Source organism: Mytilus edulis, chromosome 9 (genome assembly GCF_963676685.1).
Source record: "Mytilus edulis chromosome 9, xbMytEdul2.2, whole genome shotgun sequence".
Classification (NCBI taxonomy): Eukaryota; Metazoa; Mollusca; class Bivalvia; order Mytilida; family Mytilidae; genus Mytilus; species Mytilus edulis.
In genome coordinates, this window is record NC_092352.1 from 6,622,389 (window position 1) to 6,694,477 (window position 72,089).

General features: G+C 31.5%; 1 protein-coding gene across 1 annotated transcript; it reads left to right on the forward strand.

Annotated features, from left to right (window-relative positions):
- Positions 1–1,347: 1,347 nt before the first annotated feature.
- On the forward strand, positions 1,348–50,226 carry LOC139487550 (substance-P receptor-like). The gene is made up of 5 exons (XM_071272432.1): positions 1,348–1,875; positions 30,938–31,377; positions 47,696–47,797; positions 48,486–48,594; positions 49,766–50,226. The coding sequence occupies exons 1-5, from the start codon at positions 1,470–1,472 to the stop codon at positions 49,876–49,878; spliced, it is 1,170 nt and encodes a 389-aa protein (XP_071128533.1). The 5' UTR covers positions 1,348–1,469; the 3' UTR covers positions 49,879–50,226.
- Positions 50,227–72,089: the final 21,863 nt, after the last annotated feature.

Here is a 72,089-nt window from a genome sequence, read left to right on the forward strand (position 1 = left end):
AATGACATGTTTTTCGTGTGGTTTATTCCTAATATATTCGTGATACATATGCATGCATAATTCCAACAATTCTTAAGGAATAAAAATAAAACCCAATCAATAAACTCGTTTCATATGAGTTAAAAGCACAATATATGATTATAAATTAATGAATTAACGGTTTTCAAAGATGGACAAGAAACTTATAGAATGACCAGTAGGTAAATATATTAAAATATACAAATCGGTTTTATTGGAAGGAGACATCAAAAGAAAACAATTATCTGCCAAAGTGATATCATATAAATACGGAAGATTGACAGTTAACACATATATTATGATTGTTTTCTCTTCATGACTTCAAAGCCAAGATGTGTTATAAAGTCATAAATCACCCTTCACTTTACTGATTTATTATAAATTATAACCACATTTTCTAACGTATTTTTTATTTATGAATGTAACCGCTCTCGTATGTTTAAACTGGAAAAATGAACTCTTAGAATAGACGTTTTATTGCTACAATTCAAACAAGTCTATGTAATACCGTTCTGAGATTGAATTCATCGCAACTGTAATTTAATCAGAGTTTGCGTTTTAAGACCGTTAGAAACATAGACAAAACAAATAAAGTTAAATAAGATATCTATTTACCCAAAGCACGTTATTAAGGTTGCACTTATAGATTAAAATCGAATGCTTGTTTACAAATTGTAGGATAATTCAAAAATATTAAATTTTCAATATAGATTATATTCAAGACACTTATGAAAGCTGCAATGTTCATCCTACCGTGAGACATTACAGACATAGTAAATATCTTTTGGAATTATGCAGGTCTTAATTATTATTTGTTTATAAATTCTACAAATAAGTTTCAAACATAAAATAGCGGACAATCAAAATTAAAAGTAATTACTCAACAAAGACGATAACTGTTGTCGTACTTTCATTATGGTTTACATAAAATCATATCTATTATTCTATTATATCTTAACGGCATTTGTAGTTAGTTTTAAGTTCTGTTCTGTGGTTGAGTGGTTTAAAAGATATCAATCAAAGCAATAACTTTTAGAGTCAAAGTCAATGTATGATTTCACTAAGAAAACTAATGTACATTTGAAAATGATATCCGCTGAAAACAGCTTCACAAATTTGCCGTTATCTAAACACATATTAATTAAACACTGTTAAGAGATAAATAGAGAAGAAAATTAGCAGTATTTTATCTCCGTATGTTTTTTTGGTTTACTAATCATACATATTATTGATCAGATTGAAGTCTATTCACCGTGTCATCGTTTCACTAGGTATCTGCATGTCAAATGGTGTTAACTCTTGTTCATCTTCAGAAGTCAACAACATTTGACAGGAGAAAGTTGATATTGATTCAGCTGAACGTCGATAACTTCTATCCGAATGAGCAAAGCGAAAACAGCAATCGCAGCGAAATCCGATTTCAAGTAAAAATCTTAAAAGTAAAATAAAAAATGGATGATTACGGATATAACTTTATGAATGATACGAAATGTGGATATAATGACAGTCTAAATCAACTGTATGTACTGGAATGTAAACAATTTTTGTTGGACGAAATAGATTACAGTGACATGCCATATGTTGGAGAACTTAAAGTCGTTCCAACATGGGAAATTATAATTAAAATTATTTTGTTTATTGTGATAATTTTGTTCTCAGTTTTGGGCAATATTTTGATAATTATCGTAGTCATAAAGAACCATACTATGTGGACAACAACCAATTATTATCTTGTGAACCTGGCTGTAGCAGATTTAATGGTGACAATTTCTTGTACCTGGGTGACGCTTGTTGATGATGTGACGGAAGGATGGGTATTAGGAAAATTCTTCTGTAAAATAAACACCTTCACACAAAGTAAGTAACATTGCATTCCGCATTCAGCAATTCATTTGTGTTATAAACTCATACCCACAATTGTTGAATATGGTTCTTGTATCTTTTATGTTTTCGACGAGAACGTGATTGCTGCATGAATGTTTGATTATATACATACTTTCATGTTTGATTATATACATACTTTCATAATTGATTATATACATACTTTAATGAATGAAAATATTTGATGCAAAAGTCAAATGTATGTAATAAATTAAACCCTTTTTATATGATACATTGCTTATCAAATAAGTAATTTCAAACGCATCTTAATTCCAAGATTTTTCCGACTCATAAAAAAAGAATAAAAAAAAAAAAAAATAAGTAAACCTGCAAAACGAAAAAAGGACATTGTTCTAATGGTATGGTTAAATCCATTGAAATACAACGATCATTTTTTTTAAACAATGTTTCGTATTATTATTAATAACATTATTTTGTTTTTGATTTAGAACTATTTGATAAGTATATGTCAAGGCTGAAATAGGACGAAAGAAACATTTCTAACGCGCGGAACAATTAGCGTTTATTAAACCGCGCAGGCAGTCGTGTTAAAGTAGATCTATGTTATAAAATAACCAGAGTACTGTTTATTCTTGATGGATGAAAGCACATTTATCTTATATGCATACTATATATAATATCTAAGTAAATGTATTATTATGAGCTATATAGGTAATTGAATATTATTATAACTATTCATATATTGACCGATCTTATTTGAATGACATGAATGTATTGACATACATAAAAGTCAGATAAAATATACCATTTTTTGACAGGAATGAAAAAAAATATAATGCGTCAAGAATCTAATTAAAGTGAAATAAAAAGTATTAAAAAATCTTAATGGATACAAAGGAAAAACTGCCCAAGATAATGAAATCCGTGTTGAACATTGCAATATAAAGCCTACACAAACAATCAACAAGAGATAGTAATTCATATGAATATTTCAAACCAATTCTCACTAAGTGGTTCAAACATTTCAGTTTAAATATTAATACTGCGAACGATTGTGTATCGTTAAGGTAATTTAGTTGCCAATGTTTATTTAATACTAATTGTGTTGGAGGGTTCGCGATGTAATTGAAATTTAATGCGAATACTATTCAATTACATATTATCAGAATGATAATTGAACATTACTATATAGTGGCAACATGAGAGAAGATAGACCAAAGAGGAATTTGTATACAGGATGGTCATACTTTCATAGCATATATTATTTTACTATATTCAGCATTTAATTTATAGTAAGGTTTTTGATTAACAAGAATATGTATTTACCAAAATTTATCCCGTGTACGAACTTTAAGTTGGAAATATTACTAAGCGTTTACAATATATCTCATGACAATGCTTTCGAATAATTATCTTTGTAAATAATCTGTATGCCTTGGAAGATTATAAAAAAAAATTGGCTACTTTTTGACATTCTTTATTCGTTGGCAGACAATGGACGTACTACCCTCACCATACCCGACTACCTCGTAATGGAAATAAATCAGTTTGGCAAATAACCATCATTATAATTTCAATCAAGATTGATGTAACACATTAAATGAGTTTATCTTTTAACATGTGATGAATGGTGACGCATTGAACTATAGGAAAAAAAACAAACAAAACTTCAGATATATAAAGATAGATGTGGTATGATTGTTAATGGGACAACTCTCCACAAGAGACGAAATGACACATGAAATATAGGTCACAATACAGCCTTCAACAATGAGCAAAACCCAAGCCGCATAGTCAGCTATATAAGAATCGAGAAGATAGATCACGCACGAAAGAAAGCGGGTGCACATAGTCGTGCATAGACTAACAAAACAGACGTCAATTTAATTAGTTAATAAATATTTAAGTCATAACATAATACTTGTTGAGATGCCATGCACTACGACGGAAAATGAAATCAATTTTTCTGACAGGAAACCCGTTAAACAAACAAGCAATTGAGGCTGCTAAGAGGTTTAATTCCTTTATAGTCAAAATCGGATTAAAACGAGCAAAACATACTAATAGAAACATATCTGAATCTATTAAGACGAACTGATCAGGTAACAATCTATAGCGAAGGTAGAGCGTTTTTAGTGAGGATGGTAGTTACTTAGTGTAACAATTAGGCCGTTATCTTTCTCGTTTGAATTGTGTTACAGTTGTGATTTCGGGGCATATAGCTGACTATGCTGTATTGGCTTTGATCATTGTTGAAGGGCGTACGGTGACCTATAGCTGTTTATTACTATGTCATTCGGTTTCTTGTGGAGAGTTGTCTTATTAGTAATCCTACCACATTTACTTTTTTATATGATGAAGAAATTCAAAGTGCCTGTAATTGTTTTTCCAAAATAAGTTTTAACTTTGTTCTTCCGAAGAAGTTTAAGGAGTGTCATCTTGAGAATAAACCCAAAACACATTCCAGGATATATGTTTGAACCCTAATGCTTTTTTAATATATTTATATCATGTTCAATAAAATTAAGAATGGAAATGGGGAATATGCCAAAGAGACAACAACCCGACCATAGAAAAAAACCAAGTTATCATAGTAATATGACTTAAGAAAGTAACGTTCACTATTTAGCATGTACAATTATCAAGTCTACTTCTACGTTGATTTTTTTCAAACATCTGGTTTTTTTTTATATATACATTAATTTAATACGAATATCATGTTTACAGAAAGTAAAATCTCAAAAATATTGAACTCCGGGGAAAATTCAAAACGGAAAGTCGCTAATCAAATGGAAAAATCAAAAGCTTAAACACAACAAACGTATGGATAACAACGGTCATATTCCTGACTTGGTAAAGGCGTTAATTTCTTGCTCATTTATATCAATAAAGTTTAAAACTATTAATCGGTACACCATAAACGCGTTTCGTTGACATAAACCTCAGCAATGCCCCTTACATTTTGACAGTTTGAATGTCCTTCTGGTATCATTCGTCCTTCGTTTGTACGGACAAATAAAATATAAAGCTGAAGAGCATCTTAAATCGAAAATCCTCAAAAGTTGTGTCAAATTTGATTAAGTCAATATGATCCCGGTTTTTGTTTTTTTAAACTGGACAGAAACTAGCCTGATATTTGAATCTATGGTATATTAAAGTATCTCTTGTATGCGGATACAATCGTTGGCCTGAAACCGTTTGTGTTATTTGAATATTGGTATACTACAAGTAAATGATTTGGTCAAATGTATTCAAATATATTTCATTTATTTAAAAAAAAAAAATGATTTCTATAAAGATTGATGCTTTCAAGGAAGCATATACATCCGGAACGTTCTGCATATTACGTGATAACCCATAAATGTGTTACAAAAAGCACTCAGCTGGGGAATAATATAGACTGTTATATTAGGTCCAGGCTGTCAGTCATTATTGTTTGCAATTTATTTACTTGTGATATTCAAGGCTTGAATTTTTATCTTTTTATGTAACACCATATAATTAATCATCATTTCTTTATTCAATGGTCTAATTTAATTATTAAGATTTGAAAATGCCAAGCGGGCTATCAATGAAAGGCAAATAATGAATTTACAATAGATTTGTCACTAGGGAGACCTTAGTAGACAGACACTGAAAGTTCATCGGTATCATTTCTGTCTCCTGTAATGAAACACTTCGACTGTAAGTGTCTTGAGATTTAAAGAAAAATTAATCAAGATTTGCTTTGTCCCAGTGATGTCCACATATCATCATTTAAGATCAGAGATAGATATCAAGCAAATAAATAGATTTAATATAAATAATATATACTGTATTCGTTTTTAAGGGTGTACTTATGTGATCTGAGATGAAGTTAAATAAATCAAGAATTCAAAATTGATACTTTCAGATGGAAGAGTATTATAATCCTGGTATCTTTGATAACTATTAGTTAAGGATCAAAGTAAGCTAAAATTGAGAATGGAAATGGGGAATGTGTCAAAGAGTCAACAACCCTACCATAAAAAAAACCAACAGAAGGTCACCAACAGGTCTTCAATATAGCGAGAAATTCCCGCACCCGGAGGCGTCCTTCAGCTGGCCCCTAAACAAATATATACTAGTTCAGTGATAATGAACGCCATACTAATTTCCAAATTGTACACAAGAAACTAAAATTAAAATAATACAAGACTAACAAAGGCCAGAGGCTCCTGACTTGGTACAGGCGCAAAAATGCGGCGGGGTTAAACATGTTTGTGAGATCTCAACCCTCCCCCTATACCTCTAGCCAATGTAGAAAAGTAAACGCATAACAATACGCCCATTAAAATTCAGTCCAAGAGATGTCCGAGTCTGATGTCAGAAGATGTAACCAAAGAAAATAAACAAAATGACAATAATACAAAAATAACAACAGACTACTAGTAGTTAACTGACATGCCACATTGATAGGTCATGGAGCTCCTTTTCGAGATATTTGATGTATGAAATATAGCAGGGAAAGGCTGACTCGAACTTTTACCTTATATTTGCATTGGTATTATTTAGGTCTCAAATCGAAAGAAAGAAAATCAAGAACCTGCTTAAAATTTGTCAAATGACCTTTTATAAACTAGTTAGTCTTATGTTAAAAGATAAATAGGTGTTATGGGGCAAAAGAGTTTACCTTGTATCGTATGGAAAAACACCGAGGAGATTTGACACTTATTCCAAAACCTCATCTAAGTACATCCTCAAACATAAATGATAATTCTTTATATTATATTGTTTGTTTTTGTTTAGTTATCATTGGGTTTTATAAAAGACTTATTGCATAAATATTGTCACGAGTTGATCTATAGTTGGACGGAAAGTAAAGGATATTCTGAAATCTACTTAGACTTTATTAAACTACAAATAATTTGACATGAATGTGCGTGTCCATGAACAGACTATATGCTTATCTTATTTTATTGGACCTGATCAGCGAATGTTGTTACTACGATAGAAGTTTATATTTACTATGAAAATAAATAAAATCGACATGCTGAATAATTCATTAAACAAAAAACACGAGACAATTAAATAATGCCATGGAAATAAATTAAATAAATAATGAGGGTATTTGTTTTTTGGTGCTGTTGTTGTGGTAATGGTTACAAATTGAATAACATTAAATCTAAATTAACTCAATATTAATTTAGGTTGTTCTTCTCTTATATTTAATGCGTTTCCTTCAGTTTTAGTTTGTTACCCCGATTTTGTTTTTTGTCCATAGATTTACGAGTTTTGAACAGCGGTATACTACTGTTGCCTTTATTTACGTCTAACCTTATGCATACAATGATACAATAGTATCATAAAAACTGAAGGTTTTATACATTAACCTATATGTACAGCTCTATGAGGGACATAAAACAAACATTAAATTAAACCTATGAGATATGCAATTCATACCAGGTACAGGGGTCAGTTAAAGAAAAATAGAACGATGAATATTTCCCTTGTAAACATAATGCAGTGCATGCTAAAACATGGACATTGTAAAGATAATGTATACAAACGAATAAGCAAACTGGTTTTGCCAGTACATTTGATGACGATTTTGACAAGACTCACACAGTATGAAGTACATTTCCTTCAGGGTTGGCAAAAACCCGGGTTTTATGAGTATTGCCCAGCCCAGTGGGAAATACTGGGAAAACCCGGGTTTTACTGGGTTTTAATGGTTAATACTGGGTAATACTGGGTAATATGAAATACTGGCCTGAATTTTAAAGAGGATTCAGTGATCAAACTCAATTGCAATACATTTAATATATTTATAAACACATTTTGATTTATAAATTAGTTTACTTGTTCGAGAGTGATAATACAAGGTGTATAATACATTTGAAAAAGTACTATACTTGCAACTATGAGACAGGTAAACTAAGGCACACATTACACAAATATTAATGGAAAAGGCCTTTATCAATAATTCTCTTCTGAAAGTCTATTAAATCACCCTCTTGTCTAGATTGGCCAAACTGTTTACATAAATTCAAAGAATTAATTTTTCAAATGTATATATCTTACATTAAGAATTCACAAGAAAATGTAAGAAAAATTGCTTTTGCATAATTTATATGTACATCACTAATTAATAAGTAATTATTCAGATTAGGACAAAGATATGTTTATATAACAATATTCAGCCTTTTCATTTCTATAAGGGTTAATGACTTGACCCTGTAGGGTGTTTATTTAGCAATATGATTGCATAGACATTTACATTTATAATTCACATAAACACTGCTATAAAATGCATTTTTTTAAAGTTTGGATAGTTGAAACAATACATGGAAATTAACAAGGTATTAATAATCCTAAAATATTCAAATTTTGTATTCTGCCTACAAAGAAGTAGTGGAGAAAAGAATGAAATTGAATTTTCAATCTTCTAGAAACATGACTATCAATGGTTATCTGTATAAAATGTATATATTTAGCTATAATACTATGAAACTACAACAAGACTTTACTATTTTGTGTTAAAATAAGCTTAAAAAGTCTTATTGCCCAGTATTACCCAGTATTACCCATTTCCTAGAGTATTGCCCAGCCCGGGAAAACCCAGGAATTCCCGCCTGGGTTTTTCCGAGCGTATAATACTTTGCCAACCCTGATTTCCTTACTTCGTAGTACTTTGAGTGTCAGGAGGTTGATACCAGAGACATATGAAAGTTCTACAAGTGATGTGGTTTGCACGGCTGTAAGGCCTAGTTTGACACACAATTATCTACATAAGACAATGCTGTACTAAGTCAGGAGTATGAAAGTTGTTATCCATTCGTTTGATGCGGCTAAGTTTTTGATTAAGGACTTTCCGTTTAATGTTCCCTCGTAGTTCGGTATTTTTGTAATTTTTCTTTTGAATTCAATTCTTTGATGAAACAGTGTGCAAATTACGCACCTTCCAACTTTACCATACGAATGAATTAAGATATGGCGAGTGATGAACAAAAATCACTCGCCTAAGCTGATGTGATGAGTAATGTATTTAGGAGGAATATCTCGATCTGTTGAAGTCATATCGGTGCGTTTTTTTAAAAGAAAATTATAAGCTCACTGGTCTACGTCTTAGTGATAGCGCGTGTTTGCCCAATTCAAAAACAAAATTGGTCCACTGGGTTTAAGTGCACATTTTGACATGTCAATGCCTTTAAAATTTACTATAGCATGTTGTCTTTGAATGCAATGCGGTTGAATGCCAATAGACCAATTGAATGTAAAACGTGAACATAATTGATTGTTGCTTTATAAAAGTCCATTGCAAGTAATATGTCATACAAATAAACTCACCATAGACACCAGGATTGAAATTTAGTATTTGCGCCAGACGCGCGTTTCGTCTACAAAAGACTCATCATTGACGCTCGAACAAAAAAAGTTAAAAAGGCCAAACAATTGACAGTTATGCCCATACTTTCGTATTGATTAACTTTTTTAGTGAACAAATTTTACTACAAAAAAGCACCTTTTGGCCAAAACAATAAAAGACTAATTAAGATTGAATTTTATATTAATATTTAATAAATTGACCAATTGAAGTCCGAACATTTAAAATCCTGTATGATCAAATAGTATCTGATTACAAAACCCCAAGGTTTAATCGGGTACTTTTCAAAGCTTTCAGGCCTAGATATGAAGATCATATTTCATGCGAGAACAATTTGATCATGTGAGGTTTTTTTCTTCATTGTTGATACTTTAATTGTTACCTTGTTTGAATCATATCAAATGTTGCAGTTAAATGTTAATCGTTACTAACTAATGGACAAGAACGGAAATATTGCGTGAAACATAATCTCTTAATGCAATTATGATAAAGAAATTCAAAGAATAGGAACTGCGCTTCTACTGCTGCTATGCATATGCAATCATCATCACTCAGTTTACAGAGTATGCAGATTCCTTAACTTTTTTGACATGAGTTTGTTTATTCAAATTGAATTATTAAGTTTTGAAAATTGATAAACAAACATTTCCTCTGAATCATCTAAAAGTCACCATGAAACCTTCAACACAGAGAACGATTTAGCGACATTATTTGTTAAATGTCAATAGCACTACTTACAGTAACATATGTTAATTGAAGAATACAACTCCGGGGTTACATCAACAGTGTATGGTGGATTATAGGCAAAGAAATAAACAAACATTGTCATATTTTTACCCAATTAGCAATTGTTATTATACAATGACAATAAAACAAATTAGACAACCATGCATCATGTTATCTGTTAGATCACTTGGCATTATTTTACCTTTTCAAATCTTTACATTATGGAAAACAATGAGAAAACTGTCCAAAAGTATAAAGGACAAAGATGTACATTAAAAGAGTCACCGTAACTTCATAATAAGAAAATAATATCTGACTAGCTTTTTCTGCACAGTAATATTTGTCAATTCAATTTAACAACATTCAACGAAACCACTTTCCTAATTAGATAAAGAATTCATAACCTTCTACGATTCAAATATCCGCCTTTGAAAGAATAGTTGTACTGGTACACTTTATCAGACAAAAAGAAAAGCAGTTACAGTATAAAATAAAACAAAATGAAAAATGAGACGTATTCGGAAAACGCTAAAAAAAAAAACTAATCAACACGATCATATAAATAATGGAACATTATCAGAAGATATGATTGTAAATTCAAAGAGTTATCTTTCTTGATTCAAAAACATTCTTGGTGCACTTCTTGAAATGAAAATTCTTCATTCTGTCTCAAAACATTGGTTATAAAGAAGCGTATAAAACAAATGGTGACTAACTCTAATATAAAGTACCATGCTCAATCGTCTGTCTGATTCTTACACGGATAAGAATTTAACGATGAAACAAATACTTCGACCTCCGTTATTAAAAGAAGACTGTCCATTCTGCATTTAAATTGCTTTTTCGAAATGATTTTCATTAAGATTGCTTCGAGAATTTAATCAAAATAGGTAGGATTCATTGGAGATTTTTTCTACATCAAACACTTGACTGATGTCTATTTATTGACTAGCAGATACAGTGAATATTAAATACAAAACAACAATGGTTTCTGTATGAAAAGTAGTAAGATTCGTATAGTATTTCTTATTTTCAGTAGGAATCAGCACAAATGGAAGAAATTATGATCATTAACACGAGAAAAGCATTTTTTAAAATTTTTGTTTTATTTTATAAAAATACATTTTTTTAACGAATAAAATTATTACCATAAACATTATTTCCCCAACATCAAAATCAAAATTGAAAAAGTGAGATTTTTTTATATTATCTAGCTATAAAACCAGGTTTGATTTACAATTTTCCATAGCAGAATACGCTGCAGCAAGTCAGTAATATGACAGTTGTTATCCATTAGTTTAATGTGTTTGAGCTTTTGATATTGGCATTTGTTTAGAAAAATTCCGTCTGGAATTTTCCTTGGAGTTCAGTATTTAAAAAAAAAACTTTTTGTTAAATTCTGGCAAAAACAGAATACACATTGTGTGTTTAGACACTTTATTACCAATTTTATCATTTTGTAAAGGGAAACGGACTTATATAAGTTCTTCATGCTTCCGACTACCTGTATTTCTGTTGTATAATAAAAATTTTGCACTAAAGAAATATTGTTAAAACTTGAAGAATTTTATAATTATATGTACGTTATTGTGATTTTTCTTGTTGACTCGCTGTCTCGTTTGCGTTTAACCGAAACTCGTGTTTGCTTGCATAAACGTCTTTTTTGTTAATACCTCTACTAGTTTAATTCATTAACGTTATCTAAACGTTTTTATGTATAAAATAGTGAGTAAAATACGTAAGCTATCTAGATATCACAAATCTTCAATTTTGAATTAAATTTATCTTTGGAATATTCGAGTTCATAGAAAAAGGCGAAATCCTATATATGCACTAGACTTTTTTGTCAACAATATGGAGAAATTAGATTAAAATAAACCTATTTCTGTATTTCACAAAAGGAAATCTTGAATTTACCAGAAAGGCATGAGAAATGAGATATGCCATTGTCCATCACATATGTTGATCCCTGATTATCTGTACATAGTGTTTGTGACAGGCCGGAAATGTTGGAAGTAATTATGTTGTATATATGTAAATTTGCCTAACAGAAAGCCATGTGATATTCAATTAAGCTTTAAAACGAAAATTCTGATAAGCACAGCATATCAGCCTGTAGCATGTCAGTGTATAACATGTAACTCGTTTACAAAGCAGGTTTTGGTCGATAACGAATGGAAACTAAAACAAAATAAAGTTTTCTCAAGAGACGCTTTTTTTCAAATTTTCTGACAATCAACATGAAAAAAATCATTTAAATTGATCAACAAGTTATGTGACATTTTCACTTTTGGGCATTCTCAATAAGTAATATTTATTTTACAAATAATAAGTTTCAATCAGTAAGATGTTGTATGGTGCCTAATAAGACGGAAAGAAAATAATAACGTATAAATTTCATCACTCGTATTCTTTAACTTAAGCTTTTAAACTATTATGATATTCTAATTATTGGTTTCATACACTAAACCATTTTTCAATTAACAAAGGATAAAGATATTTGTGATATCGTGCCAGATACATTTAAAAAATAACAAATTTTAAACTTTATTTAAAAAAAAATATAAATTGATTCAATAACTATACATTATATGTGCTTTGGATTATATTAAGATGTAATCAGTTGTTACAGTGCTTCGGAACGACAATGATTTAAAACATACTTTCGAAATCAAGGTCTCCGTTGTCAATGTTAGAAATTAAAAAAAACCAAAGATTAAGGTGTTAAAGTAGTCTTACATTCTTGGCTTTCAAATGTATGGGATGAGATTTCCTGGTGAACGTAAATCAAGAAAAAAGATTAGGACGCATTATTTAATTGATGTACAGTTTAACTGTAAGTTGTGGTAAATTTTACGTTATTTTTATCATTGGTTTTAGAAACGACAGATTTTCGTACCTTCTAAAGCTTCAGACAGTTTGGGTAATTCAATAAGCTTTGTTTACCTTAGATAATTCATATTTAACATTACGCCGAGATATTGCAATGGTGGATTTTCGAGATCGTTTAAACGTGTTTGTTTACATAATAATATTGTAAACCAAAATTATAAACTATGCATATTAATATACGGTTTCTTATCACTTGATTTCAAACCCACATACTAATTTTCCAAGAAAAGAATACTATCACAATAGCAACATACCCACATACATATACACATCTAACTGTCGATTATATAGTAATGGTAATACTTGGTATTTAACCCATTTCTCTGACGTCAGTCTATTGTTCTAACAGTGGATTATTTTTCAAGAATCCATTGACCAACATGTTAACTTAAGATAACTTATATCATAACTTTAAACTTTTAGCTTACGATATGTTATCCTCTTAAAAACGAGTGACTATTGAAAGGTTCGAACTCGCGCGTATTTTCAACAGTAAAGTATGTAGTCTATGCATGATACCACTATACCACGAGTGCTGATATTAATTATTATTTAAATATCACTCTTATAGCGTATATCTGTCAATGTATGTCAATAAACTGTATTTCTGGCCTTTTGTTATTGAATAAAATACATAAACACCATAAAAGCAAGGAATTGTAAATATTACTTATTAGTACAATTCCTTGATAAAAATAAACATCCATGTACACATTACACTTATCACTTTTAACGTACAAGGCCTTTCCCCTTTCATCATAGCAATGCTTACTTTTGGTTTTCGGATTATAATGATATCATACTATGATGACTTATTTTTTTTTGTTTGATTATAAATGGTCCAAATATACATCAACATTTAACTGACTTTTATGTGAATAAAGTGTGATAAGCTACGACAGTAAAACTACTTTTTTGACGGTAAAACCAGAAATAAAATCGTCAACTTTATAGTAAAAATAAAATACAGACACCTCTAAGATTAAAAACAATATTTTGGTAGAGAAAAACATAATTAAAAAAAATCATTCCGAGTACTAGGCTTGAACTGCACTGTTATTACCACAGTTATTTATTTCGGTACCAACGACTAGACTATCACGGCTATGAACAGCTTACATTTTACATTGCAAAATTAGCAAAAGCAATTCTGCTTGGATTTCAAAATGCGTACCACAAATAGTACTATTTCATTAACTGATTGACGATGGATGCCAAATGTAATAACGTTAAATAATCAAAACGTAATAAAAGAGAACCAGTTTACACATACTTTATTTATATAATTTTTCAATTAAGACCAATCATTGTATCTATTTTATCGTCAACTGGTGTCTAATTGAAGTGGTATTATTATGAAATTGTCACTTCATTTAAAGGAAAAATGTTTATAGTCATTTTAATTGTGTGTAGTAAATTGACGACATTGACTTACTCTATAGGTTGCTAAATACTATTTATGTAGTATTAAAGGTTTATAAATGTTGGTAATTAATTTTTTTTAACTTTCCAAACAAGATTTAAAAAAATCCATATATCAATTGTATGTCTTTTTGAATGAATTATAAATACTAAAATCTAATCAATATTTATTATTTGTAATGATTAAACATTAAATGAAATAATTATTCACAAATATAGAATTCTGGTAATAAAAAGGGATGATAACAACACATTTAAGTTTAATTGAACTTATATTAAGTTACATATAAATGTGAACCGTGTGGATCTAATCATTTCCAGCTATTAGAGAAGAAAAAAGACAAAAAAAAATTATTTTCATGAAATTCCGTTGATTCATTGTCATATCATGAAACAGATAGTCGTTTTACTAAAAATGGGTTAAGCTAGAGAATTGACTAAAGTTGCTCGTTGATTATCGTTAACGAATCCACTACTTCTTATCAATTCTCTACTACATATATCATGTTTATGTGGTGTATTTGATGAGCTTTCCAACAGAAAAATCGTTCTTCAACTGTTTCGGTAGATCCAGAAAATGTCCTCGGACGTATGAAATTTATAAGGAAAATTTTAATGTTTTCTTTGATATGAGATGTACTATGAATAACATACGGATGGAAAAAGATTTCAAATATGTATTCAACAAGAGATTAAGAAATTTCTCTTTAAAAGATGCATCAATAAGCTTAAGATAAAAATAAAAGTTTGTAGCAACTTGATGATACTTCCTCAGTTATTTCTCTTACCTTACCAGCAATATACAAACTTCACCTGAATATGGAATATTCATGTCTAAACTCAATCGGTATTCAATAGCTTACAGCTGCTTTTCACACTTTATAAATAAAGACAACAGTAGTATACCGCTGTTCAAACTCATAAATCCATGGACAAAAAACAAAATCGGGGTAACAAACTTAAACTAAGGGAAACGCATTAAATATAAGAGAACAACGACACAACACTACAATGTAAAATTGAGAATGGAAATGGGGAATGTGCCAAAGAGACAACAACCCGACCATAGAAAAAACAACAACAGAAGGTCACCAACAGGTCTTCAATGTAGCGAGAAATTCCCGCACCCGGAGGCGTCCTTCAACTGGCCCCTAAACAAATATATACTAGTTCAGTGATAATGAACGCCATACTAATTTCCAAATTGTTCACAAGAAACTAAAATTCAAATAATACAAGACTAACAAAGGCCAGAGGCTCCTGACTTGGTACAGGCGCAAAAATGCGGCGGGGTTAAACATGTTTGTGAGATCTCAACCCTCCCCCTATACCTCTAGCCAATGTAGAAAAGTAAACGCATAAAATACGCACATTAAAATTTAGTTCAAGAGAAGTCCGAGTCTGATGTCAGAAGATGTAACCAAATAAAATAAACAAAATGACAATAATACATAAATAACAATGGAACACACACAGAAACGGACCAAGTATCAGACAAAATCCCACGAGAAAAACAAATATAACATCAAAACCAAATACATGAATTTGGGATAGACAAGTACCGTGACACGTCTTATCGCAATGTGAATTTACACTCAAAATTAAGAGAAAACAAACGACGCGACGTTAAAATGTAACACATACAGAAAAGAACTATAATATAACAATGGCTATATTCCTGACTTGGTACAGGACATTTTTAAAGAAAAAAATGGCGGGTTGAACCTGGTTTTGTGGCATGCCAAACCTCCACTTTTATAACCATGTAAAATATAACATTAAAAGGACAACTCAACACCACAGGACTACAATATAAATAAATTGGAGAATACAATTGACAAAGAAACACAATAACAACAGCCAACAAAAGGCAACAAGTTGAAAATTTTAAAACGTCAGAAGTGCATTTTATCCACACAAGATCCACCAATGACGCCCAGATACAAAAAATTGAAAGCCGAAACAAGCACAAAGTCGAACAGCATCGAGGACCAAAAGATCAAAAAAGTTGTGCCAAAAACGGCCAGGGTTTTCTGTTAGTTACCAGAACATCATTATTATTTAGAATAATTTATACTTTTGCAAACAGTAAATTTATAAAATTACTAAATAAAAGCTGTACATGATAGAACTGATATATTAACTAATTACAGGAAACAACTGAAATACATTACATAACCAGACATTTGCAACACAAAATGTAGACACATCCGAACAAGCCCAAACCCAAACGCCAAGTGACGTCATATTTGAAATTGTAAAAAATGACAAAAAAATTATGACGTCATTTGAATTTGTAAAACAGATCATCAAAAAATGAAAAATGACGTCATTTGAATGAATAAGATAAAATTAGGATTGACTTAAGATAACGTCACCTGTGTATGAGCATTAAGTTGTTGAACCAGAGTTAGGTCAAAGAACGTCCCCTCCTTTTATTAAAAAGTTTATCCGAATATTCCAAGACCTTGCTGATAAATATTCCTAATCATTTTCAAAACTTGTAAACTTCACACATAATATATGATGGTCTTGAAGCAAAGATTCTAGATTTTTAACCATTACTGTTTAGTTCATTTTTGGTAACATCTTGGGTTTTTACATCCCCGGTCATTGTGTTTTTGTTTTATGGTATTTTTTTTTTGTATTCTTGTCTTTCTTCTTGGTTATGTGGTTTATCTAAATGCCTGTTTTATTATCTTTGTTAACATAGTTGTTTGCTTTTATATTGATTAAGATAATAACACTATGTTGACTGCTGTACCCTCATTTTTTACTTTTTTAACTATTATTATTGTTTGGTTTGCTTATACATTGTTGTTAATATAATGTAGAATTTTGCGACTGTCATACAAGTGCGAGGTTTAGCTAGCTATTAAATCAGGTTAACTTCACCAATTGGTGTACATTATGTAATGCCTGTACCAAGTCAGTTGGTTCCTTTCGTTTAAAATGATTTAATTTGTCATAACAGCAAAGAAAAGTGCAATAAAGATTATTTTAGGTAAAAAAAAAAATAAAAAAAAAATGATTTTGATTTTAACCTTGGAGTTCTGTATTTTTTATTTTTTATTTTACTTTTTATTACTTTCATTGAGTGTGTCACTAAAATATTTATTTCAAAAATGGTTCCCTTTAATTATTCTATTCAACGATGGCACCCCTCAATTGTTTGCGCCCGTCAATCATTTTTTTCAATGATGGTACCCCCTCAACTAACTTATTTCAAATTTGGCACACCCTCAATTGTTTTTTTGAGTAGTAGTTATCCTCGGTTATTCAAAACATTTTATTAAACTTTCAATAATGAAACATTTTACACTATTGACTTACCTAAAAATGATTTAAATGAATGCAATGAAATCTTTATTGTTCGTTCACATTAAGGAAGAGAATTAAAATCTAAATGAAGGTGAAGAAACAACAAATTTGAGGACAGTAATGGGTTCATCATTCCTTTAAATCCAAATTTGCAGGATCTATACGTGTATGAAATAGTTGCTACTGGACGTAAATAACCTCAATCAAATTTAAATTCCGTGCGCACATTACATGTTTTTGCATTGACACACATTTGGCTTTATAATTATTTTGGCTTTATAACTATTTTGATTTGAGCGTCACTGATGAGTCTTTTGTAGACGAAATGCGCATCTAGCGTATTAAATTATAATCCTGGTACCTTTGATAACTATCCGACCCATATAAATACCAGTAACGTGTGTGGTCTTTCTTATATAACAATTAACAGAAACTAGAAACGGTATCTAGGAATCTGTAGAATAAACTCATCATAGATACCAGGACTAATTTTAGTATATACGCCAAACGCGCGTTTCGTCTACAAAAGACTCATCAGTGACGCTCGAATCCAAAAAAGTAAAAAATTCCAAATGAAATACGAAGTTGAAGAGCATTGAGAACCAAAATTCCTAAAAGTTTTGCCAAATACAGCTAAGGTGATCTATGCCTGAGGTAGAAAAGCCTTAGTATTTGAAAAAATTAAAAAAAATTGTAAACAGTAAATTTATAAATATAACCATATCAATGACAATTCATGTCAGCACAAAAAGTGAAAAGATCTTATGACAATTTTATTTTGAAAAATACACTGCCTTGCGTTGTTTGTTTTAACCTTTTTGAAAATGACAATTTTATGAGAAAAAAAACCCACTTCACTATGTTATTTAATTTGACCTTATTGTAAATTTGTTGAAATGGAAAAGATATATGATGCTGATACACGAAATTAAACAGCCTAGCATACTGATTAATTCGAAAGCCGTTTAAAATCACATTTCCATGAGAAATTTTCGCATTGTTTAAATATCTATCATCCTAAATGCCAACTTACAATTAGCGTGTCATTAGTTACAGTACATAAATAATTTTTAACCACTCTTATTTGAAACATTTAGTAATAGATCTTAAATATTTATTATTTTTTCATTACTAAGATTGTTGCTAATGGCAGTAAAACTTGAAAATAAAAACCCAATTTTAGTCTTTTGGAAAATGTTCTTAAAACTAATGTCTATTGCTGACGTGTTTATGTAAAATATAAACTCGACCTGATTCTGTAACTCTCGAGGCAAATTGTATCTCCTTAAATGCCAGTAATATCTGCAGTAAATGGGTTTTCTGAATTTAAGATTTAATTACATTTCTTAAGTGAAGTGCTATTTAATGTTGTCGTCAGTAATTAAGTTGGATAATTGTAATTTCTGTAAACATCCTCTTTGATTATATTCAAACTCATTAATATTGGAGCTTTATATATATGGGTTTTCAAACAAATGGAAATGTCAACGTGTTTTAAAAGAAAACCGAAAAGCTAGTTCTTACAATAATAGAAGTCAAGTCTGTTAACAACACGTCATCTATTGATTGAAATGTTGGCACAAGACACTTTAAGTTCATTATTCATAGAAAAGAAACAAAATAAAAACAAAAACAAAATAAACAATCATACATAAGTTATTTAATCAATGAAGTAATGAATTTTGTACAAATATACAAATACATAAAGTATTTGGACATTATTAAGGTACACTTCTATATAACTAAAGTATGCACCATCATTTATAGCGGAAAATGATTAAAAAAAAGGAATGATGTTTTTACAAAGGAAAATATACCCCATTCAAAATATCTTAAGTCTGAACCAAGAACTCGAATATTGTTATGAACAGTTTCAGTGATCTTAACCAAAGAAACTTTCCAAATAAACGGGAAATATAACAAACAAAAATGTGATATAATTGCCAATGACAGAAATCTCCACCAGATTTTTAATGACAAAGAAATTAAAAAACTATGGGGCACAGTCAATATTCAACTATGGAGTATATAAAAATGAACACAAATTGATGTGGATAAGAATATTTAATGCTCTCATTTGTATTCAGATGATATCGGATATGTTCCTTATGTCGTTACTACAATACCCTTACCTTTTCACGAATGTGACCTACAGAATTAAACTATTTATCGGATTTATAATAACGTAAGCAACACGATGGGTGCCATATGTGGAGCAGAATCTGCTTATCTTTCCGGAGCACCTGAGATCACCCTTAGTTTTTGGTGGGGTTTATGTTGCTTAGTCTTTAGTTTTCTGTGTTGTGTCTTCTGTGCTATTGTTTGTTTGTTTTTTTATTTTTAGCCATGGCGTTGTCAGTTTATTTTCGATCTATAAGTTTGACACTCCCTCTGGTATCTTTCGTCCCTCTTTTTTTACAATTTTTGCCAGATTTTTAGGAAACTCATATCATAACTTTAAATCAGCAATGTCTTGAGCAGTGCTAATAAATTATTTGTTCAAATTTAGAGTTCAGCAATATCCAATGTTTAATAATTTGACAAGTTCTGAACAGCCCCCGAATTTAAAAAAAAGAGAATATATAAGTGATCTGTCATCAATATAAAAACAATGTAAACAATGTTTTCCCCAAAGACCATTAGAAATTGCCAATATCAGTATCATCGGCCAATACAGTCTATGGGTTCAGAGCTGCATTAATGGAATCCTTCACAATAGAAGGAACACCACCACCGAGTACAAAATTTTATTTGATTGTTTTGAATTTAAAACATATAAATAGGTTACAGAGAACTTGCTATATTCACCGACACTGACCTAAATTTTCGCGGGAAATTAATTACACACAATCTCAATTCGGTCCGTGCCTGCCTGCGAGAAGAAAACGAAGATAGTTTTCAAACAATTCGTACTTCTTTTACACCCAGCTATGTATTGGTGAAAACACCGACAATGAGTTTGGACCCCGCCCGTGGCGTTTGTCCCCTATCTTAAAAGACGCGGATTGCAAGTTTTTCACCCAAGATGGGTTGTTCTCTACAAGTGCTCAGGGAATATTACAGAATTTGATGCGATGGTCATACAAGTGATACACGGTTTAGCTATAAAACCAGTTTCAATTCACAATTTACTACATAAGAAAATGCCTTTAACTGTAACCCCATTCGTTTGATTTTGCTTTTGGTTTTGCCATTTGATAAGGGACTTTCCGGTTTTAAATTTTCCTCGGAGTTTATAATTTTATTTTTTCCAACACCAATTAAAACTTGCCACATCAACATAGCTAAAATTTGCGTTAAAACACCAAACAATCAATCAAGCAATCAAAATAAAAACTTCAGTAACATCGAACATGTAACTGTCCTGATTAATATTAAAATGTTCAGTGTTGTCCCAGTTCAGATTAATCTTAGAACACATTTAAAAAACTTTGATGTGTGCATACATTCGATACAACGCAACATTGCTAAATATTTTATAAAAATAAATCTTTTTTTTTTGCGACATGAGTTTTTTTTTTATTCGTAGGGAATATTTTAATGGTTTGGTATTAAATTTAAAATAGCCCTTTCATTAAACTTAAAATTAATGAATCGTTGATCACGATAAAATGTCTTGAAATGTTAGATTAAGTTTAAAAGTAAATCAAACTAATTTTCTCTATCGTGTTCGTTCTTTAAATTCACTTGGTTTGTATAAAAGCTTGTGCAATCAGTGTGTGATAGAACTGCTGAGTATGGCTGACTTCCATCAGATATCGATAAACAAATTAACGTAGGATTCAAATGATCAATTAAACAAGCAAATGTCCACCAATTTACGGCTCTAGCTATAGCTGATTAACGCTACGCTATTCTAGCTTTAACAGGAATCAAGAAATTGTATGGTAATCAATACAATCTAAATTATTAAAATCATACTTATCCTCATTTGATCCTAACATTAGTGGATTGTTAATAGAATGATCAACGTTGAGAATTTGTCGAGTAATAAAACTCGAGAGCTTTTCCTAATCAAAATCTTTTGCCTATTTATTTGATTATTTGGAATTGTCCAGCCGGACAGTATATTATGACGGAGGTAATTGTATAGAAATGTCATTTCTAATCGGAAATACCGTTTAATGCAGTCTGTTATTTCTGATGTTATTGTTTACTGTATTGTCAGGAAAAAGTAACGGAAGTCAATAAATGATCTCTTGTTATGCAGTCTCATACTCTCAAAAATTTATTCATATTAATAGATATTTGCCGTTTTCAGATCGTCTGATAAAAGAGGCAGTTATATATATGTTGTGTACAAGTTATCATTTTGTACAAATTATAATTTATACAAACAAATTGTACATATTATAATTTATACAAACAAATTGTACAAATTATAATTTGTATTTTGACTTTGTACAAATTATAATTTGTACAAAAAGTGCTTGTACAAATTACAATATGTTCAAAATAAGGCTTAAATTCTCTTCTAACTTGTACAATAATAATAAAAAATAAAAATGTACATGTATACCAAATCCTTGAATTTTAATTGAATGATTGTTGGTTGCTTAACTTCCAGTAGCAAATCTTGTATGCATGATCATGAGAATGTATCAAATTATACTATGCAGTATTACATACAGAAGATTGCTGTCATAATGGCCGCACATCAACCTAAAATCGTAACTATATGATCACAGTCAATAAATATCATTTAAAGAACATTAGGTCACAAAACAGAAGACCATATGAACTAACTGTTTCACAGATCATTAGCCGGAAAGCAATATCCATATTTACAACCAACTGTGAACAATGTATCTTGAAACAAAAACGTACTGACATATCAAAACTTGTTGTTAAACCTATAATTTCTGCTGACTTCAACTGTATAGGATGACCTTGTAGACCTGCAATCTACAACCGACCATGAATTTAAATGGATAATGCACTATCAAGATCATCTTACCAAAAGCGTGCTAAGAGCTTTGAAATCTAAGAGAGCTGCTAAAGTCGCTTTTAAATTACTTGACATTTTTCTTTTCTTTGGTGTGGAAGTAGGAGGTTGTTTAACAACTAATCCAAAAATGACTTTTGCAGTTGCAATCTTTCTCATTTTTTGAAGATATTGAACCACTGTGTAGATTATTGTTCATTAGAAATTATAACACATCTCCTTATTGTTTACAAAACATATAATTTTATCACAAAGATTCCGATGGTGAATTTTCCAGTGTCCAATTGTACCATTTTACAGTAGCACCTGCCGATATAGAATATGTTAGTCCTATCGTTGTTTTATTGAAAGCGGGTTGTTGAGATCCCCCCTAGTTTTTTGGTGGGTTCGTGTTGTTTATTCTTTAGTTTTCTATGTTGTGTCATGTGTTCTATTGTTTGTCTGTTTGTCTTTTTCATTTTTAGCCATGGCGTTGTCAGTTTGTTTTAGATTTACTTTGACTGTCCCTTTGGTATCTTTCGTTCTTCTTTTGTTGCCTTCAACGTTTTACAGCCAAAAAATTTAAATCATGCTGATAGATTTACAGACGCCGATTTTATTTTATTGACCGTCATGAAGAAGCTGTGCAATATATTACAACCTTATATTTCACTTTTCATTGGTAATACGTCGGTTGTCGACTGTGGAATAGGAACTCAAACACTTCCGGTTAAGGGTTTTGTTTTTAATGGTTGGTTTACCGGGGTAAGGGTTTGTGGAGAGTAACTTATATGTTCGGTTGTTTACTTTTCTTATTGCGATGTCCTTTCTTTCTTGATTGTGATTTTTGTGACCTATCTATTACCTTGATATATACTCACTTTGTTATATTCCAAAGACTGTTTGATCTTTCTTCTTTCAAACTGTTTTGAAAAAAAAGAAGATGAGATAAATGAATGTTTTCTGGATACTTACATTAAAAATTGAAGTAAACACATTTTTCCTTTGTTTTTGTTTTTACAAATATGTGTTTATTAGCCCTGTTTCTTGTGAAGTGTTTTGCTTTTCCTCTTTTTTCTATTTATAATAGTTTTGTTCTTTTTTAAGTGTCCTTCTTTTGTAGATGAAACGCGTGTCTGGCGTACTGGTATCTATGATGAGTTTTCTTACAACCACTGGTTCGATGCCACTGGTGGATATTTATTTCCCCGAGGGTATCATCAGCCCAGTAGTCAGCACTTTTGTGTTGACTTGAATTTTCATTGATATGTTTGTAATAATAAATTAACTGTTAACAAAACTTTGATTTTTTTAAATACTAAGGCTTTTCTACCTCAGGAATATATTACCCTAGCTATATTTAGAAATCTTTATTATTGAGCAAATTCAACAGTATTATTAGCATAGATATGTATATTGGACATCACCATACAGGAAATTATGTTAGTTTAATCACTATTTCAAGGTATAGTTGCAAGAAATTATTTATATCCTTTTATATCCTTAGTTGCGATCATTAATACAGTATAAACATAAACGTCATTATAAATTTTTTATCGTTTTATCAAGTGTAACAAATTTGAAGGCTTTAATCTATCATGATAATGAATTTTGGCCTTGACAAATAGAAATAGATTAAGTTGTCATGATTTATAATGAAATTAGTTTTTCTTCATTTAGCATCAATTTAAAATATTCAATCTGAACCCAAAAGGACATGTAAAATGACAATAATATAGACATATTTGATTTTGAAGTAGTACGTTCGTAATCATCGTTCAAAGAAAACAACTGAAAAGTTCATAGCAAAATTGATTTGATAGCAATATTGCTTGTTAGTTTTAAATTAAAATTATTTAACATCAAGTCAAAAATGTCACTTTCGGATTTGATGCATCAAAAGTACTATGCTTTCTTGCTTCAATAACGTGGAAAATACAAAATCAATGTCGTGCTGCAAGGATCATTCTACGGAAATTGATTTATCCTCTCTCAGCATTGGTCTTAGAGAGAATTATCTCGCAGCACAAATGACCCAACATCTAAATTACGGCAAGTAATATAGTGTTTTCTGTATCTTTTTTATTACCGTGAGCAATTTGCATCTTTATCACAATCTAAACAAATGTCAAGTTTCGATGTTCAGATGTAAACAGTATTGGACTGTGTTAACGTTTTTCGTCGGAAGCAAGAGGGAAGCTATTTGACGTCTTCATTTAAATTACAATGTTACAGCATTATGAGGATTTAAAACCTGGTTTATCTGTATACCAGAACATGCTATATATGACGAGTTATGCTGTTGATACTGTTTACTTATATTTTGGCATTGCACAAGGTCATTCGTTTCTCAGACTGTGTAGGACGTTTTTGAAAAAAACCCTGATTTATTTATTAATTGTCAACGTTTTTGTACAGTATGCTCTTAAACAATGCTGTTTCACTACTGTCCTGGTTTAGGGGAGAGTTGACCATTCACAAACTTGTTTAACTCAGCCACACTATTTATGTGCCTGTCCATATCATTGAACCTGTAGTTCATGGGTTGTCTTTGGTTCAATTCTGTCATTTTTGGTTTTCGAATTTTTTGTTTGTTATGGATCTGGCCGTTAGTTTCTCAATTGTATCCAATACATGAACAGGCGACAAGAATTACTTATTACAACCTTCACATACTATGGTTATATAACATATTGATATATATCTTTATTGAAAAATGTAAATTGTAAAAGTTCGAATGTTTGTTTATATATTTCTTTTTTTTCATAGTGATTAATATAATAACACAATGTTGACTGCTGTATCGCTATTGTTAACATTTAAACCTATTATGTCTGTTCATTTTGTTCACACATCATTGTCAATAGAATGGAATTGTATGCGACTGTCATACAAGTGAGAGGTTTAGCTAGCTATTAAACCAGGTTTAATCCACCTTTTTTCTACATAAGAAAATGGCTGTACTAAGTTAGGAATATGACAGCTTTTTAATTTTGCCATTTGACGAAGGACTTTATTAGTTCAGTATTTTTTATCAATATTTCTTTTTGATACAGAATAATTTAATACAATAATTTAGTAATTCATTTCTGGTTTGACTTAAAGCTTCTAATAATGACCAAAATATTGCCAAAGTTTCGTTATTTTCATGACTCATTTTGTTTTGTTGTATCTTGATAAAATGTTTCTAGTTTGCACTGTATATTCAAACAAAAAATGTATCGTTATCTGGATGAAATCGTGTCAAAATGACTACACATTTCCTAAAAAAATGTAAAGAAGAAAAAAAAGAAATGAAAAAAAGACTTCCCTCAGTTTTAGTTTGTTACCCCGATTTTGTTTTTGTCCATGGATTTATGAGTTTTAACAGCGGTATACTACTGTTGCCTTTATTTCGAATCACTGCAAACTATAACGACAAAATGTGGAAGAATATAATTAGAATATGCTTGTTCATAACTCGTTTCTCTTAATTCAATATCATACCTCTTATATTTTGTTTGATTTGTTACATTATATAGTGATGTTCTATATATAAAAAAAATTATCTTTTATTGCCATAATTTTCCATATGATACAGAAGGCGTTGTTACCTAAAATGTTATTCATTGGGAAGTGTTAGCGAACATCCGGTTTAATGATGGTTTATTAATTCATTTCAAAATCAAAAATGCAATTAAAATAGGAAAAAGATGATTTACGTGATTAAATTTCGCCATTTCGTTCCGTTTTAGCGACAGAATAATGACAAGAAAATCCAATGAGAGCATTAAGCGAACTTATGTTAATAAAATATAATAGATGACTTTTCATGTCTTCCTGAATCTCGGAGAAGTACATATAAAAGCCATTGTAATATGATCCTAATACATTCAGTCATATTAACTTCTTACAACCCTTTACATTTCAAGGACATTATTGAAATACTTGACATTAAGCTAACATATATTGGACATTATCGATGATCCAACTGTCTGAATAACTTTACTCGGCTCTTCATAAAATTGCATATCACGGCTTTTTGACGTCAAATACGTTAACCCGGCGTTAATAACTTTGACCCGAGCATATCACCGACATCACAACGGATAACCGACAGTGATAAGTTTAACCCGAACTAATCAAATCGTCTTCTGATTTGCTGATGTAAAATAATGCTTGTAGTCTTGTATTATCGCTATTGCAGAAATTGTTTATGGATGTTTTTTGAGTCTGTTAAAGTTCTCTATCTTCAATTTAACGCTGTCATTAACATACATTTACTTCAAAATCAACAGATTAATATCTGTTCACAATAGAACAAACATATTTTTCACTTTTTAAAAGTATTTTATTAAAACTAATAAATAAATCATCTTGTACAGCATACGATAGAAAACTAAACTTTTCTGTTATCTATATGTGATGATACAAATTTTAGATAATAAATTTGTCAAACAGCATGCGATATTGACTGTAGCGATGGTTAACAACATTGCACGATGTCATTTGTTCCATGCATAATGTATGACTGGTTCGTATTGACTCCTAGAAAGTACAAAAAACTGAAGAGTTATTTGCTCTATAGATTTCTTTAACTTCCTATCAGACTTTATTGTCATTACGTCTTATAAGGCAGTGTTCCATTGTTTAGATCATTGGCTTTGGTGTTTTCCAAACAGAACGATAACATTCTTGTAACAAATGTGGTATTGTTGGCAGATTTTTGTTTGTCACTTTCCATGATTTGGGGCCATTCAGAGAACCTGATATATGATAAAGGCATCTTTACATAGTTTAAATCCGTATGTAAACTTCAAGTTAAATTGTTATGTGTCATTGAGGTGTTTTATCATTGACATTTATCTCACATCTACCTTTATTTTATCATTTGAAAATAAATTTAAAAATAAAACCATGACAAAAATTAAAATCACTAAGTCCAGTTAAAATTCAAAACTGAAAGTCCCTAATCAAAGGGGTAAATCATAAGTTCAAACAAAGCAAACTAAACGATAACAACTATCATATTCCTGACTTGGTACAGACATTTGTTTACGTTGGAAATGAATGATTGAACCTGGTTTTATAGCTAGCTAAACCTTTCACTTGTATGAGAGTCGCATCAAACTCCAATATATTGACAACGATGCGTGAACAAAACAAACAGACATAATAGGTAAAATTGTAAAATACCATACAGCAGTCAACATGTTTATAATCTTAATCACTAAAAACACAAACAAATATGTAACAAAGAAGCTCAAAATGATATAAATTTGCCACAGTACAATAACACAATGGCGAGATGCATAAGTACAGAGCCACGTAATATATGTAATGACGAAACATTAAAAGGCATATAGACAAAGCACAAAGCAAAAAATGAAGGACAAGCAACAAACAAATTTTACGATAGCACAGTAACTGCATGTATAAAGTTCCAGAACTAGAAAAACACAGTAAAATGTTACTTTTCATGAGTAACATGGTACTGTTTTACCTTTTACTAGTTTTTCCGTGCGAGTTTTTGCGACCAACAAGTCACCAATTTATGCCGTCGGAGCTTAAAATACAATATTGTTATCTTCGTTATACTGAAACTGATAGAAAACAACGTTAAAACATAATTTGAAATCAGTTATACGTCGTCTGTGCATGCGCATACATTTTCATAGCATCAATTGTGAATTGATGCCATGAACATGAGTGACGTTATCCAATCAAAATAAACGTTACAAACGCTGTTGCATTAGAATACAACAAGATTATATAATAAAATTGCAAATATGCAAATTCCTATGTCGAATCAACAATATATCCGCATATAGGTGAATTGTAAATTTGTTTTGCCTTCTGTTCGTGTGCATTTGACTACTCTAAAATCCTTCGGGCTTTTAAGTATACAAATCGAAAGCGTAACTGTAGCATACTGTTGTTTAAAATGACGAAAAGTCGTAAAAAGCATATCAAAAATAGAAATAAGAATGAGAAAAGAATTAGTTGATGATTTTTCCGCATATAGAGAACAACTTTAACCTTGGATGCTAAATTCTCAGCTTAAATGAATTTTATATTACCTGCTTTCTAAAGTTTATGCCCAATTACTTCAAAAACTTGATGAATTCATTTCATCTTTTCCATTTCAGAACAATGTTTTTCTTTAGAATTACACAACATATGTTGTGATTATCCTCAAAAGGAAGCATTTAAAGACACTATCACGTTATTTCTACATCCAAGACTGAATTGTCCACAAATTTGAAATAATTTATATTTTCAATCTGCAGCTCAGATAAATAATTAAAACAAAAGGTCCAAAGTCACGTAGACCGTCATATGAGTTAATTATCTCGGACAAGTCTTCTGAAAAAGGAAGAAAATACCAAATGGAAAAATAAAAATTAATGAAAACGACAAAACCATGAAAATAATTACGAAAAGACGAAATACATCCTATAGAATAAGCAACACGAATACCACCAAAATAGGGGATGATGTCACGTGCTTGGGAAGAGAAGCATATCTTGCATCACGTGTGACTCTTATGATGTTGGATGTTTTTTTATAATGATTGATAAAAAGACAGTTCAATTTACCTTAAATTGTTCTGATTTCGTACTGTGCAACTACATATAATTATTTCTTGTACTAAATTTGAATAATTTGTTACATATAGATTCTTACACTGCAACAAGTGTATTACGATATTTCTCCACTCGAGACAGTTAAATTTTATTATTTAAAGCGCGAGGCTTGCCGAGCCCTTTAAATAATAAAATTTAACTGTCGAGAGTGGAGAAATATCGTAATACACGAGTTATAGTGTCGGAATCTGTTTCTCTAATGCTTTTTATCGTTCTTTTTCAAAGATTTTTAGAAACTTGTGTTCTTTATATGCGACGTCATCAGGCATTGTCGCCTTTTTTCATGTCGTCACAATAGGAAAATTCAGAAGAAAACAAAACATTTAGACGTCATAATCAAATTTCGACTAATCATTTGCCGAGAACAGATTTTTCACTAGTGAGGAGAAATATTTTAATCACACCAGTCAGGAAATGTGAAAATAGTACAAAAATTAGAGAAAATGTTTTCTCGTATTCAAATACTAGAAATTAGCGACAATGATCAAATAATAGTCAATCACAAATCAAATCATTAGTACTGCTTTGAATATTTAGATATATAGTTCTTGTTGTCAGCAAACCTATTACATTTGTAATCAAACAAAAACATATCACTTTACACTTCATTTGTAATGTCCATCTTTCTCAAGTGTAATTACATCCTTAACTACGGCGTCTAGTTATATTGATAATAGTAATCAAAATTTTGTGTCCGCAGATTTGCCGAACATTTTCTCATGTGGACACTTATTTTTGTCAATAACTATAACAGAGTAACATGACGTTTGTGCCACAGATAACTGACATAGGTAGTATCGATAATAAAATCCTAAAAAGAAATAATTGATTATTGACAGAATAGTTACGCATTTTTGAATACGGACTTTTACTTAGTAGATTAAAAGGCTTCTTATCAGTTGTCAGCATTATGATTGAGTGGTTTCCTCTAATATCTTATATTAAGATGAAAGGAATTTTTATGCAAATCATAGCAGCACGTTATATATCCTTAAAAGTAAGTCAGGCCCTGGGTAGTTACTGACAAAAAATTACATCCTTCATGTATTGATACACAGCAATCGATCGATTTCAACACGAAAAGTAGGGTACGGGTATTGGGAGTTTGGAAAAGAAAGTTTAGCAAATGGTAGAGTATAAAAAATACCGTTGTCTATAAAAGAATAGAATAATAAACACTGAGTAATATGAAGGAATAAAACAATTAGTTTATAACATATTTTTGGTTTTTTTTTGCTCATATAGCTCTTCATCTGTTTCTTTTTCTTTACGATATTTTTAGGTTCGTAAGTAAACAGACTGATGTCTGTGTCATTTTGGTCTTTTGTGGATAGTTGTCTCAATGGCAATCATACCACATCTTCTTTTTTATGAATTTATTAACTTAATTATTTGTTTTACAAATATGCCGGATACATCAAAATAACATATGGTATGCCTTTCAATGAGACAACTGACAACTACCACCAAACACCAAATGACGCAAGAGCGGTCGTTGGGAGAGAATTCTTTAAATTGTATGAAATAAAATAAAAAATAAGAAAAACGTTTGTTTAGAGTGATAGTAATTGATTTATAGACTGAATATGTTTATTGAAAGTATATAAGAAAAACAGGAAATCAGATTCACATAATAGTTTATTTTTCACCTTTCTCGTTTGCTTTAGAAATGAATAAATGTGTTAAATACCTATTTCTCGAAAATATATTTTTTGTTGTACAAGTACAAATCATTATTGTAAAATTCTCAAACTTATCAATATTTGCTCTCGTGAAATTCAGGTAGATAATAATTAAATGAAATATGTTTTGTATTTACAGTTTTGTCGTTGGTTGCAAGTGTTCTCTCCCTTACATTGATTGCTTATGACAGATTTTTTGGCATCGTGTTTGCATTGAGAGCCCATATGACGACAAGGCGAGCGAAAACATCATTGATATTCATTTGGATATGTTCGGCTGGAATTGCATCTCCAACACTTATAACAAGACAGCTTAAAGTTCGAGTTTGGTCCAACCACACAGAACAATGGTGCGACGATGTTTGGCCAACCATGACAGAAAATATAGGAAATATGACAATGTCATCAATGCCATCTAGGACAGCCTATTATGTGTCAGTATCTGTTATACTCTACTTCTTCCCAATGTTGATAATGACATTGGCGTACTCAATAATTATAATCAAACTCTGGTCTAGTACTATACCCGGTGAAAAGGTCGATAGGAGAATGGAAGCTCAATCTCGAACGAGAAAAAAGGTTAGTACAAAACTAATGAAGCCTAAAGAATAACGAAAATAACATCTTGCTAATAATATTTTAATGGCTAATGGATTTATTGGTTTTCTCATATCGGCAGATATGGGTAAATTCGAAAATTGTGTATTTGCCAGACAAGAATGCATAACAGCTAACCATCATCATTACTTTTGGTTATGAATTCCATTATATATCTGAAAACCAGAAAACAGGAATACCTTTAACAATATAAGAAAAAACTTATAAGTAGAATTATCTAAATATATTTCATGATATATGTTTATGTAACAACAATTAAAAAAAAATCGAAACAAAGCAAGACAAAAAGAATAAAGACGAAAAATAAAATAAAAACAGTTAGCAGACAGCAACAGATTGGAGCGCACAAACCCTAGTTAAAAATTCCTAATTTGTTAGGAGTTCCTGCTCCACTTGTAAGGTTCGTCGTGTTGCTCCTTTATCTTTTTATTCCAATGTTTAAATACATTAACTGTGTTCAGTTAAACTTTGCTTACTTTATTTGGTCATTTGGACTTTTCGACCGCACTGATGATGTTTTTGTTTTGTTGCTAGATGACACGCGCGTCCGGCGTACACAATTATAAGCCTGGTTTCTATTATTTGTTTATTGTTATTTATAAGAGTTGAATAGAGGTTCATAGCTTGTAATTGGTACGGCATGTTATTTACAAACGATATGCTTGAAAGAACCGTAATTTCAATGGTACAAAGCAAAGTTCTAGACATACATATCTATATTTTCAATTTCAATTCTTTAATTTCAAATGAAATTTTTATTTTTTATGTTTTGATTATATAATTGTTCATGTTTTATTGTATGGATATCTTCTAAGTTATTTGCAACGGTAGAAATTGTCGACCGCATATTTGATTTTATGTTAGGCAGTAGTTAAAGCAAAAAGTGGTTTAAGTAGAACAATTGGAGAAATTCCATGCCAACCTTCGGACAGTATCGTTACAGAATAATTTGTCAAAAATTACTCCAAATATATATTGTTAGTGATAACAATTTGTGGTATTCATGTGATTACCTCCAATTGGATTACGTCTGTTCAGTACATATATAATGAAGTTTGAATTGGATTGATTTTCCCATACCATTTAGAGAATTTAGATTGGAAAACCATTGTTAACTCTAATTGAATACTGTGATAGATTTGGAATGAAGCAAATATTGTTTGTTTGTACTAAGATGAACATCTGACATTCATCCAAGGACTACGTTAAGTGGTTTATAAGAAAGCATGTTTATAAGTTATCATGACTTTGCGTGTTTAACAGGACATCGATATTTAAACTTCGAAAATATAAAACCCAAAACAAGGTAGTGTTGGGTATACGACATCAAAACAGCAGACCTATGACATAGAAAAACGACTTTAATAGACACTTTATAACAAGGATTAAAAAATTGAGAATGGAAATAGGGAATATGTCAAAGAGGCAAAAACCCGACCAATTAGCAAATAACAGCAGAAGGTCATAAATGGGTCTTCAACGCAGCTCTTAAATTTCTGTTCTCTTTTATCTAATATTATTTGTACACACAACAGCTAACTATATTACTTAACTTCAGTCTAATGAATAGACTTCTGGATAAAGTTTAGTGACTTTATTATTGGCATACATAACAGGGTTCTTAACATGAATAAAGGCAAAAGAAGTTTATCGATGTTCAAAGCTCAGCATTTAACTACGTACAGAAAACTAAAGGCAACAAACAAATGGCAGGGAATTGGATAAACTCTAAAAGGAGCGAGATCAGATGAGCCGACAGCGTTATTGTCTCTTGCTTTGCATGCTTCATTCAGTATGCGAGTCTCTAATAAGTCATTTTGTAAAACACATAAACTGGATACAATGCGTAAAATTATCTAATATCAGATGACCACAATGGAATATAGCTATATAAGACCGCAAAAACAGGCCCATAGAGGGTATACATACCGTATCGGAAAAAAAATTGTAAATAGTGACCTCGAAACTTTTGTAGTGTCGATTTCATTCATGCACAAGGGAGATCAAATAAACAGGTCACATCACGACTTATGTTCGATAATTAATAAGAATCGTCGATTCAGAACTAAGGATTATGCTGGTTTTATTTGTTCAATGTGAATTTTCCTTTTGTATGTAGTTGCATCACAGTAGCACATGTTTATGGAGTATATATCGCGCAGTTGAAAAAATGTCCGTCTTGTTTTAACTTGCAAGTATTTAATGATAGGGTATTGTTGCATAAATAAGGATGTTTTGAAACCAGGTTTAATTAATGATACAGAAAGCTATGGGAAATGTTTATTACATGTAAAAGAGGGACGAAAGATACCAAAGGGACAGTACAACTCATAAATTGAAAAAAAGACAGACAACGCCATGGCTAAAAATGAAAAATACAAACAAACAAACAATAGTACACATGACACAACATAGAAAACTAAAGAATAAACAACACGAACCCCACCAAAAACTAGGGGTGATCTCAGGTGCTCCGGAAGGGTAAACAGATCCTGCTCCACATGTGGTACCCGTCGTGTTGCTAAGGTAGCAATAAACAGTTAGGAAAAAATACTAAAATTTGCCCTTATGAATTTAACCATCCCCTTTTCATTGCTTTCTTGCAATATCAAGCTTACTGTTTGTGTCATATATGGGCATATGTATGTAATCAAAATCTTCCATAGATTTTATATCCAGTATATAAAATGGTAAAATATAATTTCTTTTTGGTGTATCCATGGCAACAATCTGCATTTATTTGTTATAAAATATTGCAAAAGGGGGGGGGGGGAGATGTCACATATTTCCCCAAAATTTGGCTAAAAGTAGAATTTCAATCGCTTGAAGTAATACCTTTTCTGAGACTGTGTATATATATCAATTAGCAAATCAAATGAAAATCATATGTCTTTAATCTCATTTTTTTGTAAAATTTCGTCAAAAACTTCGTGTAGAAAAAGAGTGTTTGTAAACAGTACATTAATTTCTGGACCGATGGCCGGTCTAGCTATGAAAATACGGATTGTCAAACAGAAAACAGCCCATAAAACATGTAAAAAATAATCTTGGTGCTCTTATAAACCATCTTTGAAGGCTAAATTAGCACTCATCTGTCTAAAAATGAATTTTATTACACAATAACTTTCCTTTTTGAAAAATCCACAGGGGCCAAAATGCGAAACTAAACTCCTAACTGTGTATTGCTACCTAATGTGATAACAAATCCGGTAAATAGTCTAATTCGGTAGGTCACATTCATGTAAGGAAAGGGAATTGTAGTTACGACGTAAGAAACATATCCGATATCATTTGTGAAACGGTTATTCCATAACGGTCAACTAACTAAAGGTGTCCATGAATATATGGGGCGCGATGAATTCACATTTGTTATCGTCCGCTGATTAATGTTGTTCTCAAATCTTATTTTATATATTAAGTTTTGTACTAGAAGAGTTCTACCAACTGACCCTTCCACAATTTGTGACTACACGGAACGAATTACAATTTTTATCATATTTAAAAAATAATGAAGGATATTAGATTACACTATCGGTACTGTGAATGATTGTAATAAAATTTAAATGATATGTAGGGTTAGTGAGTGTTTTAATTACTGCTGAAGACAATTCTGACAGGGAATTAATCAGTTCACAACATGTCCACAAAAAGTACACTGGAGGGTGAAAGCCGGAAAATAGTTGATATATTTCTGCCTTTGATAAATTCCATTAGTATTTTCATAAACGGAGAACGAGTTTAATCATTTTATTTTGAGTCACTGCACGGAGAATGATGGTATCTTGAAAAAAAAACCATTTTCTTGGTAGGAATTCTTTCTAAATCAGAATTAAAATAAAAGATTTTATAAATGTCTAACAGTGACATCAAATATCAAAGATTGTTCATTACTATGATGGTTAGAAATCAGGTCTTTGAACTGCTGTCTTGAAATTGTTGATAAGTGAAATATATGTTATCAATGGTATCCATTTGGTATTTGAAAGACAAACTAATAAAAACTAAAATGTAATATCTATGTTTATATGTATTAATAGGGAGATATGGTATGATTGCTAACCAGACAATCTCCAACAGACTACAACGAAGAAGCTTTAAGCAACAATATATTATGAATACGGTCGTTTTTGAAAATTGTTTTTTTCAATAAGATTATGAGACAAATCATTTTCAAATAAACAGATACATATTGGTCTGTTTCCAGCGAAAGCTGACAATCGTATATGCAAATTGCATATTGCGCGATCAGAGAATGGTCGACTATACCAATAAGACTTGTTTTGTGAGTGGTTTTAGATCGTCCAAGCGGAACTTGAATATGCTGAACCTATTTCACTTGGTATAAAAACGAAACGAATTTTAATGACCTAAGCTGAGATTAAATTAACCATTAGAATAAGAACAATAATTTTAAAATAGGATTAACATAGTTTATTAATTATTATGAGTCGGTTTTTTTAATCTATGAACATTCTTCACATTCTTTAAAGATTAGTTATGAAAATATTTTTACTTTGCTATAAAAGGGGTTGCATGGCCACAATAGTTCATCATACAGTACGCGATGTTAGCTGAAAAATCTAGTGAAGGCACCGGGTCAACCGGGGGGATAGCTAGATCGGCTAAGAGAAAACAATGTCAAATCAATAGAAGATAAATACCAAGCTAAACTAGAAGTCGAAAGGGCATCAAAACCCAAGTCAGAAATTGCACGCAGTTATGGTGTTCCTGCAAATACACTATCCACTTGGATAAAAAAAAGCTAATAAAATTAAAGAAGCTTACCAGCAAAGTAGTTTTGCCCCTGAAAGAAAACGTATGAGAACTGCAACTTATGAAAATGTTGAACACGCCTTACTTAAATGGTTTACTAGTGTAAGAGATCTCAGGTCCAATGCTAACAACAAAAGCAGAAGAATTTGCAAAAATATTAGATCACCCAGAATCTAAATGCAGCAATGGTTCAATTTGGCTTGATCGTTTTAGAGATCGCCACAACATCACATTTAAAAAAAATTGTGGAGAGGCAAAATCTGTTGATGTTAATAGTGAAGCTATGAACGGATGGGTAACAGAACTGAAAGGCATAATGGCTGAGTTTACACCAGATAACATTTTCAATGCTGACGAGACTAGGCTATTTTATAAATTGTTGCCAGAAAAGCTTTAGAGTTCAAAAGTATAGATTACAGTGGTGGTAAACGAAGTAAAGAGAGATTAACTGTTATTGTGTGTACAAACATGTCTGGTTCCGAGAAAGTCGAAATACTAGTCATTGGTAAACCCAAGGTGCTTTAAAAATGTCAAAACGCTACCAACACAGTATGAGGCAAATACAAAAAGCATGGATGACATCAGAAATCTTTACCAACTGGTTAATAAAGCTTGAAAAGAAATATTTACGGCAGCAATGATAAGTATCAATGATAATTGACAACTGCCCTGCTCATCCTCACGTTAAAGGCTTGAAAAGTATTAAGCTTGTTTTCTTGCCACCTAATACAACCAGTAAGACACAACTCTAGCTGTGACCAATGTATCATTCAGTATCTAAAAGTTCACTTCCGCAAAAGGGTCCTAATGAAACAGATAGCATGTGCCGAGAGTAAAACAGAGTTCAGTCTAACTGTCCTAGATGCACTCCGATTTCTTCAACGAGCTTGGTTCTCAGACGACGACGACGATGATATTCCACTAGCCCGTCCTGCAGGAATTAATTTCACAGAATACGCCAACACCGACAATGATATTCCAACAACTGAGCCACTAACAGACGACGATATTATCAACGAGATAACTTCGAGTATGAAAGAAACAGAAGAAGACAGTGACGAAGAAGATACGATCACGATAGAAAAACCCGTTCCGAGCTTGTCTGTCATGGTTGAGATAACTGATACACATCAGTCATACTTTGAAGCTCAGAACGATACAGAAGAATTGCTTTCACTACCCATCAAGATCAACAACTATTTCACCAGAAAACACCTTAAAAGAAAGTTGAACGCAAAGCAGACGACCCTAATAAGAGATCTTTCAGGACTTGTTTCGTTTCGCGAGTGATTCCATAATTTATAGTGACTGACCTTTGTAAATATTTGTGTATTGATTTTATTTGTGAATGTTGAATCTGTACTTGTGTGTTTAATTATTATGATGGAATTTATGAATAGCTAGTGCTTACCTTTCAAAATTAGTAGTGCTTGTCTTTTGTCTTTTATGAAAATAAATATAAGCTTTCTTACCTGATAATTTATTTGCTCAGTAAAGAATAAACTACGTTAACTGTGTTTACATTATTATTTATAGAAAGAAAAAATACGGAACATAATAAACAGTATCTAGTTTACAGAAATCACATATTGGTATTTCATACATTTCAAATATATGACGTCACACTCGACCTTGGATGAGTCGAACCTCAGATGTGTCGAAAACTTTCGTCTGGTCCCTGCGACTTCGACACAACGAGGTTAGACTCATCCGAGGTCGAGTATATATAATTCAAGACACAAACGGGAATAGAAAAAAAACAAAAAAAGGAAAATAAGATATTACCAATTTACAACAAATTAGTATCAAACATTTGTCAAATGTCATTTCCTTTATATAAGTGTCCATAGCATTTTCTGCAAGTAATAACAATCTACCAGCGTTTGACGACCTTTGAAAATCTTGCATAAATGCGAATATTAAATACCAAATTCTATTGGCAAAACTGGAATACATCCATAGGCTTCACATAACATATTATGAAAACAACAGTTATAATAATGCGCTGTCTTGTTATTTCATTATACAACATCAAAACTCACAATTGGATGATTCCATGCATGTGGATATTTTCTATCAACCCGCAATAAATTTGGGAGAAAGGACTTTTTGTCATGGACATAAAACGGTTAAAGATTGAAACTAAAAAATATGGTCATATTAAACGTTGTTTGGAGAAATCAGATGATTCTCCCGAACTTCTACTCTTTGATTCAGTTAGTGTACGTATATATATAGCAGGATATACACATTATTTACTCGGAGCATTTCATTAACAAATCACTGACCACTCTTTAAAAGTGCGAATAGCCCCAGGCAATCAATGCCAATACCATCTAAGTTTGAAATAATGCGAACAATGCTAGGCAAGGAATAGTCTCAGAGTGGAGGTGTTTTTTATATTTTTTTATATTGCTCTTTCCAAATTGATTAATTAAGCGCCCATAAACACATTTTGTTTATTTTCTTTTGTTACCTATTCTGCCATCGGACTTCTCTTAAACTAAGTTTTCTGTGAGTACTATTGTGCGTTTGTTTTTTTCTATATTGGCTAGAGGTATAGGGGTAGGGTCTAAAAAAACATGTTTAACCCCGCCGCATTTTGACGCCTGTCACAAGTCAGGAGCCTCTGGCCTTTGTTAGTCTTGTATGATTTTTAAATTTAGTTTCTTGTGTATAATTCGGAGTTCAGTATGATGTCCATAATCACTGAAATAGTTTATTGTATACATATTTGTTTAAGGGCCAGCTGAAGTACGCTTCCGGGTGCGGGAGTTTCTCGCTGTATTGAAGACCCATAGGTGGCTTTCGGCTGTTGTCTGCTCTATGGTCGGATTGTTTTCTCTTTGACAGATTCTTCATTTCCATTTTTAAATTTTAACCCTGTTTCTTCAGGAGAATGTACTTCAGTGGTTGTTTTTTTCGCTTATATCTGTCATATTTGTTTTTGGTTAGTTGTTTTGCCGGGCATCTTTATATTAACGTTTAGATTGTTTCACATTTTGTTTTGTAGTTGCCTTTTATATTGATATATTATTTGTTTTGTTCATTATTAAAGGTCATACGGTGAACTATAGTTGATGACAATCACATCAGTAAGACTCTGGTTGATATTCGTCTTATTGACAACCAAAGCATAATTATGGCCATATTTTTATTCAGCACGACCAAACAAGCAATTTGCTATTAATTACAGTGAACGTTTTTCAAACATAATATGTAAAACAAAGGAACCGTTCCTTTTACGTACAGATCCCTTGTTAAATATTTGTCATTTATTTGCAAGTCGTATTGATAAGCAACAAAAAAAAACCCGTACAAAAAAGTAAACTAGATTCCATTAAAAAACCTAAGGACACCAACAACCTTTATTAATTTAAGTTTAGTTTTAAAACAACACCCAAGACCTATGACTAAGCGACTAATTGACATAGTTAGACGCAAATGCAATTGCACATTTTTGAAATCATTCCTCCGAGATCTAATCAACTGCATTTACGCTGAATAATTGAAACTATCAGATTTAAATTCGCAATCAAACTCTCATGACGGACGACATGAAGTCAATATCAGATTTTATTTTATTGCAAGGAAAGTTATCTTTGCTGTTTTGTTTATCATAAGTCAATTTACAGTCATTGTGATTGTTGGAGGTAATGTTTGCTCTAACATATGGTTACATCCATGGCAATAGAAACATTTATGTATCACTAAATAGTACTTAATGACCGACTACATGTATCAATTTGACAGAAACATAAGAAGACTGCTCTTGCTATTGTGGACGCTGACTTTTGTCTGTGTTTGTTTTCGATTGCTATTTTAACACAACAGATTTTCAAATCGTGTACATCAGGTTTTAATCTACGTTTCCTATCCATAGCATTTTCTGAACCAATTGCCAGTAATATTATTGTATTGCTGTTTAAAAAGTCATTCAGAATGACTGTTTCTGAACCGAAACGTAAAAAAAAAAAAAGAATTCAGGTCTCATAACTCTTATTACATTTTATGGAAAACTACGACCACAGATTCATGACAAATATTGATTTCGACTATAATCCTTTCCATGCTTTTACATTATGCTTAGCTAATGTTTTTCTTGAAAAACATGTTTGCTGCTAGCAAAACCTTACTGATGAGTCGTTTTTAAACGAAATGCGCGTCTGGCGTAAATACAAAATTTAATCCTGGTATCTATGATGAGTTTATTTTCTAAACGATCTACTTTATTATCACAAATCGAATTAAAACTGCATTTAAACTGAATAAAAACCACTGAAAAAACAGTCGTATATTACGATAAATGTGATTTGAACGATTTTATTATTTTACATAATATTTCTATAACCTGATCACAACGCACTATTTGAAAAATCTTTATTAAACCCGTCCGATCACACTTTATAAATGGTATATAGACTGATATAAATACCCTACTGTCAATATTTAACCGACTACAAATAGTTATTTACGTGTTAAAATAATACGTTTGCTGAGAAAACGGGAATCAAAATGACGAAAAAAGCTTTAAGGTATTGGTATAAATTACAATACGTACAGTCTTATACCAATACCATAAAGCGTTTTTCGTCATTTTGATTCCAGTTTTTTCAACAAACGTATTATTTTAACACGTAAATAACTATTTGTTGTCGGTTATATATTGGCAGTAGGGTACTTATATCAGTGGACATTGACATTTGATGAGATTGTTTACGGTTCACCACAACTAATATACTAGTCTGTAAGTTTTATTCAATGCCACCCATTGAAAACATCTTAAATAAGAAAGCTATAAATGACTTTTGTTCGTGGTTAGAGATTGCTTTGCGCATCTTAATCACCATTAACAATATAGCTCAAGCCAATCGGATATAATGTTCATCAAATGATCAGAGACACAATGTCTCCAGCTCAATGAAAAGAGTTAATACAAAAATACTTTCCATGGGATGGTAAAATATATGAGATGAAAACATACTACTGTGACATGACTCTTGTATAAATAGAAAACATTAAGTTCATTGCCTCAATTGATTTGAATAGGAGTACAACTATAAAGACGAAACTGGTTTGATTTCCAGCAGAATGATTTGACGAGTCACAGCCTGGTTAAACTAGGTCAGAGAAAGCAATGCCTTATTTTGTTTGACCTGGGTTGCAAATGGGATTCCGTTGTGTTTTAGGATCAAGAGTATATAGATATTTAATTGGAGTTTTTGCTCAAGTATGGGGTTTCAGGAGACATTTATTCGGAAGACACCATTGTTTTATTTATATACATGTCAGTTAACTGCTAGTAGTCTGTTGTTATTTATGTATTATTGTCATTTTATTTATTTTCTTTTGTTACATCTTTTGACATCAGACTCGGACTTCTTTTGAACTGAATTTTAATGTGCGTATTGTTATTCTTTTACTTTTCTACATTGGCTAGAGGTATAGGGGGAGGGTTGAGATCTCATAAACATGTTTAACCCCGCCGCAATTTTGCGCCTGTCCCAAGTCAGGAGCCTCTGGCCTTTGTTAGTCTTGTATGATTTTAAATTTTAGTTTCTTGTGTATAATTCGGAGTTTAGTATGACGTCCATTATCACTGTACTATTATGCATATTTTAGGGGCCAGCTGAAGGACACCTACGGGTGCGGGAATTCTCGCTACATTGAAGACCCATTGGTTGCCTTCGGCTGTTGTTTGCTCTATGGTCGGGTGGTTGTCGCTTTGACATATTCACCATTTCCTTTCTCAATTTTATTTTTTACAGAGTTTGTCTTTAGTGCCGTGTGGAGACAGTAGAGTGCCTCCCCGTGCTTAAGGTTTATGCTCTTATATTATACTAGATTGTGGAGTGTGTGTCCGAGCGAGAACTTCTCTATGTTCATTACTTTAGGAATATCTATCAAAAAGTAGTATTTTAATATTCAGCCCCATTCATCTATTTAGTCAGACGTCAGTCGCTACCTTGATATACCCTTTCTTTTTTTAAATTTGTCGGGTAACTTATGACAATAAGCATTTGACGTCTTGAGCCGAACAGTTTTATCATTTTTACACAATTTAATCTACTGTGTGATGGTTCATATTCTGGACGCCAGTCTTTGCTCCTTTGTAATAAATCTACATACCAAAAAACAAATATGAAGCTTAGAAATTGAAAAATATTAAATACTAAACTCGTTCAAAGGGTATCTACACGTCTCAATCTTCAGAATCGCTTATCTAAAAATACTACGATAGCTAACGTTTTTAACAATAAAAATCGTGGTTACCCTTCTATCGATAAGTGTCATGCCAAAAAATGACTTACGTGTCCCCGTCTTTCCACCAACAATACAGTAAGGTCCACATTTAATGGTCGCACATTTTCTCTAAATTTTGAAACTGATATTACTTGAAAAACAAACAGTATTATTTATTTACTCACATGAAACAAACCGGGATGCGGTATTCAGTACGTAGGTGAAACTGGGCGATATTTATCTAAACGCACGCAAGAACACCTGTATCGTTTTAAAAGACCCAATAAATTCAAAAGTATCATTTATCAACATCTTAAGAAGCACAGTCATCCTATTAAATATTTAACAGTTCAACCTTTAGAAGTAGTAAATAAGCAGCCTGGTGAATCTCATTCCAAGTTTGTACGATCACGAAAAATAAATGAATTAAATTGGATTAAAAAATTACAGACAGTCTACCCTCTCGGTCTTCATGATAATATCATGGGAATTGGCAATATATCAAGAACCGATTCTGTTAACATTTTGGATATAGTTTCTAAAACTGTTCGTAAAAATCGTTCTCATGGACGCAGAAAAAATCGCAATCAAAGAAAATTTCGGACCAACCATACAAATATTTCGGACCTAATTTCCATTTCAAAAAACAACGGCAGACATTATCTGTTAACCAAGCTTTGTTCTTTACCTATAAATAAATTAAATAAAATTTTAGAGGATTGCAACACAATTTCATATTACAGTCCTAAGTATGAAATTGTCCAAATTATAATGGCATATTGTTATTCTAAACTGTTTCCAAAAATTGATCGACCTGAAGATCATAAAAAACATTTTATTAAAATAAAGTATGTCAATAAAGGTTTTGATTTTGTAAATATTGCCGGTATTTTTAACGACCATTCTGTTAAAGACCAAATTCCTGGATATTTTGATAATACTGAACTCCCTCTCATTTGTTATATTTACAAGAAATCTACCCGAAAATATGTGTTTAATTATAGCCAATTGTGTAAAGATGTAAATATCACTGAAAATACACCTATGTCGTGTAATTGCAGTAATTCAGAATACACCTATGGACCAATTTCCCATGTTATAACAGGAGACCTTAACATCGTTCGCGACCGAGAGTTAAAATCATTCCTCAGTAAAGGACCTAAATATCGTCCCCCGTCAACTATTAACTGGAATGAGTGTCGTAATATCATCAACGACTCACTCCGCGCCTACTGTTTGAAATGGGTAAAACGGGAAAAAGCTGACAAAAAATCTTTGGACTCTTTTATTAATTCAGTAATGAAGATAGTTGATATTCGAATACAACATTTTAAAGAACATTTTACCCTCAACAAAAACTATAAAAACCCTATTTCGCGTATCAAAAATAAACTAACAGAACTAGCCAAGGAATTTGTTTTTGTCCCGGCTGATAAAGCTGCTAATAATATCATTATTGTTTGACGTAAATTTTATATAGAGGTTCTGCAAAAGGAAATCACGAATTCACCAACATTCCAACTGACTTCATTTTCAGAAAACGACATCTGTAACAAACATAAACTTTTAGCTACTTCTTTACAAGCAGAACCAAACACAATGAAAGTCCCAACTATGTACTGGCTTCCGAAGCTGCACAAAAAACCTTACAAATATAGATTTATTTCATCTTCCAGCCATTGTTCAACTACTAAATTGTCTGTTTTACTTACTAGTACACTTGGTACAATAAAAAACCTGATAATAAATTGTTCAAATAAGGCCTTTGAAAATAGTGGAATTAATTACTTTTGGAGTGTCAAAAACTCGTTGGAAGTACTTGATAAATTGCATGCATATATTGGTGATTTTGAATCTGTTCAAAGTTTTGATTTTTCTACCCTATATACCACTTTGCCTCATATTCTTATTAAGAAAAAATTCACATCCCTAATTAACTGGGCATTTAAAAAGTCGGAATGCGAGTACATATGTTCAAACTCTTTTAGATCATTTTTTAGTAGCAATAAACAAAAGAACTATGTCAATTGGACATGCTTTGATACTATTTATGCACTTGAATTTTTACTTGATAACATTTTTGTTCGCTTTGGAGATTCCGTATATCGTCAAGTTATTGGAATTCCAATGGGGACTAACTGTGCACCACTTATTGCGGACCTGTTTTTGTATTGTTATGAGTTACAATTTATGACTAAAATTAGCAAAGACCCATCAAAACAACATTTGATACAAAAATTTAACAATACTTTTAGATATTTGGATGATATATTGGCTCTAAATAATGACGACTTCAGTATGTATACTAAAGAAATTTATCCTGTAGAACTTACTTTAAATAAAGCTAATGATAACAATGACCACTGCCCTTTCCTCGATCTTGATATCTATATCATAAACGGGAAGCTTAATACAAAAATTTATGATAAAAGAGATGATTTTTCATTTCCTATTGTTAATTATCCATTTTTAGATGGTGACGTTCCCTTGTCACCATCTTATGGTGTTTATATATCTCAACTTGTACGATTCGCTCGTGTATGTAACAATGTATTAGATTTTAGCGAGAGAAATTTATGTATTACTGAAAAATTATTACACCAGGGTTTTCGATATCACAAACTGGTCAAAACATTTACTAAATTTTATCACCGGTATAAGGAAATAATTCGTAAATATAACTCAACATGCAGACATCTTATACGTTCAGGTATTTCACATCCAAAATTTTATGGAAATATTCTTTATAAAGCACAAAAATGTCAGTATTCTCCTCAGAAACTAACAAAACCTTTAAATAGACTTATTAAAAGGGGATATAGTTACGATACTGTTGTCAGGTCATTAAAGATTGCATATTTTGGCTTTAACATTGATTCACTGATAGGGTCTTTGCATCGGAACTAAACACATTTACTTCTAAAAAAACAGTTGTTGGCATGACACGGGTTATGTTCTTCTCATATATTTTATGATAGTATGATACTAAACCCCTAACGGGAGGGATTGTACCTGATATTCATATGATGAAGACATAATCTTTCAATCAGTTTAATTGAGGTCTGGAGCTGGCATGTCAGTTAACTGCTAGTAGTCTGTTGTTATTTATGTATTATTGTCATTTTATTTATTTTCTTTTGTTACATCTTTTGACATCAGACTCGGACTTCTTTTGAACTGAATTTTAATGTGCGTATTGTTATTCTTTTACTTTTCTACATTGGCTAGAGGTATAGGGGGAGGGTTGAGATCTCATAAACATGTTTAACCCCGCCGCAATTTTGCGCCTGTCCCAAGTCAGGAGCCTCTGGCCTTTGTTAGTCTTGTATGATTTTAAATTTTAGTTTCTTGTGTATAATTCGGAGTTTAGTATGACGTCCATTATCACTGTACTATTATGCATATTTTAGGGGCCAGCTGAAGGACACCTACGGGTGCGGGAATTCTCGCTACATTGAAGACCCATTGGTTGCCTTCGGCTGTTGTTTGCTCTATGGTCGGGTGGTTGTCGCTTTGACATATTCACCATTTCCTTTCTCAATTTTATTGTAATTGTTACAGAATACATCAAATAGCATAACTACAAACCTAATCTCGATTAATATCCATTTTTTTGGAAATGTGACGTCACCTTTTGTGTCGTTGAAATATTTGTTTGAAACACAGTTCGTACTTCTATTATGCTGTTTTTGTGTATTTTCCTAAAATAATTTTAGTTATTCGTTTTTATTTTGTGGTTAACATGTAAAAATATACTTTCATTTTATTTATTTACGTAATTATCTGTCCTGAGTATTCTTTATTTATCGGTACTGTATTATCGTCATGTAATGTTGTCAGTTTATCGGTATATTCAACATTGTCATAAAGCACGATGTTTGGCTAGCCGCAAAATATGGTTTAACCCTCCAGTTTTTCTTTAAAAGTCCGGTACCAAGTCAGGAATATGTTGCATTGTCGTTTTTTGTTTGTTAACCTTCAGTGTTTTTGTCATGTCGTTGTTTTCCACTTAGTTTTGATGTGTTTCCCTCGGTTTTAGTTTGTAATTCAGATTTGTTTTATATGAATGGATTCATGACTTTCTAAAAGCGGCATACTAATTTTGCCTTTATTTATGTAATAAGGCATGCATGAAAAGTGCGCATAAGAAATACCTTATCACGACCAACACTCGACTCATCAGATTAAAAATACACTCAAACGTGGAAAATCAAAGTCCATACACAATTCATACAGCCTCTCTTAAAAAAAGAACTTCAGGTGGTTTTTTTTAAGTTGTGTATTTTATTTATATTTTGCTGATCTCTTAGTTTTAGGAGACAGGAGATATTAACCAATCTGTTAGTATATGATTCAAATCAACTGGCACGACTCATAAACCTATTTTAACAAGCATAATTCGACAAATGTCGCTGTAAGAGGAAGAGCTTCTTTCAGTTCCTAGGCATTTCAAATCAGCCCAGTTTTTATAAGTGTTCGTTTTGGTAAGTCAAAAGTGGTATATGTTATGTTTTGAATATTGTATAATTTATAAATTGACTGTTTACAAAACATTAGAATTTTGCAAATACAAAGGCTTTTTTACCGTAGGAATAGATTATCTTAGCTGTATTTGGCATAAATTTTAGGAATTTTGATTCTCAATGCTCTTTAACTTCGTACTTTATTTCGCCTTTTAAACTTTTTTGGATTCGATCGTCAGTGATGAATCTTTTGTAGACGAAACGCGTCTGGTATCTATGATGAGTTTATTTACAACCACTTGGTCGATGCCACTGCTGAATGAGTTTTAATTCCCCAAGGGTATCACCAGCCCAGTAGTTAGCACTTCTATGCTGACATGCATTATCATTGATATGGTCATATTTATGAATTAACTGTTTACGAAGCTTTTGAATTTTTGAAATAATAAGACTTTTTGACCTCAGGAATAGATTACCCTAGCTGTATTTGGCAAATGTTTTTAGGAATTTTGGTCCTCAATGCTCTTCAATTTCGTACTTTATTTGGACTTATTATTTCTTCATTTATTTTGGTAATGGTGTTGTATGTTTATCATTGACTATTTCACTCGTTATCTTTTGGCTCTATTTGATTAGATACAGCATGTGGTACCTTTAATAGGTGCGCAGAAACCTTCGAGTTAGACTGTAACTCTTTATATATTGCAATGTTAGTTGTGTTTTAGAATTGTTTTAGGTCTGTAATTTCAATTTATGCATGCTTTATTTAATACTATAATAGAAAACATTTGTGCTTTCAGGTAATTGTCATGTTAGTGGCCATATTAATTGTATTTGTTGTGTGCTGGCTGCCATACCAAGTAATATTACTGTACAGTGAGCTTAGGCCAAATAGATTAAAGGTTTGTTCTTATTCACATAGATTTCTAAAGTAGGATTTCAGATTGACAAAACAGTTATCTTGTTAATTAGAAAAAAACTAAAGTCGCATTTTTTACACAATTTATAGTTACTATGATTTACTTATTTCCTCCTTAATGAGGTTAACTCTAATATATTTTTCAACGTATCGGACGACTTTTACATTACGATCTAATAAAATGTGTCAAACCCCTTTAGAATTTAAAGGTTACCTTGTTATTGAGAATGCAAATTCATTACATTTACAAACTTAAAAGATAACTGTCGTCTTACAGTCCACAACAAACATACAAACAAACAAAACACGGGATAATAGGAAAGAGAGTAAAATGGGCAGATTTTCCAGATAATTTTTGCTTGGAACGATATTTTCGCAAGAGGGATATATTGACCCAACCGATGCATCAAAGATTCCCAAAACTTTTTTAATTTTTATTTTGGTATTAATATTGGTGTATTTAAAACTGATAATATAATTTGAAGATAGAGCTAACCTTATAATTTATCATTCAATCTATAAAAAAGTAATGTTTTAACTTCTTTTATTGCTTATATATTTTTTATTTTTCGTTCATCGTTTTTATTAATAGAATAATTGTTAGGCAATATGTTGATAACGTTTAAAGAAATATTATTTGTGAATTTTCTATTTTATTTATTGAATTTCAGCTTGGAGATTGGTATTATGGACTAAATTTTGCAGCTTGTTGTATGTCTTACTCCAATAGTGCATTAAATCCGCTAATTTATACAGGATTTAATGAAAACTTTAAGAAAGGTATAATATTACTCACTTATAACAAAATGCATCAATGTACGGGTGAGTCTTCAGTACAATGAAATGTTTTAATAGAAATACCTAAAATCAATAGACTATTTCAACCAACAGAGAGAATGGAACACGACTGTCGTATTCCTGACTTGTTGCAGGGATTTGCAATGTTTTTACCATATTCAGTTATTGCATTGATGCAAAAAGTAAAATCATAAAATATTGAACTCCGAGTAAAATTCAATCGTAAACTTCCTAATCAAATGGCAAAATCAAATTACAAAACACACCAAACGAATGAGCAACAGCTGTCATATTCTTGACTTGGTACAGGCATTTTAAATGTAGAAAATGAAAAATTGAACCTGGTTTTATAGTGCTAAACCTCTCACTTGTACGACAGTCGCATCAAATTCCATTATATTGACACTGATGTGTGAACAAAGTGTCACGAATAGGGGTACAACAACAACAGATTACCAACCATAAAATGGTGGTGATTTCGGAAGGGTAAATATATCCTGCTCCACATGGTGCACCTGTCGTGTTGCTCTTGTTATAACAAAGTCGGTAAATAGTATTATTCGGTAGATCATACTCGTGAAAAGGCAACGGTATTATAGTTATGACATAATAAAGGAACATATCTGTTATTATCTGTATAACGGATATTCAATAACGGTCAACCAACTCGTGATGGCGTCCGTAAAATATACGAAGAGATGATTTCAACTTCATCATTTTGAACTATTGGTTTCATAATGAAATAGCCACTATTGGGAAACTAAAATCATCTCCTGTGTCGTAAAAAATTGTTTTCAACCGACCCTCATAAACAAATGACACACATGTTTAGAAATGACGTAACTCTATCATTTTGTTTCCAATAATGTCTGTGTTTTTATAAGAATGAAATCACAATGAAATGAAACTACAGACGTGAATCTACTATTAGATGCAGCTCTTTTGAGCAGAAACCATCTTTTATATTACATCAGAATTATATCTCTTTATAGTAATACCTATATATCTTTAACCGCAGATTTAAGAATACTTCTTATATAAGGTAAGTGTTTTGAGGTCTAATATAGGAACTTGATAAACAGGTTTACTTTAAATGATCCTTTTAATTGATTACCGTATAGGTCAAATAAAAAACTTTATAATTATATTTAAGGTATAACGAATGTGTTACGACCTTTACATTGCAAAAGAAAAAAGTGGATAGACTGCCATGGTACTTCAGAATATGGAACTTCCAGAACAGTAGTAGTATTAAATCAGTTTTAACCACGTGCTATGAAAGCTTGGAAGAGGAGTAGTTAGCGTATTATCCCTTAGTTGTAGGTGATATGTATAGTTTGTGATAAAATATCGGCAGGATTATATGTTTACCAGTATTAAGTGTAAGTCACATGTATTCTTTTAAATCGGATGCTAGTTTGCAACTATAACCTCTGCATCCAGCGTAATCAAAATGAAGATGACCATGTCTAATGTTAGTGTGAAAACGGATGAAACAGTGACAAACATTTAAAAATATACCAAAAAGGCTTTAGAATGTATTGAACCATTCGGATGGGGATTATGGCCATCATGTTATGCATTTTTCTTATAATTCTTTCTTATACAGCATGATATTTACTCCGTATCACGTTCATGTATTCAAGCGACTAATCAAATTTTGAATATATCCTCATGTACTTTAGTTCCTTCTGTCTTTCTTATGTAAAGTTTGTAAATGTGTTCCTCTCCGTTTCTTATTAGAAGTTACGTTCATATGGAATTGGAAGATGTGGTATGATTGTCTAAGAGACCACCATCCAACTTGTAGGTATTCCTCTATGAGCCAATTTCCCCCCTTCAACAACAGACGTTTGCATGTATTTTAAAAAATCACAATTTATGACCAAACTTAGTAGATGTTCGTCAAAATTTCATTAACATGATATTTTCATCATCACCTTTTGTTACGTTTTTTTTTTCGTTATTCAATTATTAATCCTTAAACAATGAATCCGAAGTTTACCAAAAGGATCTTTTTTTCATATATACAACAATATCGGCCCTTTCCAAAGGGAATCACTTTACCGAAAATTACGACAAAGCGACAATTTTTCTCACACTATAGATTTTTTTAGTTCACCTTTTGAGAGTGATATTTCTTTTGCTTCTTTTTACGCTTATTATACATCCACACTCAAGGACCATTCTTGTGTCTGTTTCGATGTTATAGATTAAAATGAACTTAATATTTGTCTAAATGGTATGATACCGAGTCAAGGATTTCGTTACCACAAATTACTTGAAACCTATTTAAAATTCCCTTATAGATATATGTTCAAAAATTTGGTTGTACTATGAAATAGAATTTACATGAAAAAATCAATCATTTCAACCATGAAAAAAAACCGGCGAAACAAATTAACGAAAAATTAACTTAACAGACCGCAACCACTTAATGACTTAATCCGAACTTGAAAATGGCACGCATAGAATGTGAAGGGATTAAACCCTCCCCTAAACTTGACAATGGTGTAACAGCGCAAAAGAACTAACTTTAAAAATCAGTTGAAAATGGCTTTTCTTATCAGATTATCACAACGCAAAAACAACTAACATCAATGACAAAAGACGCAATGTACCGATCTAAAAGTACTCTCAGGTAATGAAGACTAGTTTAAAGCCAACGACAAGTAACAAATAAAGGCAACCGTAGTATACCGCTGTTCGAAAGTCATAACTCGATTGAGAGAAAACAAATCCGGGTTATAATCTTAAACTGAGGTAAACATATCAACTATAAGAGGAAAACAACGAAACAACAGAAACACTTAAGTGCAACAAATAATCAAAACGATAATGCAACACACAGAGAATCTAACTATAAGAGGGGCGAAAGATACCAGAGGAACATTCCAACTCATAGATCGAAAATATACTGACAGCGCCATGGCTAAATAATAAAAAGACAGACAGACAAATAAAAGTTCACAAGACACAACATAGAAAACTAAATACTTATCAACACGAACCCCACCAAACAAATTTCAACATGTTTCTCAAATTTTTAAGACTTAATAATTTATCAGCTTTACATACATTTCGTTCATTAAAATCTTAAACCAATCATCAGACATACTGTACCATACGAGATGACCGCTATCAAAAAAATTAAAACAATGGTTTTAAATATGTTGATAACAATTCTATAATATGAAAATGTAGATAACTTAAAAACGAATGAAAGTGAAATATGTCATGTTTTAATTTCGCAAGTAAAACTTTAGACACTCCAACACAAGTAACACGACGGGTGTTACTAATAGAGCAATTACAAAATGTAAAACGGTTAGAAATAAAGCAAAAGTATACAGAACACAATATAAAAAACTAAATACTAAGAAACACGACACCAACCAAAACTCGGAAGTGATCTGAGGTGGTCCCGAGTAAAATGGATACTGTTACTTGTGTTACATACAACATGCAATTAAAAGATTGGGATAAAGCCCATGATTCTAAATGTCATAGTACATATGTCTTTCCGTAGACTAATAATTTCTAACAAAATAACTAATAATATTGAATTACAAATTACCTGTACAATCACTGAATTTGGCCAAAAGAGATGCCGCTAACGAGACTATGACAAACAATCAAAAAGTCATCTTTAATAGTTATTGGCATAATTGAACCAAATTATTAGTTTTTATGTAAATTTTCAGTTAACATTTTTGTATTGTTTCCGACATAATTGACTTTATTTGTTATGGATCTTATTGGTTCTATGTTTTACATTTTATACTTTTATATTCAGTGTTATATTGTTTTATTTGCATTTTACATTTGTGAGAGATACATATAGTACTGGTTTTATATTTTTGGACACTTAAGTTCTAAAAAGAATGTAGCCGATGAAGGATATTCCAGAAACAGTGGTTTAACGTCCGGAAATCGTATCATATTTGTTGTTTTTTTTAAACTGAAACTAAAATATAACAACATATAGTATTTCTAAATGTGATTAACATTTGTTAGTTGGAAACTAACCTTTTGCATGAGGAAATATATTTGATAAACAAATAACTTGTATACCTGGATGCTGATGAAGTTTCCAGTTGATCAATCCAATCCATATTCCTCATCATTGGGCCAAATATAAATTCCATGGATTCTCAAATTAAGTGAAAATCTTTCAATCTAATTGACAATTTTGAAATATCGACAACAATTATCCTCCGAAATTACGCGTTAACTTAATGATGGTTCATGTTTTCTATACGTTCGTTGTTCCGAGTTAATGTTTGAATAGTTGTCTACAATATTATGTTATTTATGCGTATTGTATCTCTGAAAACTTTAATATGATTAATCTTCTTTAGAAAGATAGTAATGATAGTGAAAAATATATAAAGACTGTGAATGAAAATGAGAGGAATTTGGCTTTGAAGCAACTCGAGTAGAAATGTAGATTAAACTGTTTGTACAGTAATGTATTACCATTGAACATTGGTAAACTATTGCCGCCTTAATTCACTATCAATCGCTTATTCATAGATGGAATCTGCTACGCTATTCATAATATTATCGCACTTCATTTTCGTTAAGTGTGTTTGGTAAATTTTGACTAAATAGTTGAGGAATAATACAATGTGTTAATTTCTAACCATATCAATCTAATGTCAATTTTGCGGGAGAGGGTTGTAACATCAGTATCGTTGAAATTCAAAACATAAATGCAGTAATGTTCTAGAACAAAATTTTAAAAAGACAAAGATGTATTAATGGGGTACAGTTTAATTTGAAGCTGTTTATAGATATGTTTTAAAATCAATGTTTATTTCCATGAAGACAATATCCCTATACATAAAAATATTAATGCAATTGATCTGTTCGATGCACTTGTATGTAAACTCTTAAATCTTTTATAAAAAGAATAAACGATAAAGTATGCCTTCATCTCATCCGACGAGAGACTAGTTTGCGCCATTGTTTTAGGTCTTATTTACCAAAATAATTGTTGCAATATGTCTGTTTCTAAACAAAAACGAAATAATTTATCGATGTCTTTTGTACTTATGATACAATATATCTATGTATCAACTGATGAGACACAAGTTATTGTTGTCATAGATTCTTAAGATAGAGAGAAAATCTTAACGCTGTGTCTGTGTCTCAACTATTGATATGAAAAACCGCACTTTATTTGTTTTTTGTTAAGTAACCAAAATGTCAAATAGAAAAACAAAAACTCAATAAAGATCCCATTTAAAAGATAAAGAGATGTGACATGATATTGTTTGCCGTAAAGATAAGATATTTCCTATTGAGGATCCATTACGAACATACTCAGTACAGTTATTTTTGTTTATCAAACAGCCTTCAACCATGATTCAAAAACCGCAAAACAAGTGATAAAGGGTCACGACATAAAAATGGAAAACAATTCAATCGAGAAACAGAACGGCCCTATTTTATGTACAAAACAGTAAAGGAAAACAAGCACGGTATAAACAAAAAAACGACACTAAATACAAGCTAGGCAACTATTTTGTAGACGTGCATACTGTCTTCATAACACTCGTCAGTGGCGCTCGAATCCAAATATTTGACAGCCCAATTCAAATAAAAAGTTGATAAAGCATTTAAATTATACTTACAATAAATGAAGTTGTCTTTACTGTTTTGTTTACTAACACAACACAAATTGGATAAGAAAATATCAAAATGTTTCAAGGAAACTAGGTTTATAGCTCACCGTTCAGAACTTAGTTAATTTTAAATTTTCTTGAAACAGTTTCCTTTGATTTTTTTAGAAGAAAATTTGCAGGATCTGCTTACCTTTCCGGAGCACCTGAGATCACCCCTAGATTTTGGTGGGATTCATGTTGCTTATTCTTTAGTTTTCTAGGTTGTGTCATTCGTACTATTGTTTGTCTGTTTGTCGTTAATTTTTAGTCATGGCTTCGTTAGTTTATTTTCGATTTATGAGTTTGACTGTACATCTTGTATCTTTTGTCCCTCTTTTACTTTGAAAAATAACTTGTGTGAGTTCTGTTAATTTTATTTTTCAGAATTTTGTGTTTAAACGTCCTTATTTGATAACAAAGAAGTTCATCGGAAATCTGTTAAGTGCACACTATATTTGTTCAGAATTATGAGAAGACCACAAAGTAGTTATATAGAAAATAAAATAAATTTACACTTGATAAATTGTATGGGTCCGAAGCGCTTATCTTGAACTTCATCAGATTCGACAAAAAATCACAAATTTATAAGACAAGGATAACTTAGTATAAAAATACATGAAGTTCCATGTGACATGATTCTAATATCCAAGATTTCTTAGTTGTAATGGGAGAGATCCGTTTGCGCCAAAAATGCGTCCTTTTGCGCCACAACTTTTTTTCTCCAATGCTACGTTTGCGCCACCTGTTTTAAAATTACATGGTTTCATTTGCGCCAAAAATAAATCATACGATTGCGCCATTTAGAAGAAAAATGACTTCCCTCCACCTTTATTCGGACTTGGAAACGGCAGTTTACACTGCAAATGTTTCCTTTTTTGAAACATACTTTCTTCTTACTGCTGCTGCATGGGTACTTCCTAATTTAATGCATGTAGTAGCTTGTAACTTCACTTCATTGTCCAAAAAGACAAACATTGAAGGATGAAATACATAAAACAGTTCATAATAATTCCCCGTGGATTGCTTCTGCTCCCCCGTGGAATGCTTCTGCTCCATTACTATAGTACGTCTTGCGCCCAGACGGATGGTGGGAGCAAAGCAAAACATAATCAGCAAAAGCTTATATGTTCTTCTCTGTTGGCATATCTTATATTAAATATTCAGCAAAGCAATACGTTTTCTTCACTCTCTGTACATGGACTGTCTACTGCATTTCAAGTCATTTCTCTCCAGATGCTCATCTTCATGGTTAAATATCTCCGATCATGCATATGATACTTTTTACGCCAAAAATAAGAACAACTATTAATCATTAATATATTTATGATTGATATGTGTAAAGGTAAATTGGCGCAAATGAGTTCCGATTATTGGCGCAAATGATACATTTTGAAAATAAAATTTGGCGCAAATGATACCCCTGAAAAACAGTAATTGGCGCAAAAGGACTGCTGCCGTTGTAATCTTGATAGAGAACAATTAAATAAGTTTTGCAGAGGTATTTGTATAACTTGAGCCTAAAGTAATTGATGATATGTTCACACGAAAAGATAATCAGACACCTTAAAAAAAACACCTTAAAAATAATATTTAGCAGACAATCATATCCTAGGATGGAGAGTTCATATGCACGTTTTTGTAAAGGTCAATGCAAATTTTCAACATTAAAACTAAAATTAATAAGAGGTAAATTTACAAGTATACTAAAATTCGGTAATACTCCTCCATTTATGTTAAGTCTTGATACATAGGAAAATCATATGGGAACCACAATGTAAACAAAACAAAGTATCTTTTTATGTTATCCTAAAGAGACATGGTTTGTGAATCAGATGTATTCAAATACTGCAACCTATAAGAATACTTCAATTTGTACAAGGACGTTATTTCTTCAATTTGTTCATGAACCATATTCAATCAATTGTACATGGACGTTATTCCATCAATTTTATACATAAACATGTGAAATATATTGTGCAGTTGTAAACACGCCCTTTTACTTAATATGATTTCTAAAGAAGTGCAGAAAGCGTTCCAATTGTAACGAGGTTTAACACTCAATTCGTTATAATGATTGCATGCTAAATTAAAACATGTGTAGGCAATGTTGTTTCAAAGACAAAATGAAACCTACAAATAAAGCTGTTTTAAAATAAGTAATAAAAATAATTTAACCGACATATCACATGTACTTTGTGACAGACAAAACATAAAGATTCATGAAAAAGACAATTTTTTTTACAATTGAATCTACAAGTAAGTGCACAAACTCTTTTAGTATTTCAGTTTTCGGGCAAATAAATAGACTCAGCATAGATACCAGGACAAAAATTAAGTTAGCTAGACGCACAAGTAAGGAATATGACAGTTCTTGTTCATTCGTTTGATGTGTTTTATCTTTGTTTTTGCTATTTGATAAGGGACGTTCCGTTTTGAATTTTGGAGTTCAGTATTTTTGTGATTTAATCTTTTTCAAAGGTACCAGGATTATCATTTAGTACGCAAGACGCACGTTTCGTCTACATAAGACTCATCAGTAACTCTCAGATCAAAATAGTTATAAAGCCAAGCAAGTACAAAGTTGAAGAGCATTGAGGACCCAAAATTCAAAAAATACTGCTAAGATAATCTATTCCTAGATAGGAAAATTCTTAGTTTTTTGAAAAATTCAAAGTTTTTCATATGTGACGTAATTTTTTTGTCATTTTTTACAATTTCAAATATGACGTCACTTGTCGTTGAGGTTTAAATTTATTCGGATATGCTGCATTTCGTCGGGTTATGTAGTGTATTTCGGTTGTTTCCTGAAATTAGTTAATACTTCAGTTTTATCATATATCTTTTGTATAGTCATTTTATAAAATTTACTGTTTGCAAAAGTATAAATTATTCTAAATAAAAGGGATGTTCTGGTACCTAACAGAAAACCCTGGCTGTTTTTGGCACAAGATTTTTGAACTTTTGGTCCTCGATGCTGTTCAACTTCGTACTTGTTTCGGCTTTCAAACTTTTTTTATCTTGGCGTCACTAGTAAGTCTTTTGTGGACAAATTGCGCTTCTGGCGTATTAAAATTTTAATCTTGTTGCCTTTTGTTAGCTATTATTCGTGTGTTTCTTTGTCAATTATGTTCTCTTATTTATTTATATTGTAGTCCTGTAATGTTGTGTTGTCATTTTAATGTTATATTTCACATGGCCATAAACGAGGGAGGTTTAGCATGCCACAAAACAAGGTTCAACCCACCATTATTTTCTTTAAAAATTTCCTGTACCAACTCAGGAATATGGCCATTGTTATATTATAGTTCGTTTCTGTGTGTGTTACATTTTAACGTTGTGTTTCCGTTGTGTCGTTTGTTTTCTCTTATTTTTGAGTGTGAATTCACATTTTTATAAGACGTGTCACGGTACTTATCTATCCCAAATTCATGTATTTGGTTTGTGATGTTATATTTGTTATTCTCATAGGATTTTGTTTAATGCTTAGTCCGTTTCTGTGTGTGTTACATTTTGATGTTGTGTCGTTGTTATCCTCTAATATAAAGTGAGTTTCCCTCAGTTTTAGTTTGTTACCCCCATTTTGTTTTTTGTCCATGGATTTATGAGTTTTGAACAGCGGTATACTACTATTCACCCTTATTTGTAACAGAAAATTTAAAAAAAATGACCAAAACATTGATATTCATGTCAACACCTAAGTGCTGACTACTGGGCTGGTGATACCCTCGGGAACGAAACGTCCACCACCAGTGGCATCGACCCAATGGAGTTAAAAGTTATCAAAGGTACCAGGATTATAATTTAGTACGCCAGACGCGCGTTTCGTCTACATAAGACTCATCAGTGACGCTAAGATCAAAATAGTTATAAAGCAAACAAGTACAAAGTTGAAGAGCATTGAGGATCTATTCCTGGGTTAAGAAAATTCATAGTTTTTCCAAGTTTTGTAACAGGAAATTTATAAAATTGACCAAAACATAGATATTCATGTGCTGACTACTGAAGAAAAAAGACTCATGTATGAGACTCGAAAAAAAAAAACAAAAAAAAAAAACAAATAGAAGACAAAGTTCAAGAGCACGAGGACCCAATTATGTTTATTATTTGAAAAACCACGACCAATAAAAAACGTCGAATAGCTTAACAAAGGTTTATATTAACTACATAGAAAGCAAACGATTAACCAACATGAGTCTTACCAAAACTGGAGAGAAAATTCTTTTTCCGAAACTTACACTTTGAAATAGGGACGCCATCAAGAATAGGATTGCTGTTATGTAATATTTGTTTCACAGGTTAAGACGGTTATGTGCAATTTTTCGTAACTACCAACCAATCCTCTTTTCTTCGAATGTGACTTATCGAATTAGACTTATCTTTACCTACATAATGACAGTATGTGTGCCACATATGAAGAAGGATCGGCTTAACTTTCAGAGGCACATGCTATCAACCCTGATTCTGGATGGATTTGTCTTGCTCAATGTTTGGTTCACTCTGTTTTGTTTAAAACACAGTTAGTTGTTCGCATTTGGATCTTTTTTGCTCAGGGACTGTCGCTTTTTTCGACTAATGAGAATGAGTTTCGCTTCTCTAAAAAAGTTTAACAAAAATACCTAATATATTGAAACTTTTAATCGGACAGATTTTCCTTTATATTTGCAGTTTATATATTCATCTAGGTGAAAGCCTCACCTTTTTTTCTAAAATGTCAAAGACCAAGTCAGGAATATGGCAGTTGTTATCAGATAGTCCGTTGCTTTGCATGTTGGCGTTTGTTATTTTTGTAGTTCAGTGTTTCTGTTGTTCCGTCGTTTTCTTCCTCTTGTTGATGTATTTCTATCGGTTTTGTTTGTGACACGGATTTTTTTTTTGGTTTATAACTATTGAACAGAGACGTAATACTGTTGCCGTTCTTATATATTCAAGTACATACATATTTGCATTTAAATTGTTGGATTTGAGCGTTTCGCACGAATACAAAATAACAATAGCGCTTCGGACGCACTCAATTTATTAGATAATTTTATCATTAACAATGAGGGATTTTTTCCAAGAAAAATTTCTAAAATCTTAACGGCTGCTTACAGAAAATATAGAAAAATATTTACCTGAAGACTGTTTCCCCTTCATCACTATATAGATCAGATCGATCCCGAGTATTTCATTATTGTTGCTATTCTCCTCTTGTTTCATTATACAAATCACTTGAAGCACTTATTTATATCTGAGATCAATTCAGATTATTTTATAAGTCCTTTCTTCCTTATTTTAGCTTTTCATCTTTTGTATACTTCATGAGTTGTCGCACCTTTGTTTTTTAAATCTCATATTCTATTTATTGAGTGAGGAGATTTAATCGTAATACGAGACTAGTCCTTGTTACTGTTATTATGCTTTTGATGCTGGATGTACCACATTAATTATGCAGGTTATTGGACTATTTCGTTCCTATGTTGCAGGAATAGATTACCTTAGCCGTATTTGGCACAACTTTTGGGAAATTTGGGTCCTGAATGCTCTTCAACTTTGTACTTGTTTGGCTTTACAACTTTTTTGATCTAAGCGTCACTGATGAGTCTTATGTATACGAAACGCGAGTCTGGCGTATTAAATTATAATCCTACTACCTTTGATAACTATTTAATATAGAATGTCGAAACTTAGATTGTACAGGAGTTATCCATATAAATATAAAGTCACTGAAAGACTTATCATGAGGGATACTGATTCAGTACCACCCAAATGTTATACAGACATGTAACTGTAGTTAACATTAAAATAAAGACCGGCCCAGTTGCAAAAATAGTAACACCAATGTAGCATAATCATTTATGGTATAAGTTAGTGTATACATTGTGCAATATGACTTTGCCGATGCTCAAACTCATAAATCGACGATGAAAAAACAAAAATAAAACTGAGGGAATTGTATGAAATGTAAAAGTTGCGACAATATTACTCACCAAAGGACAGGGTTTCGAGTTGAAAACTCACAAAACAAAAGAACATGTCAAATAAAATTGAGATGACACGGAATCAAAACATACATTATCTTCCTATATCTATATAATATCTATGGAATGTAATAGCAACATACCCTGTTTAATCAAAGCAATGCATGTTTGTGGTTTACAAGGCCAAATGTTTTTTAAATCCTTTATCCTATTGCTGATCATAAAACTTAGTAAACCATCTTATAGTGGCAAAATACACAATGTAAGAAGCTATAAGTGTCCATAACAACAAAGAAATTCTTTAAACACTATAGGAATGAGTTAAACAATTAAATACTCTTTTAAAATCAATCGAATTAATACGATATCTTTTTCCATGTAGTATATTCTGAAAGTTGTCTAATTCTTTTGTCTAAATTCTTGTTCATAAGAACAATTAACCTGCAGATTCAGGTCACTTGTTAATATACAAAATACTTTTTTGGATTCATTTACGTTGCAAATATATCAATTAAGTTATCATCATCATATATTAGACCGATGTTTTATTCTTCTCTTAAAAAGATTATCAAACGGTCAATAATTCAATACGTCTTGTAAAAAAAGTACTGTTATCTTTCTAATTTAAACACTTTTGCATGAATGTGCTGACGTAATCCAGAAATTAAACATTATTGGCTTCAATTGTTTTAAGTTTGAGAGTTCTCTGTGATTGGAACGCCAGGAAAGATTTCCGGAAGCACTTCGTTTTTAAAGTGTTCTTTTTAATTTTGAATTATCTCCCTTTTCCTGGAAGAAAATTAAAGCATGGATTGAAAATAATTATGGAGATCTATGTATGTATGTTTGTATGTGTATACATGCATATTTTCAAGTTAAAATGTATGTTAATATAAATATACGGCATGATATATCCATAAAGGTTGTTCAAAGTCATCAAACATATACCGATAGCTATAGCCAATGTAAAATAAACAAACACACTTGAATACGCATAGTTAACAGTATCCGATCCTTACACTACATCACTCAGACTGATACATGAAGCGAACACACCAGATCATTATAGAAATAGCGCGCCTGTAGCTAACCTTATTACATATCACTTATTAATAAATATATATCTGCACTAGCCGAAGCAATGTTGAAATATCTACAAAGACAAAATATTAGCAGTAAGTAAACAAATAAATAAAAAAATATGTATATTCATTTTCCATATTATATTTTTTTCTAAATGCACTGAAAACTAAGCTTCGACAGCTTATGATATCTAGATTGATAAAGAAATTTATTCTAGATTTTGAAATTTGTCAAACAGAAGTTGCAACATTTTATTTCCATGCTACTTTATTGTAACATAATCTTTTTTTGTAAAAGTTAGCTTCAAATTTATGATATGTTTTACCACAATATTGATAGTTAGTTATATGTCACATTATTCAAACATGATAAAAAGAGAGACATCATATAAGAAAACGGATGTTCCAAATGTGTTTGCAGAATAACGATGTGTTAGTTAATTCTAATTACCTTCTTATCATCGCAATACGTTTCGTTTTAAATGAAAGCTTCAGAATGTATTTATATCTACAAAGACATTGCTGCTGCTTGTGTTGAAGTGGCTGTGTACAGTGAGTTTATAATTTTGTACCTTTGATAACTAATTAAGCAATTGATACATAGTTATTAGTCAACGGTAAGTCAAATAAGCGTACAACACACATGCATATGTCGTGTCCGACCAATCATTAAACCTTTGTATATATACTTGATATAAGAAGATGTGATTTTAGTGCCAATGAGACAACTCTCCATCCAAATTACAATTTGTAAAGGTAAACCAGTATAGGTCAAAGAACGGTCTTCCATAGGGAGCTTTGGCTCACAACGAACTGCAAGCTATAGCTATAAAGGGCCTAAAAATAACCAGTGTAGCACCATTCAAACGAGAAAACTTGCGGTCTAATTTGAAAAAAAGAAACATTTGTGAATAACATCAACAAACGACAACCTTTGTTCTGAACATCAGATTCCTGACTTAGGACAGGGAATGTTCAATCAATGATATGCTGATGAGGAATATTAGCGATTACATTTGAAAGGTGCAATTTTTAAACCTAAAAATCGTGTAAACATTGTTTATGAAGAGTTAGATTTGATAAAATTTTAAAACTAATAGCATTGCAAGGGTTTTGTATATTTCCTGGCACAGAAAGTGTTAATTTGTGTCTAAAGAGTATGATATCGATTTCAAAACTCACTTGTACGGATAATCGTTTAGCAAAGCATATAAACAAGATAACCTTGGGTCTCTTTTAGAGATTGTCAGCGGATTTTTAATCTTGATAATGTTTTCAAAAACCTTATTTAAGAGTTCTTTAATTAATGATGAAACATTTTCATCCAATCGTCGTTTTATTAGAAAATTGTTTTTGTAATCCAATTAGATTAAGAAACTGGATTTGACAAAGAGGTTTAAACTTTCTCTCATTATCAATTCTCAATGGTTGCTTAATCGAAAACAGGTTTATCTGTTCATCTTTATTTTAGATATGTCTTTTCACAAAAAATGTGTCATACTTGATATATTTGCACTTTTCCTGTGTCTCTTTGATAAAAGTGTACTTGAATTTCGGTTAACTACGGTCAAAATGAATAACGAACGTGACAATACTCGCAATTCGTGGCGTTAGATTTGCAAAAAGTAAAATCACCAATTACTGAATTAAAAAAAATACTGAACTCTGAGGAAAATTCAAACGGAAAGTCCATTGTAAAATAGCAAACATCAAATTCTTAAACACATCAAATGAATGGACAACACATGACATATTCCTGACTTGGTAGAGGCATTTTCTTATGTAGAATGGATAAAACCTGGTTCTGTTGTTAGCTAAACCTCTCACTTGTATGACAGATATTACATTATATTGACAACGATATTGACAACAAAACAAACAGGTAATAATATCAAAAATAAGGGTAAAGCAGTTAATGCTTTGTTATTATCTTAATCACTATAAAAACAAACAGATATAAATTCAGCCAAAAAAGTTTAGCAACACCTTCAGATGTTTTAATTTCAGTACCTGTACTTTTAAAACGAAATTCTAATTTTTTTTTTGTAACGTTCAGAGACAAACCATTGGTAAGAAAACACATAAACCTTCGAAAAAAGTGCATGGGACGTCAACCAGGCCTCCCCGAAAATGATCATCAGAAAGATCTTGGAATGGTTGATGCCGGAATAAGTGTTGCTGACGTCGCAGCTCAATTAAATGTGCATAAGTCAACAGTTTAGAGATTAACAAACAGATTATAACAAATTGAAACTTCACAGGATAGGTCGAAATATCAAAGACCACAAAAAACTAACGTCAAGGAAGGAGCGCTACCTTTGCTTTACGTTCCGGCCACATGAGTAGTGCATTGACTAAGGGAAGCTGCTGGGTTCTTGCCAATCCTCAATTAATGCACTTGAAGCATGGATGAGAAATCGGTTTTGAATATTACCATACCAATTTTCGCATGTTTACCCTATTGCGCTCCATTCAAAGATATTCCTAGTGAATATGAGTGATAAACATGCATGTTACTTCTGACATGTTATAATTCCAATTTTTACTTATTCCAATTATATGTTGTTATGATTGTGAAATAAAATAAAATTTTACATTTTTGTTGCTAAACTTTTTAGGCTCAGTATATTAACAAACATTTACCATGACACAATAACATAATGACTGGATGTAGAAGAATATTCCACGTCACATGAAAAAAAGAAAAAAAGAGCCACACAGACAATACCATTAGCAAAAACGAAAGACAATGATACATATAATCAAAGAACAATAACACAATGACGAGATGTATAAGTACAGAGCCACATCAAAAGTTATCAAAAATCACAAAAAAGCATACAGAGAAGCACATTATAAAAAATGACATACAAGAATGCAAAAATAAACATCCCCTGAAATGAGGGGTAATTTTATCCGGGTTCGTCCCGGGTTAAGGCGTTCACACTACATAGATTCTATCCGGATCAACTAATTCGGTCGGACCCGGTTTAAAAGGGCATAATGTGAACAGGGTATTACAGTTAATCAGCAGCGGTATCAATCCAGTGCTAATAAATACAAACAACACTGTATTACGTGTGGTTTCCGAAGTGCCATTCTCGATTTACCTTCACCAGGAACGCTAAAATCAAAACTCCATAAACAAGCACTAATGCCACAAAGAGTCATAATCAGCATAACCCACACCATCTAAGGTCAACATTGCAAGACCGAATTGGAACCTGAGGTTCTTAGTTTTCCTTAATTGATCAACGAAAACAGTAATTTGAGATATCTATCAATACGTTTGTCATTTTGTCATGGATTGACAAGGATGTGGATTGATATTCAACCTCTCACACTCGAGGCATAAACTGACAATTAAAAAGTTCAAAGTCAAAATGTTTTAACTGAATTTTATTTCTTAATATTAAATTTAAACATATTAAACATCAATTAAAAAACAAGTAATTATAATGTTTAAATCAAGTCAAAGCAAACTTTGTGCCCTCGAAAATATAATAATTACTGATGAATGTAGTAATTCAATTTTAAACCGATTTAATTGTCATTTAAATGAAGAAGAGCATTACCAAGCTATAATTATGTCTTGTTATTGCTACATGTAGGCGTTTCATTAAACACCATTTACACTGTGTATCATAACAAGCGGATATAGGTACCCTTGGATTCGTTCTCTGATCATCGTCTTAGAAAAACAACATTACTGTGCAAATACCAGCGTACAGCTAACTTTCTTGTTATCTATATGTTGGTATATCAACTGTCATGTAGTTTTTCCTTAGACAATGGAATGATTATACACAGTGGTTTAATGTGAAAGGGAAAACATCTTGTTCCAAGTTGATCTCATTAAGAAGCACTGTTTGTTACAAAAAAATAGACTTCTATAATTTTAAAATTTTAAAATCTGTTCAAAATCATATATAAAGCAAGAGAGCTGAAATAATTTCAATCTATCATTTAAAACGAAAGGTACACAGCTTCACAGTACATTAACAGTTCTCATTGTTCTATTGTGAGATTTGTTACTAGATTATTACTTGTTTACACAGAGAAATAAGTTTATTGAGATTATGGTGATTGTCATTTCCTTGTGTAAATTAAGGCTTATTGTTAGTGTCAACAGAATTCTGTCCAATCTTAGTCGTCACTGATTTAACTGGAAAATTAACATAACTTCGTGAAATATCTTAGGAAACATGTAGGTTTACTTTTACAGATGTGTTGTAATCAATTTTATAATAGTACAAAGAAGTGTTCAATTTGAGTTTTGTCGATCTGTAAGACTCCACTCAAACAACACAAACATTGCAATGTAGTGGCACACAATACAACACGGAACACTAATGGAAAAATAACACGGCTGACTTTAAATCAAAATTTAGGAGGAAATTTGGATGCACTAGACATTATATAATGCTGCACCAGTTGTGTAGAACAACTAACAAATTATTATTATATTGTGGAAGAAATTCAATTCAACTTTATCATGATTAATAAAAAAAATAATACTTTATGATTCAAGGGTCATCATAGCTTAATAATCAAGTTTAGTGTCATGGTATATGTTATCCAACATTCAAGTATTTAGTTATGAATTTGTAATTCTGATTGGATATTGTTTAAGTTGTTATTCCATTTTCTTGATTTTCTATTCGTATGTAAAAGTTGAAAAAAACTCACACAGCAACTTTATGTACACTATTTATTTGTTTTACAGTTTGATTTAGATAAAAAAATACCGACATAGCTTGATAATTCAAGTAGTTATCTAATTACTATCACAAATCTATATGAAAAAATATATTATGAAATACACCGAACAATATAGTTACAAACCTGATCTTGAACAGTATCAAAATTTTAGAAATGTATGTGTAACGTCACTTTTGTGGCGTCGACCCAGTCGTGTGAAAGACAGTTCTTGGTTCTGTTACGCGTTTGTGTGTGCTGTCCTTTGTTGTTTTATGTGTTAGTTTTCATTCTGTTGTAAGCATGTCAAAATGTTCTATTGTATTGTTTATTTGTGAATTTTTCTGTCCTGAATGTTTTTGCATTTTTTGTACTGTTTTCCTGTCCTGTCATGTGTCATTTTAGTGTTATATTTAACTTTGCCATATAAGTGCGAGGTTTGGCTAGTCACAAAAGCAAGTTCAACCCACCATTTGTTATGTTAAAATATCTTGTATCAAGTTAGGAAAATGACATTTGTTATCTTATAGTTCGTTTTTGTGTGTGTTTCGTGTGTTGCATTGTCGTTTGTTTTTTGTTCACTTCAATGTTTTTGTTGTTTCGTTGTATTCCTCTTATAATTGATGTGTTTCCCTCGGTTTTACTTTGTTGCCCGGATTTGGTTTCGTCTCAATAAATTTATGAGTTTATAGCAGCGGTATACTATTGTTGTCTTTATTTAGAATGAGATTTTTGTACATAGTGCAATGTGTATACCAACTTGATAGACAACTGCAATAAATTAAAGCTATTATTTCCCATATGAAACCGTCGTTAATAATGTTGCTAGTTCTATATCATTATTATTAGAGAATGTCTACAGTACATTATATCTAAAGAAGGTGATATTTATCAGACTTTCAACAGGGCTTAAAGCAGTTTGTACTTTTGACTTTGCGGTCAAGTATTTACAACACATTGTAATTTTTGCGTTAAATCATTTTCGAACCGCCCTCTGATTTGAGAATAAGAACGATATGCACTTTTGTAGTATTTTATGTCAGACGGATCCTAAATTTGAACGTATACAAACAAATTGCAATTTTGCAGTATAAATTATAGGTCCGCACTTTCTTTACAAATAACACTTTTGTAGTATGAAATATAAATTGAAGGACGCTTCATAAATTACACGTTTGTAGTATAAAAGATGGGCTTCAGTACTTTGGGAACAAATTGTACATGCTTACCGACCGTGCAAGGGCTGTATAGCCAGTCAAGGTCGTTAAAAACTTCCATTTGTTGTACATGTGAATTGAATTCTTTGTATATTTTTTTTTATATCAAAGAGGGTTAACAGATCGTCCATGCTATTTATTCCTGCCAGTGGTCAAAAGATATGTTTTCTTACCAAATATACTCCGATATATCTAATAGTAAATCTACATCTTTCCCATTACATAGTTTGACGTCAGACTAATGACCAATAAAAGGATCAACTTATTATTGTTTTCGTATGACACAGAGCATGCAGAGGACGTTGATGAGATATAAACGACATTATAAGCAAACTGTTAGTAGCACATAATTTTTATAATCTTGAAAAGACAATAATTAGAGTTTACAATAACACAAACAACCGATTATGATTGAAGTCACATGATGTTATTACAAGAGAAAACGTTATTGCGGTTTTGATTTGATGCTGTAAATAAAAGCAACAGTAGTATACCGCTGTTAAAAATTCATAAATCGATAGAGAAAAAACAAATCCCGGTTACAAACTAAAACTGAGGGAAACGTATCAAATATAAGAGAACTACGAAACAACAGAGGCACAACATAGGCAAGCAAGACGATGTTTACTTTACAACGGGTCAGGAGTACAGATAATCAAGTCAAAAAAGTAAACTAGTAATCATCAATTTAACATCTAGTCTTTGTTTTGCATTTTACACGAAAAAGGTATGTCCTCACTGTGACATGCTACGAGATTCAACAGAAAAAATATATTCTAGTTCTTGACGAAAGAGCAATGACCGCGAAAATGGAATATTTTCACAGATAGACATACATGAATATTTACGTAAATATTACAATTACAATTTTCCTCATCGTCGCTTTTTAATCTCCCAAAAATGTTTCATTTATAAATTTCGTACTAACGACCGATTTTACAGTACTTCAATAGTTGTGATCGAATCAAAGGAACAATGTATACGAAATTTAGAAGTGGGCTGTATACATAGAGGAAATATCAATCTTTACTCCATCGCATATCAACCAATTTGAAATAAAAACACGAAACTAATGAACAATAAAATAATTTAAAACCTTACTACTAAAACTACACCCAGCAAAGAATCAATGATAACATATTACAAACAGCACTATAGAGATTTAAGATTTTTTATATTTCTATGGAGTAAACAATTGTTAACCTTTTTCTGTCTGATTTTGATTTCAGTAATTTTTATCTTATCTAGAAGATCGCTATTTAATCACACATTAACGAGTTATAAGTCTTTCATGGCGAGTTTCACAATACCATGTTGTTAACCATATAGGTTGGGAGATTAATCAATGTTTATGATTGTATGCTGATATCCAGAAAAAAACATAATCGTGTGATGATGGATGATTTAGCTTCATATCTCCTATACCTTGGTTAATAAAATTAAAAGCTTAGAATAATCAGGATGCTTTTTTTTCTTAAATATTAAAAAATCTGGTTCATGGTTTCTATACTAATTACAATGTACTAGTAATTTACACATTTCCTTAATGAATTATTCAACCTAACTGTACAGAATAACGACATGAATTCCCAATAAGGTATCCACGGGATAGAAAAGCCAACCACTTCAAAGACAAACCTTAATTTCCATCATTTCTATTCTCATAACTATCTTTCTTCTGGAATTCATTCAGTTGTGCATACTAATTCCTTAATCGTCTAGACTCAAATAACATTATTACATTATATATATAAATGCTCAATTATAAGACCCTCTTGGCACATGACGTCAGACTAAGATAACAAAGACCAAAATAAGAAAGTTCTATAGTTTAATTACCAGTATATATCTCAGTAACACGTCTGTATTAGGTCTGATTTCATGTTTTGTTACGTAACCTACTCAAGCTGCAGTGTCTACCGATCATTACATCTTATATTACCGTATATTAATTAGCCTGATTATTAAACACAATTTTTATCGAAGCCACCGACTGAAAATAATATTTGAGACAGCTCTAAACCTTATTTAATCCAAATATATATATTCGAATTTTCAAACAAATAAATGACCTAAAGATTAGTGCAATTGAATCCTGAGGGGTGGGGTGGGGGGGGGGGCATGCATTTGTGGGCTGGTGAAAAGTTTTTGTCGTTATCTTGGTTTTGTAAGGGACCCTGCAGATCTGTTTTTGAGCTATATTTATTTTGAGTTCGCTGTATGAAATCTCGTGTTTGTTAAACAAATATTCTTTCAGCGGATGTCTACATTTCTGCAATACATTAAAATAAATCATTCTTCTGGTCATCCAAAATACAAAGGAGTTAACTCTTTAAATAATTAGAACGTTTTAACCACATACTATTAGTAAAGAGAAATCAATCATTTTTGTAAATAGGTCAACGTGAATAATTTCTAATTTGTTTAATGAAATAGTTATCAAAGGTACCAGTATTACAATTTAGTACACCAGACGCACATTTCACTACATAAGACTCATCAGTGACGCTCATATCAAAATATTAATCTCCTAAACAAGACACATCAATTTAAGTCAAAGTGTTTGGTACCTACAATATTTCAAAAAGAAGCAAACTATTTAACATTATACATCTTTGAATCTGATAAAGATAAAAAGATAGTTGTAATCTTTGAAAATGCTAGATTGGATCGGAAGAAGAGTTTTAATAATTTGTGTTTAGCTCCGTATATGATATTATTCAATTATATAACATAATTCTAATAATTTTCAGATGTTTGTATCTAACCTCTCTAGACATTTATGAATATCCTAACACAACAATCAGTTTAATGAGAATATCTCATATCAACATCATTTTAATTGAGTTTCATATTCTGTAAATTATGTATTTCTTATATGACACCCTTCATAAAGGTCAAACCCGGACATGGCATTAGGTGCGTCATTTTCAAAACTTGACAGTTAAGTTAGATAAATAAAAATTGGAAGGTCTTTTTTGGTTACAGCAGTATTTATGATAGTTATGTTCGTGTAAATAAAAGTTAACACCCTTTAGGTAATCTTATTCTGAGCAACACAAGGAACATACTACATCATATACATATTTATCAACAAAAACAAAACATCCCAAATATTCCAAACTTTCTGGTTTTGAAATAAATACTCGGATCTCTACAAGGCAGGAAAATGTGTCAAAAAGTTGAAAGTATACAAATCAAATCAAATCAAATATATTTTAGTGTAATCAAAGCGCCCACAAGGAGCAGAACAATCAACATTAATTACATACAAATGATTACAAGTGATTCAATATGATTAAGACACAATGTTATATACAAAAACAAATTATATACTTATCATGACAAGCAGAAGAATACAACTAGTACAGAGTTTAATGATATAACTGGTTAAGAAAAGGGGGATTACTGGGCTTTACATGAATAACTAAAAAAAAACACAACCAAAATAGGTATCGTTTTCTTGTTTTGCATAAAAAGGTAAAATTAAAAATTAAAAAGCTTCCAATATGCCCGGTTCAAGAGATCAATATCAAGTTGCCCAATAACCCTGGTTTGATCGAAGTAAAATGTTTATAGTCAATATTATTTGTAAAGAGTTTCTACTGTACGTGATCTCCTGATTATACAAAAGTCACGAAGTCAGATCAGAGGCTTTGAGTGCATGTCACGTGTACCGTAAACTACTCAATCATTCTATAACAACATGAAAACAACATTTAACTGTCATGGATAGACAAAATCCAAAAATGGAAAACATTTAGTTCTGGGCATTTGTTAAATGTGTTTGTTTAAAGCGATTTAGGATATCAAAAACAAGTTTTTCCTACTTTATTTTGTTGAGAAAACAAGACATATTTTCAGATTTCGTTTATTTCTCCCTGCTTTTATTAGAATAAAAATTGATTTTACATTCACTTGTAATTTTTCTTTCATGGTATATTAAGTAAGATATTAACTGGCAATTTATAGGACATTGGGTGACATTGTAATAGGCGTAACAAAGAAATTACAACATTAAGGAAATATATTGAATTAAAACAAACACAGAAGATAGATGTACATGCTATATTCACTTAACGATTTTCCAATCAAAGCGTCAGACAATTTTTCTTCTTATAAATTGTTGATGTGTTCTTTAAGTTTACTTCTCTGAACGGATTATGTCTTGCTTTGAATCTTTGTACAGCAAAGGACTCGAAGTAGTTGTACATTTTTTTTGTAGTAATTTCATACTATTCTTACATTATAAAACCTAGCAATTTGAAATAAGTACAATACCCTTAAAGAAAAAGAAAAACAATTAGAAAGCTTTTTGAAATCTATAGATGCATTACATTTAAACATGCTACTATCATGTTTTATCACTTGCATTTGTTGAAACAACTGGTGATGGTTGCTAGTTCAGGAGGGTATCAATTGCTCAGTGATTGGTACTTCGGCACTGACAATGACTTATCGTATGCCTTTCTTAAATTCTCCGTTGGTATATTTACAAGGACTAAGGTCCAAACTCCCCTGAATTGGTTGCTTTTTTCACGTATTCATACATTCCTGGCTTATAATCTGTAGTGTTTCAACTATCCCGATGAAGATACACTATGAAAATTGTTTTGGATGCTCCAAATATATAAATCTTCCATCTTTTACGAAACGCGCGTCTAGTGCAAATAAAAAAATTTAATCCTGGTATCTATAATGAGTTTATTTACCACTGGGTCGATACCCCTGACAAAGGACTACATGACCTCGAGGGTTATCACATTATCATTAGCTCATTAGTCAGTGCTTTGTTACGGTCGTGATTAAAAAGTATTTTAAAACATACCTTTCTTAATCGCTCCGTTGATAAAT

Excerpts from the sequence above, each read along its gene's own strand:
- LOC139487550 (XM_071272432.1), top strand. The coding sequence starts at position 1,470 with ATGGATGATTACGGATATAACTTTATGAATGATACGAAATGTGGATAT. Across the intron at positions 31,378-47,695 it reads AATCTCGAACGAGAAAAAAG|GTAATTGTCATGTTAGTGGC; the intron begins GTTAGTACAAAA and ends TTGTGCTTTCAG. Across the intron at positions 48,595-49,765 it reads TAATGAAAACTTTAAGAAAG|GTATAACGAATGTGTTACGA; the intron begins GTATAATATTAC and ends ATTATATTTAAG.